Source organism: Nicotiana tabacum, chromosome 19 (assembly GCF_000715075.1).
Source record: "Nicotiana tabacum cultivar K326 chromosome 19, ASM71507v2, whole genome shotgun sequence".
Classification (NCBI taxonomy): Eukaryota; Viridiplantae; Streptophyta; class Magnoliopsida; order Solanales; family Solanaceae; genus Nicotiana; species Nicotiana tabacum.
The window spans coordinates 102,759,888-102,831,976 of NC_134098.1; the positions used below are offsets into that span (position 1 = coordinate 102,759,888).

The following is a 72,089-nucleotide window of genomic DNA, read 5'->3' on the forward strand; positions in this document are numbered from 1 at the left end:
TTTCAGCCAAATCTTAAAAGCCAATCTAATTCTGAAATAACGATCCAAGAAGTAGAGGGTGATGATGAAACAGAATACGATGAAGAGGCGGCATTTGAGGAAGTCAGTAGAGAACTAAAACACTTCGAAGAAAAACCCAAGCCTAATTTGAATGAAACCGAAGCAATCAATTTAGGGGATCAAAAAAATGTCAGAGAAACCAAGATAAGTGTGCATCTGGAACCGCAAATCAAGGAAGAAATAATCAAAATACTATTTGCATACAAAGATGTCTTTGCATGGTCGTATGACGACATGCCGGGCTTGAGTACTGATTTGGTAGCTCATAAATTGCCAACCGACCCTACATTCCCTCCTGTCAAGCAAAAGTTAAGAAAGTTCAAGACTGATATGAGTGTGAAGATTAAAGAAGAAATCACAAAGCAACTGGAGGCAAAGGTCATTCGGGTCACTCAGTATCCCACTTGGTTAGCTAATGTGGTACCAGTACCAAAGAAGGATGGTAAGACGAGGGTGTGTGTTGATTATCGTGATCTCAACAAGGCAAGTCCAAAGGATAACTTTCCATTGCCGAATATCCCCATTCTGATTGATAATTGTGCCAAGAACGAGATCGGGTCTTTCGTGGATTGTTCTGCGGGATATCATCAGATCCTGATGGACGAGGAAGATGCAGAAAAGACAGCATTCATCACGCCATGGGGGACGTATTGCTACCGGGTAATGCCATTCGGTTTAAAGAATGCTGGGGCAACTTACATGAGGGCAATGACTACTATATTTCATGACATGATACACAAGGAAATTGAGGTTTATGTAGATGATGTGATCATAAAGTCAAAGAAGCAGTCCGACCATGTTGGGTATTTGAGAAAGTTTTTCCAAAGGCTCCGCAGGTACAACCTCAAGCTCAATCCGGCGAAATGTGCATTTGGTGTCCCGTTGGGGAAACTGTTGGGATTCATAGTCAGTCGACACGGCATCGAGTTGGATCCGTCAAAGATTAAGGCCATCCAAGAACTACCACCACCAAAGAATAAAACTGAGGTGATGAGCCTGCTCGGGAGGTTAAACTACATCAGCAGGTTTATTGCTCAACTCACGGCGACTTGTGAGCCCATATTTAAGTTACTAAAGAAGAATGTTGTGGTTAAGTGGACCGATGAGTGTCAGGAAGCATTTGATAAGATCAAGAATTACCTGCTGAACCCCCCTGTGTTGGTCCCGCTAAAACCTGGGAGACTTTTAATCCTCTATTTGACAGTCACGGATAATTCTTTTGGTTGTGTGTTGGGTCAACATGACATCACGGGCAAGAAAGAGCAAGCCATTTATTACCTCAGCAAGAAGTTCACTCCTTATGAGGTTAAGTATACTCTTCTTGAAAGGACATGTTGTGCCCTGACTTGGGTGGCGCAAAAGTTGAAGCATTATCTGTCATCCTACACTACTTACCTCATTTCTCGCATGGATCCTCTAAGGTATATCTTTCAGAAGCCTATGCCCACAGGGAGGTTGGCAAAGTGGCAGATTTTACTCACAGAATTTGACATCATCTATGTGACTCGAACCGCGATGAAAGCCCAAGCCCTAGCCGATCACTTGGCCGAGAATCCGGTGGATGAAGTATATGAGCCACTGAAGACTTATTTTCCTGATGAAGAAGTGATGTATGTTGACGGGGCTGATCATGATGAAAAGCCAGGTTGGAAACTCTTCTTTGATGGAGCTGCTAACATGAAAGGTGTCGGAATAGGGGCTGTACTCATTTCTGAAACAAGGCATCACTACCCTGTAACAGCTCGACTTCGATTTTATTGCACTAACAACATGGCTGAATATGAGGCACGCATTCTGGGTTTGAGGCTAGCTATAGATATGGGAGTTCAAAAAATATTAGTTTTGGGAGACTCAGATTTGCTGGTTCACCAGATTCAGGGAGAATGGGAGACCCGTGATTTGAAGCTCATACTGTATCGACAATGTCTGCATGATCTTTGTCAACGATTCAGGTCGGTAAAATTCAGGCATATTCCCAGGATTCATAATGAGATTGCCGACGCCTTGGCTACTCTGGCATCAATGTTACACCATCCGGATGAGATTTATGTCGACCCTCTGCAAATCCAAATCCGTGATCAGCATGCCTATTGCAATGTGGTTGAGGAGGAACTTGATAGTGAGCCTTGGTTCCATGATGTCAAGGAATACATCAAATCAGGAGTATATCCGGCACATGCCACAGGCGATCAAAAGAGAACCATTCGACGTCTGGCTAGTGGATTTTTCTTAAGCGGGGGAATATTGTACAAGAAAACTCCAGATCTAGGATTACTAAGGTGTATAGATGCTAAACAAGCCTCGACTATCATGGCCGAAGTGCATTCCGGGGTTTGCGGGCCACATATGAGTGGGTATGTCTTGGCGAAGAAGATTCTTCGAGCAGGTTATTATTGGCTCACCATGGAACGTGATTGCATCAGCTTTGTTCGCAAATGTCATCAATGCCAGGTGCACGGTGATTTGATTCATTCCCCGCCATCTGAGCTGCACACAATGTCGGCACCTTGGCCCTTTGTTGCTTGGGGCATGGATGTCATTGGACCGATTGAGCCGGCAGCGTCAAACGGGCATAGGTTTATTCTGGTGGCCATTGATTACTTTACCAAGTGGGTCGAAGCTGTAACTTTCAAGTCCGTGACCAAGAAGGCAGTGGTAGATTTTGTTCATTCAAACATCATTTGCCGGTTCGGAATTCCCAAGGTAATCATCACAGATAATGCTGCTAACCTCAACAGTCATTTGATGAAAGAGGTATGCCAACAGTTCAAGATTACGCATCGAAACTCCACTCCATATCGTCCTAAGGCAAACGGAGCTGTTGAGGCTGCTAACAAGAACATAAAGAAGATACTTCGTAAAATGGTGCAAGGTTCGAGGCAATGGCATGAAAAGTTACCGTTTGCTTTGCTAGGTTATCGCACTACTGTCCGCACTTCAATAGGTGCAACCCCCTATTTGCTGGTATATGGAACCGAGGCAGTGATACCTGCGGAAGTTGAGATTCCATCCCTGCGGTTCGTTGTTGAAACTGAAATTGATAATGATGAGTGGGTCAAAACCCGGCTAGAGCAATTGAGTTTGATTGATGAAAAAAGATTGGCAGCAGTATGTCATGGTCAATTGTATCATAAAAGAATGGCAAGAGCATACAACAAGAAGGTTAGGCCCCGAAAATTTAAAGTGGGTCAGCTGGTATTGAAACGCATCCTTCCACATCAGGCTGAAGCTAAAGGCAAGTTCGCCCCAAACTGGAAGGGGCCTTTCATTGTGACAAAGGTGTTGCCCAATGGCGCTTTGTATTTAACAGACATAGAAGGTAAATGTGTGGATATGGCTATCAATTCTGATGCAGTCAAGAGATATTATGTATGATTTCTTTGCTTATCTTCAATCGCATTTTGTACTAGACACGTTCAAAGTTGGAATGACGAAGGCATTTTATTCTGCTATCCCAAATACTTTTATCATTTGTTACCCCTTTTTGAGCCTTATTTATTTTCTTTCATACCCCTCTTTTGGAATCAGAAGCAGTGTTAGAAATATAAAAGAATAAAAAAAGAGAAAAGAAAAAAAAAGAAGAAGAAGAAAAAAGAAGGAAAAGAGAAAAGCAAAGAAAGGAGAAAAAGAAAAGCAAAGTAACAAAAACAAAACTCTTATGTTTGAACTACGTTCGACCTGATTCCTTTTAAGGATACGTAGGCAGCCTTACACGGTTCGGTCCCATCAAAATAAAAATCCAAAATTCCCCAGATTCGAAGAAACTGGGGCAGAAGTTTTAGTTTTGTAAAAAGATCTGATTCCAAAAGTTGTAATTTTGAACCCCTTCATCTTGAATTATTTTGAGCCCGCATGCTACCCTTTCTTTCTAACCCTGTCCAAACCCTACACTACAGTCCAAAGAAAGACCTTCTGATCAACTTTGAGGATGCCAAGCCAAATGAGATAGAGGTGCGATTTACATCACGGGTAACACCTTGGTTCATGGGCACAAGGAAAAATGAATAAATGAGAGAGTCTTATTGGTGAAAACCCTCACGGGCACCATAGGGCGATGATGAGTCAAGAGAAAATTCAAATGAGAGAGTCTTATTGGTGAAAACCCTCACGGGCACCATAGGGCGATGGTGAGTCGAGAGAAAATTCAAATGAGAGAGTCTTATTGGTGAAAACCCTCACAGGCACCATAGGGCGATGGCGAGTCGAGAGAAAATTCAAATGAGAGAGTCTTATTGGTGAAAACCCTTACGGGCACTGTAAGGCGACAATGAGTTGAGAGAGGAGCAAATGAGAGAGGTTTGCTGGTGAAAACCCCTCGGGGCATTACAAGCTGAATCAGGTTCATGACTTTACAAAGAAATTGAATTATGGAAAACCCGGTTTTGAAGTATGAAGACATGGCATGAACTGAAATGTGATTAGTTGGATGGATTAGGCTGATCAGTCCGAAATGCATGTCATGATCATTGGAGCCAGTTGTTTCATTCAGATAAGTCTCTTTTCCATTTTTCTTCAAATAGTCATCTCTGTTTTTTTTTCTTTTATTTTATTCCTAATTCTCGAAGTCACTTCGCTTCGTTTATTTTGGGTCTATTTTTCTAAGTCTCAGTCAAATTAGTCTGTTGTTAAGCAAACAAGAAAGGACTTCAAAGCCCATTACCAGCTTTTTATTTGCACTAAGCGAAATTCGGCCAGGCACATCCCAAGTGACATGATGTAGAACTAGCAGTGCGGTGGTAACTGAAGTTCAGGTGGTCAAGTGATTCGTGAATTTGTAGGAAATGCAAAGGTTCGACAGTTGTCAGAATGAAAGTACCATACGGCGAGTTGAGTGTAAGGGATTCAAGTCATTCAGAGATTTTGTGTTCGAGGTCCAATTGAAAGGTCAAACAATTCTTTGTAGCCCGAAGCAGCTAATCAGAATGAAGCGGGATAGTGACAGAAGCAGACACCTTCAGCAAGGATGCCACAAACTAACTGCCACAGTTTCAAACTGACAAAATTTTCTTTGTTTCAAGCAGGGGCAAGAAATCTTGTTTGCTTTGCCAAGAGTCCTCCATGAGAAAGCATGTTCCAGATAAGTTCAGTTTTAAGTTTCCGGGACCCTCCTGGATAATGGGAGTTAATTTTAACTTTTCAGGACCCTCCTGGATAATGGGATTTAATTTCAAATTTTCAGGACCCTCCTGGATAATGGGATCTAGTTTTAAGTTTTCAGGACCCTCCTGGATAATGGGATGCAACTAACAATCAATGAATGTTCCTGGTACAAACTGGGGCAAAAACTTTTCTCTGTTTTGTCTGTGTTGTCATGATTGCAGGCGCCCACCTGGAGAACGAAGGAATTCATTTCAGTTTTAAGTCAGCAGGCACCCACCTGGAAAATGAGGGAATTTATTTCAAGTCTTAAGTCAGCATCAGGCGCCCACCTGGAGAACGAGGGAATTTATTTCAGTTTTAAGTCAGCAGGCACCCACCTGGAAAATGAGGGAATTTATTTCAAGTTTTAAGTCAGCATCAGGCGCCCACCGGGAGAATGAGGGAATTCATTTTAGCTTTAAGTCAACATCAGGCGCCCACCTGGAGAATGAGGGAATTTATTTTAAGTTTTTAAGTCATCAGGCGCCCACCTGGAGAATGAGGGAATATATTTCAAGTTTTTAGGTCATCAGGCGCCCACCTGGAGAATGAGGGAATTTATTTTAAGTTTTTAAGTCATCAGACACCCACCTGGAGAATGAGGGAATATATTTCAAGTTTTTAGGTCATCAGGCGCCCACCTGGAGAATGAGGGAATTTATTTTAAGTTTTTAAGTCATCAGGCGCCCACCTGGAGAATGAGGGAATTTATTTCAAGTTTTTAAGTCATCAGGCGCCCACCTGGAGAATGAGGGAATTTATCTCAAGTTTTTAAGTCATCAGGCGCCCACCTGGAGAAATTATTTCAAGTTTTTAGGTCATCAGGCGCCCACCTGGAGAATGAGGGAATTTATTTTAAGTTTTTAAGTCATCAGGCGCCCACCTGGAGAATGAGGGAATTTATTTCAAGTTTTTAAGTCATCAGGCGCCCACCTGGAGAATGAGGGAATTTATCTCAAGTTTTTAAGTCATCAGACACCCACTTGGAGAATGAGGGAATTTATTTCAAAGTTTTTAAGTCATCAGGCGCCCACCTGGAGAATGAGGGAATATATTTCAAGTTTTTAAGTCATCAGGCGCCCACCTGGAGAACGAGGGAATTCATTTCAGTTTAAAGTCATCAGGCGCCCACCTGGAGAACAAGGGAAGTCACTTAAGAATTCAATTCAAGTTAGAAGTAGCAAAAGTTCGCCTCGAGAATGCGAGCTGACAGTCCGAGATAACCAAAGGAAGAAGTCTCAATCCAGAATAAAAGAAAAAGGGTGAATCCAAAATGCAGAAGCCGATGAAAGATGTGAACTGCTCAAGACATGGCTAAAGTCACAAGCTTTGCATGTCCCGTCTTGATCCGAAAAGCTGAAGAAGAGAGAACTAGCACCTGCAGCTAGCAAACATCAAGGTTCAAGTCAAAAGTCTGCATGAAGAACTATTCAAGACTCAAGATCAAGCTTCAGAAGACTTATAGATAGGAATCTTGTAACTCATAGCTGATAGGGTTGTTTAGTTCCTTTAGATTTTGATTTTTATGTAATAGCAGGACCACGGACCGGAGCCTCGACGAAACCTCACTCGACTCCTCAACCCATCATTCCATCACTCCCCTTGAACTACACGCAATCTGATTCCCTTTTGACCCGGGATATGTAGGTTGTCCAGAACCAGGACTCGGTTGCCCCCTTTCCTTTGTTTATTTTCCCTTTTGAATAAAGATTTGGTAAAAAATTAGTCACACGGCTCACTTTTGTCTTTGCCTGAAAACTCTTCATGTTTCCAAGCAAATAGGGGCAGCTGTGAGCACCTAATTTTTTACCATACTTGTGATTTTTCAACACTTTTTAGTATGTAAATAATTTTAAGTTTAATCTACATATTTTAACCTTAACTTCATTTTTAGTAGGTTTTATTTAAGAAAATTAAAAATTATAAAAATTATATGTTCTTGATTTTAAAATATTCAGCTAGTATTTTTATTTTACACTCTTAAAAAAAATATATTAATTAAAGCAAGAGTCAATGAGTCATTTCCATGTGGCAAGATTCTTTCTTATCTTTTGTAACAAACTCACATGCTCTCTCAAAAAAAGGCACATGCCCATACACACTCTTTTTCTTGGCCACCAATTAATCCCTATACCTAGACCTATATATTTTCCACTCACCCAACACACAAAGGGGAAGAGATCTGAAAACACAGAGAACAGAGGAGAGACGAGAAACAGAGAGGAATTCGGGCAGAGAGAAAAGGGGATTCTAGGGTTCTTGTTTTCAATTTTTTCCAGATTCTTTTAGGCTAGCAAAAATTCCAGAAACCCAAAAATACAAAAAATATTTTTTCAGTTTCTTCTATTTGAATTTTCGTTTTCCAAAAATGGTTGAAGTTGAGTGATTAAGTTGAGGATTGAAGCCGACTCGAGTTTCCGTTCAAGGTATTCGGTCGAGGTCGAGTTTTGCCGGTCTGAGCTTTTGTGTCGTCTCCATAGCTGTTTGGTTTGAATTTCGTCACTGTTTCGTGCATACAGTTGGTCCGAGCATGTATTTGGACTCACCATTTTATTTGTTTAAAGAAAGCACATCTCAGGTGCATTTTTTGACATCCTTCTCTTCTATTTTCGTGACCTTATATGCTTGTGAATTTTTTGTCGGGTTGATCGTGTGAGCTGATGTTATTTCACCTTAACATAGTTTAGTCTCATCTATGCTTCCTGTGTTGGATCTTTTGAGTTCAAATTAATTGCTCTTGGTTGAAATTTGCAGCAATCGGCATGTCCTCTTCGCTTAGTAAATCTGTTTGTTATTGATTTCCCTGTGTCATAGTTTAATTATTTTAGATCACAAATTGATAGTGCAGAACAGTGTTCGGATTCGAAAGAAGTAGAATTAAAATATCACGTTCACTAATTTATCGCTTTAATTAAGTCCTTCAGCAAAAATAGATAGTTTCAAGTTTCGTTTTGGATTCAGTTTGTTATTTGAAGTTTCCTAGTTTGAAATTAGTTTCTGGATCTCTGTGTGGGGAAGTTTCTTTTGTTTCTTCTCAGATAGCGTTTTCAAAAGAAATTGAACAAGATTTTTATTTGAGGCTTACATATCACCGTTGAAATCCACCAATGCAACTACTATGCTTTTTCTGAAAAACTATTTCCATTTATGCTTAGATTGAGTCCACACTTCGATTTTGAAGTCAATACAATACTTCAGTTAACTAATTTTTGGGATTTAAAATGATTTTTCATGGATTACATTTTATTTTATTTGGTTGATTTGGTTTGAAGTCTTTCTAACTCATTGATCAAGATATATGTTCATTCTACTTCCTGCTAAGTCGAATGATGATTAACAACACTCGTGGGTCACAATTATTAAAATAGTGCATTCAGTGATTAATATTGTTAAGTATGTGTTACTCTTATTGTTAGGCCAAATTTAGGCAGAAACTATGTGAATTGTTTATGTTTTGTTCACCCATTTTGCCTAGAGTTCATTAATCTCAAAGCCTTAGGAAAATATTTAAACTCATGAACATCGTAGCTTGCCTTAGGCGCGATTAATAAATAAATTATCGTGACTATGGGTACGGTTCTCATGGCATAGTCATGATACGTAATTCCCAATTCGAGTGTGCGTTTCACGTGACTCGGTCATAACTCCGAATAATAATAAAAATAAGCATGTCGTCAATCGCGGGTGCATTTCATGTGGCGCGGTTTGCGACGTGTGCCAAAACGACAAGTGTACGACATCGTAACTTGTTCCAGAAATAATTCCATAAATAATTAAAAGCGGTTAAAAAGCTAAAATGTACAATAGGTTATAAATATGTATTAATCGGATAATTAGGCCGATTATTGATAGTTGAGCGACCGTGCTAAAACCACGGAATTCGGGAGTGCCTCACACCTTCTCCCGGATTAACAGAATTCCTTACCCGGTCTTCTGTGTTCGCGGACCATAAATAGAGTCAAATTTCCTTGATTTGGGATTTAAAATAAACCGGTGACTTGGGACACCATAAAGTATCCCAAGTGGCGACTCTGAAATAAATAAATAATTTCATTTCGAATAATATCACTTTAATTGGAAAAACTCCCATATCGCCCCGTTCGGGAAAAAGGAGGTGTGACAATAGTCCCAAAGTAAATATGCAGTACAGGAGATCTCCCGGAATACCGTTCCGTAGTCCCAAAGTAAATATGCAGTACAAACAATAGAAATGCAACTACATCACGAAAATCTTACGATTTAGACTAAGTACCAGTCAAGGAAGAAGCAGGAAATTCACTAAGCATGATGCACAGAGTTCACATAGGCAATTAAGACACATAGACATGTTGTATTAGACTAAACAGGACAGTTACGTAAATGGGAATAACTCAATTAAGAATGAAAATAGATTAATACTCATAAAAATGGTATAACTCAAAATAAAAGAAAAATATGTTGCTGCTCAGTAAGAGAATCGGGTTTTTTTTCACAACTAGCACGTGTACGTACTCGTCACCTCACGTACACGACGCTCACGTATCATAATAGTTCCAAATCTTAAGAGGATTTTTCCCACACAAAGTTAGGCAAGCCACTTACCTCGAACCAAGCTCAATCAATCGGTCATAATGCCTTTCCCATGAATATCTGGCACTGAATGGCCCAAATCTAGCCAAAAGCAATTACATATCATAAATACAACAATAATAGACTCATCTAATTAACGAAATTAATACATTAACGAAAATTCCGAAATTAACTCAAAAATCGTTCGTGGGGCCCACGTCTCGGAATCGGGTAAAAGTTATAAAATACGAAAGCCCGTTCACTCACGAGTCTAACCATATCAAATTTACTAAAATCCGACACCAAATGGTCTTCCAAATCCACAAATCAAACTTCCAAATCTCTAGCTTCTAATTCCCAATTTCTACCTTAAATACACACTAACTAGGTGAAAAAATACATGGGGAAGCAAGGTTATTGATCAAAAATAAACACAAGGGACTTACCTCAAGAGACCCCTCAAAAATGCTCTCAAGAAATCACCAAACCCGAGCTCAAAATGTTGAAAATGAGTAAAAATTGCGAACACTTGCATTTAAGTGTTCTGTCCAGACATCTCGCACCTGCGGACTCTCTGTCGCACCTGCGACTATCGCAGGTGCGGAAATGCATCGCACCTGCGGCTTCCCTTCGCACCTGCGCCCAGCTGCCCGCATCTGCGACTCTCACAGGTACGGGAAAAATCTTCGCACCAGCGGTTCCTACCCAATTTCATCTTGACCGCATCTGCGGCTCCTCCTTCGCACCTGCGATCCCGCACCTGCGGTCTCCCCTCCGCAAGTGCGAAAATACCAGAAACCAAAAAATCTTCAGCAACTAGCCTAAGTCCAAATTCAATCCGTTAAGCATCCGGAACACACCGGAGGCCCCCGAGATCTCAACCAAACATACCAACAAGTCCTAAAACACCATACGAACTTAGTCGAGCCCTCAAACCACAACAAACAACGCTAAAATCACGAATCACCCTCCAATTCAAATTTAATGAACTTGAAACTTTAAATTTCCACAACCGATACCGAAATCTATCAAACCACGTCTGATTGACCCCAAATTTTGCACATAAGTCATATTCAATATTTCGGACCTACTCCAACTTTCGGAATCGGAAACCGACCCCGATATCAAAAATTCTACTACCGGCCCAAAACTCCAAAAATTTGACTTTCGCCATTTCCAGCCTAAATGAGATACGGACCTCCAAAACACAATCCGGACACGCTCCTAAGTCCAAAATCACCCAACGGAACTGACGAAACTCCATTCCGGAGTCGTCTTCACACAAGTCCGACTACGGTCAAAATCCTAAGACTTAAGCTTTCATTTAGGGACTAAGTGTCTCAAATCACTCCAAAAACCAAAACAAAATCTCCCGTCAAGTCACAATACCAGAAATAGATATGGGAGAAGCATTAAATAGGGGATCAGGGCTATTACACTCAAAACGACCGGCCGGATCGTTACAAATAGTAACCTCAACCTCAATACCAAATTCTTGACACTCAAGGATGAATATGCTCTTGTGGCTCCGTAAACCGTGGCCTGGTCGACTTCATTGCTACATATGCCATCTTTGTGAGGCTGGGGAGAAGAAGTTCAAAGTGATGCAATGGAGACTAAATGTTGCTTGCGGCTCAACTTCTCTTTCCACGACAATTACCAAAATCTCTCTTTAATATGTAAGTGAAGACTTATGTAAATTTTTTGTAAAGATCGTTCTTAAATAGGAGAAAGACCAGTAAGTTGGAAAGATGGTAACTTAAACTTTATGTAAGAAATTAAATGCAAATAAACGGAAGAAAGGGAATGAGGAACAAAAAGTCATTCGTTGTGTTTCACTATGTATCGGCATTTAGTAGATGAATATGGTCCATGTATTAAATATTCAATGAATTCAAGTGAAATTGTTTATTATTCAACATAACTTCTCAAATTCTCGATATCTCTATAACAACAAAGAGAATATTGTTTAATACTATAATAATTTTATGAAGGAGGTAATATATTTATTTTTCAATGGGTTTTATAGTCATTCAACTCTATAGGGTTATTTCGGTCTTTCAGCTTTTGACTTGGGGTTTCACGCTTATAATATAGTAGGATAAATAGATAGACAGATAAATATAATATTTTAACAATTATTAATTTGTGTTATATATATATATATATATATATATATATATATATATATATATATATATATATATATATATATACACACACACACATAATATCTATCTTATGTATAATATCCCAATGGTATCTATTTTTACATTTTTCATTATGAAATTATGAGTTCTATTTATTAACTAAAATTTCCTACATGAGAAATTTAATTAGTATCTATACTTTTACGCTATCGCTTGATTTGTTTTTAGTATTCTTCCTTTATGACTATTTGTATATTATGATTTTAGTTATGTGTATATGTACGACTTTTCTCATCATAATTCTAATTATAAGTCTTATATTTTTATATTTTTCTACAAATTTATATTTTATTTATGTTCCTTGCTTATCTAATCGTATTATCCATTACTTAATATTATTAAATTCACATATGAATTTTTAAAAATTACTGTTCAATATAATACAATGAATATAATTTTGTATTACGCTTGAAATTTAACGTGATTTTATCATGTATGACTTTCTCAAATTACGTCGATAATATTTTCGAGTATTATTTAAAGTGTGGATAGAATTACATTATATTTATCCTCCTCTTTACATATTAGTTTTTGTTCTACAATATTTTAATTTTTTTCATTTAGTGTTTATCTATAATATTCAAATTATTGTTTATTTTTTTATCTTTAGTTTTATCTATTATAAAAATTTTAGTTACATGATCTTATCCATATAGCATGACCATATGAATTATTATTAGAAACTTTCTCATCTCAAAAAACAAGTTAGTCTTATCATTTTATATATCTCTACATTGAAGTTAATTATTTATATTTTTTTATTTTTTATAATAGTTTCCTTAAAAATATATAGATATTTAATTATTTAAATTCAAATTAAAAAAGAGTAACTAATTATTAACTAACCTAACTAATTTTGTCCTAAAATTTGACACGTGTTGAATTTTGTTGTGACACTTGGCACCATTACATTGATTTGCTTCTTCTATTCTATATAGATAGATGACGGAAATAGTATATTTCGTGCTTTTTGTAGATCATACCCCTTTATAATTTATAATTTAAGAAAATTATCATTTTAGATCTTTTATGTGTAAAAGACAGATTTCTTATGTGTAAAAGTAAATCTCTCAGATGTAAAAAATGAGGTAGAGTCGTAAAACTAAAACAAGTTTATAAAGAGCCACAAAACCAATTGACTCGTATATTAAAAACCAATTCATATGTACATAAAGTACACCATTAGACATCAATGCTATCTGTTTCTTCTCAGTTTAATTTTCTGATAACTACCAAGAATTTTACTATTGAGTAAAGGAGATATTAGACATGTCTTAGGAGGGACTGAAAAACTCTTAGTAATCAAAATCAAGTACTACTGTCCAAGCACAAGAAATAATTCATGAGCTAGTCTTATCATCTTCCATTTTCTGCACCAACTTTACTTTCTATATCATCCTTGTAGGCTGGTGCCAACTTCTCCCTTAAACCTTCAACCTTTTCTTTCAGTGGGGTGACACTAAGGGCAGAAGCAATCCCTTCCCTGACCTCCGTTTCCAGCTCTTTTACCTTTTCTGAGCTAGAATCCTTCACAATCTCCAGCTTCAACTCTTCAATCTTCTCACTTAGACCTGATCTAGTCACAGCTCTTTGAATCTCCTCATTTATCTCCTCATTTACCTTTGCTATATCCTTTACCAATTCTGGTGGAACAGCAACGTTCGTCCTTTTGCGCGTGCCTACTACTTCCAGGTTGGCTGACTTTAGAACATACTCCAGCTCTTTCTTAGCTTTTTCTACTTCCTCCATTAGATTTGTATCCAAAGGTTCCCCGCTTGATAGCTTTTTCGAAGCTGCGTTTAAAAGCTCTAGCTTGGCTTTTACAGTTGTTGGAATTTTCTGATTGACTTCGGTTTTTAGTTTCTCGCTTTTATTCTTCAGCTTGATGAGCCTGCTAGCCATCTCCACAGTGTGAAGCTTTTGCTTTAAACCAAGATATGCCCCAGGTTGTGACAGCTTCTGTTTAAATTCTTGCATAATCTTATTAGCTTTCTCCTGCAAAGACTTGTTAAGTGGTTGATCCGGAATAGGAGAGCTTTGCAACTCTAGTTTAAGAGATTCAATCTTATCCTGCAAGCCCATAGCTATGAATGCTTTTGTTATCTCAGTATCTAGATCTTCTTGGAGCTTCTCAAGGACTTGGGTAGTAACAGGATCAGATGGTCCCTTAGCTTCTAGAATCTTCTTCCTAAGATTTGCAAGCTCTGATTCCAAATCAGCAGGCCGTGTGTTAGCCTCGGATGGCTTCATTTTGCGCTTCCTTTCAGGTTCAACCTGAATGCCCTCCTGGAAACCTCCAATTGAACGAAATTTAAGCATCCGGTGGTGAAGCAACTGTTCAGTGTTCATCCTTCCAAGTTCCTGTATTAGGAAACCATAGTGAAAAATCAACGCAAAACTGCAAGTGGAAATGTAGAATACAGTCAAAACACAGAAGAATTCATTATATTGATCAACTATGTCAATTCCAAACTAGTTCAGGCTGGCTAAAATGTTAGAATTCGTCATTCGACAAATTCAGAAAGCACCGTTAGATAATAGTCTAGTATATGGTAATTCTATTCCATCCTATCCCACAGAAGTACCCCCAAACAAAAATTGGCGTCCTTGCTGTTACTTTCTTTCCATTTCCTCTTACAATATGAAGCCAATTGTTACTCTTTCTTACGAAAAAGCATTAGCCTTTGATCAATTTCCAAAGACATGAGGTATTACCGCCATAGCCTCGACAATTGCATGTTTAATCTGCTGAGACGCCCAGAAAGGATCGGCATGGGCACCACCCAGAGGTTCCTGCAAGAGATGACAAACAAAGCCAATATTCCAGTAAGGATGATTGGATGGGTAAAATAAGCAAATTGTTTCAGTTTAACTACTGGAAGACTTCACCATGAATTTCCAAATCTTTTCCTCTCTAAAACCAATAAGTATAAAGGTGAAAAGTATATAGATGGCAAGAGTTCTTACAGGAATAATACCATCAGCTATCTTGAGCCTATAATGTTCCTGAGCTGTGATCCTCAGTTTTTCAGCTGCCTATTCAATAAAAATTTCAGTAACGGTAACCATATTTTCACCAACTTCAAACACAATATCTTGTATACCTTTGGAGCTGCTTGTGAAGATTTCCATAATATTGCAGCACAAGCTTCAGGACTGATCAGAGAAGCATAGACTTTGTAAAGATATACCAAGAGATAATCAAGGAAACAATGCGAGAAGTGTAGAAGCAACAACTAAAATGTCATTTATTATACAGGTGTAGAGACTAACATGCTAAAGCAATATTATGTGCCTCAAAGGATTGACCAATCCCTGAAACCTAAAACCAATACTTAAACACATGTACAACGCGTCCACATCTTTAACCTGACACAGCATGTTTTAGTTTGTCATTGATGCAGTGAGCTGACAGTTCGTGTCTTGCTTATATTTCAGGCACAAAAAGTACTTTTGACTTGAACTTTTGGTATTCTTCAAAATGTCACATGCCTGCTAAGCAGTTGAATAAATGTATGGAAAAAATAAAAATGAACCAGATTTTACCTAGCAACATAAAACGCTGAGTTTTCCAACATTAACAACTTATTTGCACATCCAATAGCAAGAGCACCGCCTGAACCACCTTCACCAGTTACAATCGTTATGATTGGAACTTTCAGCCCAAACATTGTCCTTAAATTATGGGCTATAGCCTCACCCTACATGAAAATATTGGAGGGGATTATAGATGCTACATGACTAAACCTTATTCAATAACGCAAAATTCGATAGTCAATGTAAACACTCATACCTGACCTAGCTCTTCAGATCTTAAATCAGCGAAAGCGCCTGGTGTGTCTACAAATGTAACAATAGGGAAGCCATGATGATCAGCATATTTCATCATTCTCAAAGCCTTTCTGTAGCTGCAAAGGCAAAGATTTAGTAGTTACCAATCCATCTTGTTACAAAGCCAACTTTGAAGTATCAAATTAAAGGATACCTCCATTGTTACATTCTCAAAAATTAAAGGATATCTCCTTTTAAACAACTGAACGATACATAGACTCTCTAAAACCCTGAATAACCTGTGCAATTATAAAACTAATTTGGGGAACATGTTGAAAAGCTAATAAGCAGACTACTTCAGCTTAACTTGATAGACTAGTGAAAAAACTAATTCAATTTATCCTTTTAATGCACACAGAACAGATTACTTGGAATGCTTAATGATAGCAAGTAAGTACAATTCTGCACATGAGATAAATCTAATACTGCTGTGAAGGAGAATTCTTGAAACATACCCATGAGGAGTTGGCATTGCAAAGTTTCGCATGATGTTTTCTTTTGTATTTCTACCTTTCTGGTGGCCAATGAAGATGTAACTTCTGCCTTCAATGCTCCCAATGCCAGTAATCATGGCTGGATCGTCATAGCCAGCACGATCTCCATGGAGCTCAACCCACTTTATGCATAACATAGGAATAAGATCCCTCGAGTTGTAAGAGAAGCTGCTAACAAACATTGGCGAAAAGCAAATATCACTAGTTATACCTTCTCTGTCATATTTAGTATATGATCAAGAACAGTTGGTCTATTAGGGTGTCGAGCAATTTGGAGGCGTTGAATGGGTGTCAAATGAGTGTACAAGTCCTTCAGGGCCTGAAAGTATGGCATATGTATCAAATGGAAGAGAAAAAAGAGTTGGTCAAATGACTATATTTGCACAGGTATCGCCAAAATAAGCTAATATCCTTTGCAAAATGAACAATACAATCTGTTACTTTATAACAAACCCTTTGAAGCAAAAAAGTAGATAGTATCTCATAAGTTAGTTATACAAGGAAAACGACACTTAGCGGACTGTTGCCCTCTTTAAGATCAGTTTAGTTCAAAACTAACACAAATTTTGGTAACAAACGTATACGACCAGCTATCTACTGTAAGAGTCATGTGAGTTTACCTGCTGATACTTGGCTTCCAAAGCATTAATCTGATCAGTGAAATCCAATCCAGTGTCTTCAGCCATTCTACGCACCTGTACAAGAAATAAGTTGAATAAAGCATTAGTTTTCTGATTCTGGCAACTACTGTCAATAGCATGAGATTCTCTACATTCCCGGTGCCATAATCATGAATTAGCCATGCTGGCACCAAATACTTAATTTATGTCAGCAATACATACATGTAACGGCATATATAGGCATTGATAATTGTCATTGTACATTTTAATTGGCTATAACCAAACATCATTTGTAAGCAACTCACCTCAATAAGCTGTTTCTCCAAATCAACCAATGGCTTCTCAAAGGCAAGTGTGACTGGTTTTGGTTTCTCATCAAGAGGTTTAAAGAAGGAAAGATACTTTAAGGGTGTCTTAGTGTTTGGATCAATATCACCAGGCCACGGGTAATCATGCTTCTTCCACTTCTTTATTTCAGCACCAACGCGGAATTTCTTCCGCGCCCTCAGTTTCGGACCATCCAAATCCTTCAAATTCAGGCCATACAACCTTTTGGTAAGAAATACACTACCAAGAGACAAGTTTGGCACAAATTCAGAAGTGAGGTCCTCTGAATTTCTGCCTCGTCCACAATTCCCAACTGTTAGAGATAAGGTGGCCATCTACACTTTGAATGTGCCAAACTGCAAAATCAGCTTAAATGCCTTACAAACCAAATATCTGCATTTCCACACAGAGAAACAAAATTAAGAATGAACATGCGAGAGACAGACAAATTAACATCAATTATTTGTTCCACTATGACCCTTGTGATCAGGAGGTCACGGGTTCAAACCGTGGAAACAACCTCTTGCAGAAATGCAGGGTAAGGACCCTTGTGGTCCGGCCCTTCCATGAACCCCGCATAGCACCGGACTGCCCTTTTTTTTACTTGTTCCACTATGCTTGACAGTAGGAGCAGTACTGTGGGAAGACATATATTTGAGATAATAATAAGTAATCAAGAGAGTTTTATCCTCAAAAAGTAATCATGTGAGTTCCATCAATACCCAATTTCCAAACATTTCAATAACTCAAGAACATGCCTTGAAACTTGACTGAGACAAAGATTTCATCTTTATACTTAGATACCATATATAAATAACAATGCTGAAGAGCCTAGCTACACACATTAGCAACAAAAGCCATTACACAACTCAATCACACCCATTTTGCAGAAGCATCAATTCTTGGTTAAAAAGAATTCTGAGCAACCCAAAGGAGAAATGCACAATTGGGTAGACAAAAGCAAGCAGAAATGCATTACAAAAAACAAAAAAATTGGGCACGTAGGACAACTGTAGCCCTAGTAATATCCTCAAATAATCATCTTAAATTTGAAATTATGTACTCTATCAACAAAAAAAGAAATGAATAAAATAGATAGATAACTATCAACCCAGAAAGCATATACCATGGCTGAGCCAAGAACGTATAGAGCATGAAATATGGAGCTGAAAATTCTGGGGTTCTCCTTTTCTATCAATATAATGTGGCTTTTTTTGGTATGAATATGCTAGTAGTTCAAGAACATGAACCAACGGATGAGATAGAATACATGTATATATGTCAAGTTATCAACTGTACAGAACTGAAAGCTCTTCTTTTGGCTGTAGATGATAGTAATGGATTAGCATTTGGAAAGCAATGGAGGTCCCCGCCAAAACATGTCATGTCCAAAGCCTGTGACAAGTAAATTTTGCCTTTTGAGGGGACAAATGTTTGAGCTGACTTGTTACAGAAGAAGACACACAATATTACTAGAGTTTATCCAAAGTGTTCCACGCTATTTTTATTTTATGGGTTCTAGAAATTATTAGATTTGGGAGGAGGATTTCAAATATTAATAATTAAATTCTGAATTTAATACTATATACATATTTAATAATTATCTTTAATATTTAAACATTATTTGAGAATATGTTATTGGGGTTCGATCAAATTGGTAGTATATGGACTTCTACCTCGGGCCAAATTCTCAGGGGTGCTATTTAGAGATTAGCAGTATTTATTTTGTTCAGAAATTTTAAAATAAAAATCTTTATTTCAGGACAATTCAAGATATTTTTGTCCTGAAAATTTAAACTAAAAACTAAAATTCAAGACACACTGACTAATTTCGAAATAGATGCCTCTTGAAATGGCTACATAGTGGCATTTCTACGCCTTTATACTAGAAACTAGTAAGGGGTAGCCCATGCGGTGCATGGGCCCAATAACACTATGTTTAGGTTGTACTAATTAGTATGTATAAATTTTCTTCTTAATTTATTTCTATTTTTAATATAAAATTTTACTTATAATGTCAGGTTTTTAAAATAGTTATGGATAGTTTATTAGATGATACTATCTCTCGTTCAAAATAAGTGCTTCTAAGTTTTTGACACACCTATTAAAAAAATTATTTAATAGCATTATCCTTTATTTCTTCTAAATTCTCTTTGAATATTCTCATATTCTGTAGATCATTATTGGATCAAGGATAGATTTGAAAATATATTAATTAAAGCCTTCTTGATTTTTCAAAGCCATAATTACTTTTGCCAAATTAATTTAGCTAAACTAAAACGTATTTTCGATCATAGGGAACTCTCTCTCTCTCTCTCTCTCTCTCTCTCTCTCTCTATATATATATATATATATATATATATATATATATATATATATATATATATATATATATATATATATATATATATATATATACTACATAAATATGCTGAAGTTACATAAATTTTACTTTTATTATGAAGGAAAGAAATATTAGTTTTAATTAACCCAAAAACTATATTTTTATATAACCATATAATGTACTCCATCTGTTTCAAAAAGATTGACACCTATTAGTCAATTTTAAAAAAATTGGCACATTTCAATATTTTCTTAATATGAAGCATTTATAACCATACAAATGTTATAACAAGTTTCAGACTACAAGTTTCAAAAATTTTATAGCCATACAAATGTTATGGCTTATATAAGACCATATTTTTCAAAAATCTTCTATTTTTTATTAAAGGTTGTGTCAAGCCAAACCAAGATAATTTTTTTGAAATGGAGAGAGTATATAAATATAATTTTAAAACTATATAATGTATATAATTATATAATCTATATAGTTATAGTATTATATTTATCCTCCTAAGTAAGTGATATAATTATCCTCCTAGATAAGTGGTACGATCATTCTCTTATAGTGATGGCTTATCCAATACTTGACTATAAATTGAAAAAGAATGGGCTACATAATCATTGAGCCTTTCACAAATTACTCAATCTTAAATTCGTGTGTTTGATATAAAATTCATGATTATCCTAACATGTTATTTATCTTCTTTAGAGCTATATGGTCATTTATGTTTGTCTACATGTCTAAAAATTCTCACCAAAAGGCTTAGTAATTCTTTATAACTATGCACGTCTATAAATTTAATTTTTCATATTATTATTGTATCCTAGTTCATCTTATTTTTACTCACAAACAATTGAAAGAGAATAATTCTGATTTTGGAATAAATATATTATACTAATCTGAAATATAATGTTTGTATTGCATAATATTATTTTTCCTTTGTCAAAAGTACCACAAATGGTCAAAAAATGCCTTTTTAATTAGTACCGATCATAAATGTCGTAACTAGTTAAATGTCAAATTATAAAGTCATAAATTTAAACTATATAGGATCCTTCAATATTAAATTATTAATAACAATAAGTAAGTTAAATATAATTTAATATGGATAAGTCCAAAATACTTTTCGTATAAACTATACTAAAATTGGTTACCTCCGTTATACTTATTCTGCAAACTTGTTAGAAAAATTTAACTAATTTTTACAGTTTAGTTCTGCACACAAAAATTCAAACAAATTACATGTTATATTTTGCTAAAGAATGCGCACACCAAAAACGTTTGGGTAGAGTTAAAATTTCAATTAATTTTTAAAAAGTTTGCCACACATAGATTCAAACAAATTGCATGTTAGGAACTGCTAAAATTCTACAGTAAGACCTCTCTATAATCGCATCTCTGTCACGACCCAAAATTCAAAAGACCGTAATGGCGTCCGACAGCACTGTCAGGCAAGCCAACCATAATCAATTAACTTAATTATCCATTTTAATATTTTTGAAATAAAAATTTCTTTAATAAAATTGTAGAGATAAAACTCATAGAGTAAATGATAAATATTTTACAGCTAAATTTCTAAACAATTCACAACCATTCCCAAAATCCGGTGTCACAAGTGCATGAGCATTTACTAGGGAATTAAAAATAAAATTCAATATCCGTCCAGAATACAAATTAGACAGAAAAATATAATAAATATGAAAGAGACTTTGTTAGCTGCGGATCGTAATATAGAATGCAGCTCACCCATGTCCCCACAATTATTAACCATACATATGCACCCACAAGGCCGCTATACATATATGTACCTGCACAATAAAATATGCAGCAAGTGCAGTATGAGTACGAAAATAACGTGTACCCAGTAAGTATCAAACCTAATCTCGAAGTGGTAGAGACGAGATAGACGACTTTGACACTCACTATGGGTCAATAATAATAATTGGAATAAATTATAATTATTGAAATCAGCATGGTTCACAGAGTTAAAAAATAATTTTATTCAATTAGCAGAAATAATAAGAATCCTTCAAATGCAACAATTTTTTAATTTGTTAATTAAATCATGAAATTTCAATAAAACTTCCAATTTAACAAATAGCTTTACAAGCTGCAGTTTAATTTCAATAAATTTTTAATTTATCAATTAGTCTCATTTACAGGAATAACAATAATTCCTTAACAAGCAGGAATAATAATTCAATAAATTTCAAAGATTTTCAATTTATCAATTAGCTTCGCAAGCTGAAATAAACTATTAAGGTATCGTGTAAGTATTATTATTAAGCACGATTTCTGGCGAGGACGTACGACCCGATCCAGAGTATCGTGTATACTGCCTGAGGGACGTGCGACGTGATCCATAGAAGCATCTATCATGCCGAGGCGTTCGGCCCGCTCCACAAGAAAGGAAGACATTTTCTTATGTACCTCCGGAAGGAGAGTATATTTATTATAGGATAAATTCTGGAGGAAGAATAATTTCTTTTGACAATTAATTAATTTAAACAGAAAATCAAGCATATGAGATTTCCTCGGATTCTGAAAATTTTCGGATGAAAATGTTACCCATAATCTCAAGAACTTAAATATATAATTTCTACCCAATTCTATAACTATTTTCGTGGTTAAAAACTCATTTTTATACAAATCTAGATTTTTCATCCAAATCTTTGATTTCTAAGATTTACTAGTTATAATCTACCTATAATCTATGTATTTAACTCAAGGGGTGTGGAATTAACTTACCTTTCAATTGCTAGTTGAAACCCCCTTCTCAAAAGCTCTGAAATTGCCCAACAATGGATGAAAAATAGAAAGAAATGGACTTAGTTTTCGTCCATTTTGAGGTTCTGTCCAGACAGATTTTTCACACATGCGGAAGGAGTACCGCACATGCGGCTTTCGCACCTGCGGAAATTCTTCGTAGGTGCGCATTTTCCCTCTTTTTCTGGTTCCGCACCTGCGGAAGAAGAGCTCGCTTCTGTGCAAGTGCAGGTGCGCCCATTCCTTCGCACCTGCGCATCCCCCCGTTTCTGCGCACAAGACCTTTGTACCTGCGCATTCGCAGGTGCGCCAAATTGCTCTGCATCTGCGATGGCTGGGCAGGCTCCTCTCTTTCGCACCTGCAATTGGTGGCTCGCACCTGCGACTGTCCAAGCGCAGGTGCGATTATGATAGTAGCTGGGAGCTTCAGTCCTTGCTCAATTTTCCAAAATTGGTCTGAGCCTGGTCCGGTTAACACTCGGGACCCCCGGGGCCCCGCCCGAATATACCAACAGGTTTGAAATTATAAAACGGATTCGCTCGAACTCTCGGAACGCATAAAACAACATCAAATCTAAGAATAATACCCTAAACCAAACTGATTCAAACTTAAGAATTTCAAGTTCTTCAATTTACTTCCAATGCGTCGAAATATACTTAAACTACTCGGAATGACATAAAAATTTGTGTGCAAGTCTTAAATCACTATACGAAACTATTCCCAAACTCAAAATTCAAAACGGACTTCAATTACTCAAAATCCTACTCCAAACCAAATTTAAAGAATTTTAAACCTTCAAATAGTTAATTTTCACTATTAAGCGCCAAAATGCTCCCGGGTTATCCAAAACCATATTCGAATATATGCCCAAGTCCAAAATCATCATACGAACCTATTGGAACCGTCAAATCCCGATTCCGGGGTCGTTTTTTAAAAATATTGACCGAAGTCAAACTTGGCCTTTTAAGGTTAACTTAAGGAACCAAGTGTTCCGATTTCAACCCAAACGCATCCAAATCCCGAACCAACCATCCCCGCAAGTCATAAAATTATTAAAAACACATTCGGGGAGTTTTATTTAGGGGAACAGGGTTCTAAATGTCAAAACGACCGATTGGGTCGTTACATTCTCTCCCACTTAAATATACATTCGTCCCCGAACGTGCTAAGGAGTGTTCCGGAGTTATCCAAAAATTATTGTTTAACACCTCGTGCACCTACCCGTGCTACCACACCCAGTTGAGCACATTAGCTCGAGCCAATCTGAAGATTCTCCCCTTTATTTAGGCAAATAAGCCTTAGAGCCCAATTCTAACATCCAGAATTCTCCACCATGCCTGTTTCCAACCTACGAACACCGTAGCAATCACTACACGATGTACCAATACAGGGTTTCATACCTTGGTTGAATTTAGACCATGCACCGTACCATTCACATGATCATAATATCATCCTCCGATAACAATAGCCAAAATTCCACGAATCTGATGTTCACAACACACCTCATGATACCTATAATTCCTGTTCCAACTCTTGAACTGCTTCCACGATGGAAGAAATGTGTAGAAATTTATAACCAACTGCTGAGTCAACAAATTATTGAGTTTCTCCTTCTGACAAGAACCATTGCCTTATTATGGACCAAATAATGGTATTTGCTCTTTATTATACTTCATATAAACCGATCGTACTAATCCCGGATCCAATAACCTCATCTCACTTAGTATAAGCTGCTCAGGCAATAAGCCACCTCTGACATGACAAAAAGTCTTATATGACGCCATAATGAGCTAATAAGCTACAGACTCGATTGCGATACATAAGGAAAACTGACTATGGGAAGGATAACTCAACACACATGACTAATTAAACAACCGAAAAGGTGTCATGAACCTTCCTCAGAAAATGGGACACAAAACACACAAAATAGAATATAGGGAACTGTACTCAACATCACACTGTTGCGGCGTGCAATCCGATCCGCACAAAAAAAATCTATAAGAAAATACTTACCGAGCTAGAATGCTCATTACTTACAAAATATCCGAACATCGGACACAAGCACGCTAACTGCATAATACCATCCTTGGAAGGACCGACAACGCCATACGCTACAAAACTCAAGCATAACTAAGGTGCGATATATGATCTGAATCTCGAGAGCCATCCTGCTCATATAGCACCATCGCTATGCGGGACCTCAACATATAAGAAAACTATCAAGCCGTTTCGCAACTCACACGGCACAATATAGTATTACATGAAATAACTGACGACGAAATGACATCCAACGTCTGAATATTCCTCTATAGGGAGCGGTTATGCTGAAATGAACACATCCGGCCTGATATAGAGCCCATATTCATATTCAAATCTATCCACAGACCTCAAGTCGATTATGATCGCATCGTACTAGGCTAATAACCTTTAAAGTATCCATAATAACCCTTTTTCCCATAACATACAAGAATAGCCATCATAACTGGAACAATACTTCCACAATCGACAACCAAATGAACCGAGTGCCCTCTAGGCATAAATTCTCGAATCAGCGATATTACCACAATCTTCATACTTGGTTTCAATCTTCACTCAATCAAGTGACTACATGTCACTCTTACACAATCTTTCCGTGAGACACGCTCCCACGACCTTCCGCACCAGGTAACAAGTTTGCACATCCATGCTACCGGTTACACTAATGCTGTAAAGCATATCAAGAATCCACAAATCAATACACAAGGTCTCTTACACCTGACATCGACCTTAGATGATGCCAAAAACAATACCATCTTACTTTAAACATCTAAATCCCTTTCCTGCTCATCCGAGCTCATGACATCCTTGTCAACACCGAACCGAAATCTTAAATCCTCAACTTTCGAATCCCATGCTACTTAGTGCACTTAACCACGCCAATGCGTAGGAGTACAAGAATTCCATCATAACTCCCGAATCACTAATAGGGTAAACACTTCATCATATAGAAACCTTCTTCTTAACTCATTTCAAGAGAACCATTGCAACACGTGACTGAATTCCCATATCCGTAGAAAATACCGGCCTCAAGTAGTGGTCTAAACCACCATAACTCTTCTGGGATCCCTCTACACATAACATGTCATAATACTTGAATTCCTCCAAATAAAATCAATCACGGCGGCTGTCAAGCCTCGCACGTACCGCCACAAATCACATGCATAATTTAATGCGCTGAAAGAACTGATCATTGCCACCATCGTGCCGATTCAACCATTGTTAGCCGATGCATATTTTCTCAATTTACTCTCAATTTGCCTTAGAAATAGTAATAGCTCCATTCATTACATCACGAACTCAAATCCGCACTCATCCCAAGTGACCTTATTTCACGAGACCACGCTATTTCAAACCCCACTAATTATCTCATATCCCTCCTTGTGCGCACTTTCACATCTTCAATTGGTACGTCCATTCTGATACTTCTTTTATGAATCCGAAGTTATTTTCTTCCGTTTCTCTATTGCTACACCACAACTTGAAGATAACGCAGAGTATTCCAAGCCCCATTTCATAATCTGTTGCAAAAGCTCGATACTCAACCATACTATAGACTCGAGATCCTTAGACATCACACTTTAAATTTTTGAATCCACTAAGACCGTTATTGAGAGCCACTTGCTCTGACTTGTTCCCAAACATGATCAATTCCAAGGCCCTGCTAGCACATAGACACTTTATCAAGGAAACATCCGACAATTTCACTTTTATGTGCATTACATCTACATGAAGCATAAACTCCGAGTCTTCCAAAAACCTGAATATGAATTAATAAGGCCAAATATGGCACACATTCCCCAAATACTTTGCTCAAATTACCACTGATATTTTTTTTCCTTAGTTGCAATGACCCACCAATACACCGATAATCAGAAACCGCACAAGTTGACACTACGAAATCCAATCATAGACGGTGGGGCTCTCCCACTTAGCTTGAAGCTACAATTACAAAAATTGGAATCCACCGAGATTCTTTCTTCATTGTTGACCTGATCATGCACATGCAACTCGCCAAATTTTCTCGAAATCCTTTTATTAACCTTTAATAAACACTCCGAACCACTAGCCACATTTACATATTAAGTCTCTTACCAGGTAGCCAGTAGAATTCTTCGCAGAAGCTTCGTCAACACCACGCGACCGCTAACCTGCTTACAGGAGATAACCCACATGTGGAAATTATATGCTGACATATTCCAACGTCGCTGCACTGGGTGCAATTACTACGAAATCAGTAGATCATCCTGAGTCCGAGCTCATTCACTAGTTGTACCAGTCCGTTCACTCCTCGTGTATGTCAACTAGAGGTGCGACAATACATTCCAATCCAAAGTCATGTTGTATCCTTCTTCATATCAAGAAACTCTCTCCTATCACACCAAATCTTCCTCAATATAGCAGCCAATATTCCAAATTAAGCTCGTAGACATAGTCACTGTCCACGATGAATCCCAAATCACTTCAAACTTTCCTCAAGCCGTGTAGACATCCTACCACGTAACCCATATGCTACTTTGCCACTCTCCCACTTTGGTCAAACCCTTCTCCTTTAAGCAACTACTCGACTTCTGTTTTCTTACACTTGGCCTTCTAGGAACTTAACCACCACAAGACACCTTCCACATGTCCTTTCTCATCCTTCGCTGCCCAGTTGTTGCCTTACTAAAAATTTGTCTCTGTAGCACTTGAACCAATAGCTCGTTACCAGCTTTAAACCTTTCTGACGATCATCCTTCTCGAGACATCAATACTAGGAACGCTGCTTTGATCCTGAATCACTGCACACCGTGATCTCTAACGACTGATTCCCCTATACCAATTCCTAACACCCCGTCGTGAAGGCGAGTTGAAGAAAATCATAACACTGGCGAACCTTAACGCATTTTACAAGGTGATGACACCACATCAAAATTGAGAATTCTATCACACTCGAAAATATCAAGTTTCGTTACTCCATCAACCCCAAACATGAACATTCATAGTCCGATTGCCTTTTCTCCGCTAGAACTAAAACATGGAACCTCTGAATCATGTACTGAGAAAAAACTTCTTTCAAGTCGTTTACTGCCCTGACACATAGGCATGCATTCTACCATTACATAAACACTATGCGATAACAACGCATGAATCGTCATAACAATCAATGCCAAATCTCAAAACCTTAGGTAGTATTGATACTGAACTGAAATGATAGAGCGGCCTTCCGCAAGGCGACGACAATAGCCTAATTAATTACACATGGAGAAGCATCCTGCACTACATCTGTAGTACCATTAAAAATTTCCTCGATCCCCAATTTATAACAAGCGTTTCACGTCGCATAAGATTGAATATGAAGGAAATATAGGCATAAGCCTAAAAGGTATCGAATCACACGATGAAGAATCAAGAAGGGAAGTATTCCTAACAGCCTTGTAGCCTCTCGAAGATAAGCACAAACGTCTCCGTACCGATCCGCAAGACTCTACTAGACTTGCTCATGACTCGTGAGACCTACGTGAACCTAGTGCTCTGATACCATGTTGTCACGACCCAAAATTCAAAAAGGCCGTGATGGCACCGGACACCAATGTCAGGCAAGCCAACCATAATCAATTAACTTAATTACCCATTTTAGTATTTTTGAAATAAAAATTTCTTTAATAAAATTGTAGAGATAAAACTCATAGAGTAAATGATAAATATTTTTGCAGCTAAATTTCTAAACAATTCACAACCATTCCCAAAACCCGGTGTCACAAGTGCATGAGCATTTACTAGGGAATTAAAAATAAAATACAACATCTGTCCAGAATACAAATTAGACAGAAAAATATAATAACTATGAAAGAGACTCTGTTAGCTGCGGATCGTAATATAGAATGCAGTTCACCCATGTACTCATAATTATTAACCAAACCTCTGCGCCCACAAGGCCGCTATACATATATGTACCTACACAATAAAATATGCAACAAGTGCAGTATGAGTGCGAAAACAACGTGTACCCAGTAAGTATCAAGCATAATCTCGAAGTGGTAGAGACGAGATAACCGACTTTGACACTCACCATGGGTCAATAATAATAATTAAAATAAATTATAATTATTCAAATCAGCATGGTTCACAAAGTTAATAATAATTTTATTCAATTAGCAGAAATAATAAGAATCCTTCAAATGCAACAAATTTTTAATTTATTAATTAAATCATGAAATTTCAATAAAACTTCCAATTTAACAAATAGCTTTACAAGCTGCAATTTAATTTCAATAAATTTTTAATTTATCAATTAGTCTCATTTACGGGAATAACAATAATTCCTTAACAAGCAGGAATAATAATTCATTAAATTTCAAAGATTTTCAATTTATCAATTAGTTTCGCAAGCTGAAATAAACTATTAAGGTATCATGTAATTATTATTATTAAGCACGATTTCTACCGAGGGCGTACGACCCGATCTACAGTGTCGTGTACACTGCCGAGTAACGTGCGACGCGATCCATAGATGCATCTATCCTGCTGAGGCGTTCGGCCCGCTCCACAAGAAAGGAGGACTTTTTTTTATGTACCTCCGGAAGGAGAGTATATTTATTATAGGATACATTCGGGAGGAAGAACAATTTCTTTTGACAATTAATTAATTTAAACAGAAAATCAAGCATATGAGATTTACATCCTTTAATATCTTTATCTAACAATTCATAATATATTCATATATACATATCAATTAATATTAATTAAACAAAGAATACAATGTACACATGTAATTCATGCTTTGAGTCCTAAACTATCCGGACTGTAGCATTAATAGTAGCTACGCACGGACTCGCATCACCTCGTGCGTACGTAGCCCCTGCAATTAGCAATAATTATTCAACTTAATCCCTATGGGGTAATTTCCCCCTCACAAGATTAGACAAGAGACTTACCTCGTCTCAAAGTCCACTTTTCGATTATCACGTCGCGTTGAATTCTTGATTCGATGCCGAAAGATCCGAAACTATCTAAATATTATACACAATAATTAATATATGCTAAATGATTCGAAATTTATCTATTAAATAAATTACCTTATCCAAAATGGTAAAATTTTTAAAATTTACCCCGGGCCCACGTGCTCGGATTCTGGAAATTTTCAGATGAAAACGTTACCCATAATCTCAAGAACTTAAATATATAATTTCTACCCAATTCTATAACTATTTTCGTGGTTAAAATCTCATTTTTATAAAAATCTAGGTTTTTCATCTAAATCTTTGATTTCTAAGATTTACTAGTTATAATCTACCTATAATCTATGTATTTAACTCAAGGGGTGTGGAATTAACTTACCTTTCAATTGCTAGTTGAAACACCCTTCTCAAAAGCTCTGAAATTGCCCAACAATGGATGAAAAATAGAAAGAAATGGACTGAGTTTTCGTCCGTTTTGAGGTTCTGCCCAGACAGATTTTTCGCACATGCGGAAGGAGTATCGCACATGCGGCTTTCGCACCTGCGAAAACTCCTCGTAGGTGCGCATTTTCCCTCTTTTCCTGGTTCCGCACCTGCGGAAGAAGAGCTCGCTTCTGCGCAAGCGCAAGTGCGCCCATTCCTTCGCACCTGTGCATCCCTCCGCTTCTGCGCACAAGACCTTCGTACCTGCGCGTTCGCAGGTGCGCCAAATTACTCTACATCTGCGATGGATGGTTAGGCTCCTCTCTTTCGCACTTGCGATTGGTGGCTCGCACCTGCGGCTGTCCAAGCGCAGGTGCGATTATGACAGTAGATGGGAGATTCAGTCCTTGCTCAATTTTCCAAAATTGGTCCGAGCCTCGTCCGGTTAACACTCGGGACCCACGGGGCCCCGTCCGAACATATCAACTGGTTTGAAATCATAAAACGGACTCGATCGAACTCTCGGAACGCGTAAAATAACATCAAATCTAAGAATCATTTCCTAAACCAAATTGATTCAAACTTAAGAATTTCAAATTCTTCAATTTACTTCCAATGCGCCGAAATATACTTAAACTATTCGGAATGACACGAAAATTTGCGTGCAAGTCTTAAATCACTATACGGAACTATTCCCAAACTTGAAATTCCAAACGGACTTCAATTACTCAAAATCCTACTCCAAACCAAATTTAAAGAATTTTAAACCTTCAAATAGTTGATTTTCACTATTAAGCGCCAAAACGCTCCCGAGTTATCCAAAACCCTATTCAAACATACGCCCAAGTCCAAAATCATCATACGAACCTATTGGAACCGTCAAATCCCGATTCCGAAGTCATTTTCTAAAAATATTGACCGAAGTCAAACTTGGGCTTTTAAGGTTAACTTAAGGAACCAAGTGTTCCGATTTCAACCCAAACACATCCAAATCCCGAACCAACCATCCCCGCAAGTTATAAATTATTAAAAACATATTCGGGGAGTTTTATTTAGGGAAACAGGATTCTAAAAGTCGAAACGACCGGTCGGGTCGATACAATCCCTGCTATTCACTATAAAAGCCAAGTTTTCCTTAGAATCGATTTTTAAGTTATATTTTACCTCTCTATAACAGCTTTTTACATATAACAACAACATCTATATTTATAGTAGAACGCTCTTTGTAAAATTATCTCTCTGTAACAACTATATAGAATCTTTAAGATTACTAATAACAATTCTAAAAGTATGCACACAATCTTTCCATTGAACAAAGTTTCTATCTTGCATAAGACACAAGATTTGAAGATCTACACATGATATATTTTTCATTAGATACCTTTTTGCTGAAAATTTGGACACGGATTTTCGTCAATTCAAGCATTATATCGGTAGTAAGAGAATGAAATCTACTAAACAACAACAATTATAAAGTTCTTCCATCAATCTTGAAAGAATTTATTTTTCTAATATCTTTAAAATGTGTGCCTTAGAGTTTATATCTTTGTACATTTAGTTAATGAATTTATTAATAATGTATTAGCTTTCTTCGATATATACCTAGTGAAATACATATCTTCTGAGATTTTAAATTTAAAGAATTTTCTTATCTTTTATATGTAACATTAAAAAAGAAAAATAATTAATTTTTAGATAATTTTTATCTATAACAACTAAAAAATATTTAAACGTCAAATGATGTTATAGGTGTATAACAACCATTCGCTATAAAAGTCAAAAAATATCGAAACAAGATAGCAAAAAATTATAGAGAGGTTTGACGGTATACACAAACGATTGGGTGAAGGTGGGAACACGAGAGGTACAAAGTTAGGCAAAGAAGCTACGATGGAAAAAATGGGTAATTTGATCAAGGCACATAAAATTTAACTTGGCAGCTACAATAATGCCCTTTCTTAGTCAATAAGGCTGCTAATTTTTTGTGAAATTACAGAAATACCTTGAGAATCAGCTGCCTGCTTATTCCCACTCATAGTATAGTATAGGAATAGAAGCAATAGAAATTAAAAAGGAAAGAAACAAAATTTTCCTGGCACTTAATATAGCCGAAAGAAATTTGCCCCCGTATGGACACAGTTCAACTCAAAAGCAATTTTAAATAATTAAGAACATACTTCTTGGGATAATATTAAGAAGTTGAAAAAATTCTGAAACTTTTTATGGGTTATGATTTAACATTGATTTTGTTTAAGATTTTTTAAGCAATTTAAAATGTATAGTTTAACATTGCTTTTTATTGGCTATGATATAATATTCATTTTTCAAAAATTGTATTGTTCTTTGATCACCAATCTTTCTTGTTAATTTTAAACTATTTCATTTTAATATTTTATATTTCTTTTAGTTTTTCTATTTATTAACTTAACACATGCAATTTTGGCAAAGTTTCCTTGAACTTTTTATTTTACTCCGTCAGGCATAGTACAATTATTAAATTGGTCCTACAAACTTTACGATATGCGTTGCCACGACTGCAACAGTTATCCCTCAGTGACAAAATTCTCTAACGAGAAGACAAACCAACTTCTGCCAACTCTGCATCTTCTTCAATCTGGGTTTGTAATTTCAAGATTCCCAATCCTTTTCTCATTGAATTCTTGTTTATGTTGCATCTCTGTTCCTTTGTGCATTAATTACTGTGTAGTTAAGAAAGGTTTCTTTTGCTTTTCTGTTCTTTTGATATCAGTATGTTTGCATGTTTTTTTGGATAAAATCCATAAATTTGTTTAGATGATCCCAAGTAGTAGTTGTTTAAGATTAAACTAGATGGTTTACAGAAAAGAAGTGATTAAAGTTGCTCCTTTTAACAACTTCCGGCTTCAATATGAAGTGAATAGCAAATCAAAAGATTTTTAGCAATTAGCAGCAGTGTTAAGCAGAAGGAATTGATTGAACCATTGAAAGGGGTAGTTATAACAATTTCATTTGATGGAAGTTGCCCATTTCATGTAGTTGTTTATATGAATAAAATTTGCACCTCACTATGAACACTTCTCGCTAATTTTTTAATAGCAAGATCCTTTTTTAGTGCTTGATCATGGTGTTGTACTTACCAGGTTCCAATGGAAGAACTAGGCGGTGACACACCTGAGATTTATGACTGCGAGATCAGACTGGTTAGTTTTTTTAAAATACTACACACATCAATGGGAATGATAAAAAGGAAAAGGAAACTAATGACATGTAAAATACTTCGTGAAATTGCAGAGGGTGAATCCTCAAAGGCGAAAGGAAAAGGTTTACATAGGTTGTGGTGCTGGGTTTGGAGGTGATCGACCAATAGCAGCTTTAAAACTACTTCAGAGGGCGAAAGAGTTGGATTATTTAGTGCTGGAATGCCTAGCCGAGCGCACCCTTGCTGAGCGCTATCAGGCGATGAAGTCTGGTGGCAAGGGCTATGATCCCCGTAGTATGTTTTTCTTATCACATACTGTAGTTTGTTTTGTGTCATTACAAATATGCATCTCAAGTACCTGTGTCTGGTTTGTCTATTCATCAGTATGCTAGAAATGTGATAACTTGCCTATTTGGTGATAACTACAAACATTGATACAGTCTCAGAGTGGATGGAACTGCTCTTACCTTTGGTTGTGGAGAATGGAGTTTGCATTATTACAAACATGGGTGCGAGTATGTGATATACCTAAATTTCCTTCCTCTGTCTTTCTTGCTCTTTTTTGTTTTTGTGTAGAAATTGCCTCTGTATTTGCCAAAGAATAAATATTTTCTCTTTGACAATATGGGGAATAGATGATCCGTTTGGTGCCCGGGATGAAGTCTTACAACTTGCAAGTGGACTAGGCATTTCCATAACTGTTGGTGTGGCTCATCAAGTTGCTGTTGTCAGATCAGGTGTAGTTAGAATATCACAGATGAAAATAAACTGATGTACTAATTGCTTTTGCAAATTTCTTTCGATTTCCTCATTCTTCCTTTAAGCAGAAAAATCATGTCATACTTATAGATTTCTTTTGGGATACATTCAGATTTGGAGGAGCACCTTAGACATGTTGATGTAAGATTTTGGTAATATACAGTATTTTCAGTTGTATAAGTCAGCATCATTTATTCCATCAAGGACAAAAATTGTACTATGTAGGTCGTGTTTCTTATTTTTCTGATGATTCTAGGTGGGTTTATGTGCTAAATCTTAATAGAGTGATCATTTCTTCCCTGCTCTGCAGATCCTTGATTATATAAGTATTACGATTATAGTAGCATCCCTTTTATTTGCTTTTTCTGCAGGATGTTAGTGTGTATCTAGGAGCAGCTCCTATCGTTGAATGTCTTCAGAAATTCAGACCAAATGTCATTATTACTTCTCGAGTTGCTGATGCTTCCTTATTTTTGGCCCCAATGGTACGACAGTAGATTCCTTTTTCATTTCCAATTTCCCTGACAGTCACATTTAACTTTTCACTTGTTAAAGTGCTTGCTCACCTCTAGTACCAAATATAATCCCTTCACAGCATAATTTATGGTCACTTCATTTCTAAGAGCAATAACTATGAAAATCCACTCAACTTTCCGCATCTTAAGCAACTGAAAACTGATATTATCTAAAGCCATTGAAATTTGTTTAAGAAGTCAAATTCGTGTACAACAAAGTTAGCTTTTCCCTTTCAATTTTTGTTTGGCTTGTCAAAGTATATTTATGATTATGATGGACGTATCCTAGAGCTTAGAATGAAAACAGACACTTAGACACCTGCAACTTTCCACTGGTGTATGAGTGTTAGAAGGAAGGGGCATTCTTCAGCTTTATATGAAATTAGCTGCAACCTGAGGGTATAAGGTGGAAACTGCCTTCTTGTCACCACTTGATGGTCGAAATAATTCAAAGCTATCTTGTAAGTGAAAGAAGCAGAAGCTTGTGAGGTCTTCAAATTCACGTTCTCAGGGGCATGGCTTCTTTACATATCTCTTCCTGCTGCCGGTCTTAAACTGTAATAGACTGGATATGTTGGAATGATTCTTTTTGATTTTTGGGTTGGTGTGAAAGATAATCAGAGTTGAAAACCAGGCAGAAAGGATGCCTTTTGGTGGTGTTTTAATCAATTAATGAATCTTGAAGATCCAACTGAAATTTAAGTTTTCAGTTGTATTGAGGCTTGATAGGAAAAATAACAAGCTTACTGCAACCAAATGCGGTGTGTGAGCAAAATCGCCAACTGGAGTAGATTAACAGTTAGGCGAAAGACTCTCCTCCTAGAGACTGCCTTGGATCATTTTGGGTCTGAAGGCAACCAGATTTATTTTTTAGTTATACCTATCTTAAGCCGAGGGTCTTCTGGAAACAACCTCTTGAAGGTAGGGGTAAAGTTTGCGTACACACTACCCTCCTCAGACCCCACTTGTGGGGTTTACACTGGGTTTACTGTTGTTATTGTTGTTATACTTTTGTGTCAATGTTTATGGGGTAATTCCTAGAGTTGTTGCACCAGTTCTTCAATACTAATACAAAATTATTCTGATATAATAATACTGAAATAAGTTACAACTTTCTTTAGAAGATTATCTAAAGGCCCCAATTATAATCAGGTATATGAGCTCGGTTGGAATTGGGATGAGTTGCAACTACTTGCCCAAGGTTCACTGGCTGGCCACCTGCTAGAATGTGGTTGTCAACTTACTGGAGGATACTATATGCATCCAGGTGAACCTTTCATTTGCAATATCATGCAATATTTCTGGGTTGTGCATCTTTATAGGAGGGAGCATGATGTGTGTATATTGTGGTGTTTTTGAGGGTTGGAGGGATTACCTTCCACTAGCTACAATAAAATGCACTTTGAGAACTTTATTTTTCTCTATGTATCTCAATGATTCTGAATATACCTATTGAACCATAATCTTGAAAAAGACTTCACTCCCTCTTTATTTAGTATTAACCTTTGGCTTGCCTTACTTATTGTTCTGGTTTTTCTTACTCTGCCGCTGTGTCTATTTGTCACTTCACGTGTAACTTGCTGACTGTACTTTCGTCACTGTAGGAGATAAATACCGTGATATATCTTTACAAGATCTCCTCGATTTGTCTCTTCCTTTTGTGGAAGTCAGTTTTGATGGGCGAGTATGCGTAGAAAAGGCAGAAAACAGTGGTGGGATTCTGAATCCCAGCACGTGTGCCGAGCAACTTCTGTATGAAGTGGGGGATCCTAGTAGCTACATAACCCCTGATGTGGTAAATGTGCAAGTTGTATTGGCTATCTAGATTGAAAAGGGAAAGAATATGAAAAGCTTCAATCAGAGAAGAGTGTTACCTTGCCTTTTCCTTGGCACAGGTTGTAGATTTTCAAGATGTTTCATTTCAGACATTATCAAGCAGTAAAGTCCTCTGTGCTGGGGCAAAGCCATCTGCATCAGCTCCTAATAAACTGTTGCTACTGGCCTCCAAGGTAATCTCCGTGTTCATATGCAACATAGAGAGAAAGTGGAGGGATTTCTTCCTCTCTGTTGTCATGTGGTCCCTACCGCAACATTTTGGTTAATATAACCTACGCACCCCATTGCACTTGCCTTGTCCCACTCGTCAGTATTTTGTTTTGAATCTGGGTGGTCATAATCGTAAGAGCCCAAAGATATAACTGTAACCGGTTTTCTTTATGCAGCCCAAAGATATAACTGTAACTGGTTTTCTTAATGCCATCTGCTCCGCCGCTCTTAATCTCATGAACAAAAACAAGATAGAAGCCATTGAATCCCATGCATCATCAAACAACGCTCTCACTGACACTTCCATTTCATAATTAATTTGGATTTTGCTACCCTCCTAATATAATAATATTGTTACTTTGCATACCATCTTTTAGACCATACGACCTTTTATTGGATGTGTTACCCTAACACAGTAGCACCACTATAATCTCATTTGGCTAGTTCGCAAAAGGTTAATTTGTACTTTTAAGATCACTATCTGCTCTCAGTATCATTTTCCTTCCATTCTCTTTCAGCAAGTGTCTTCTATAGGCAATTGTTTATTACAGCTGGATTGATGGATGTTTCTGTTTGTTCTTACTCGGCGACTGCCTCATTTTCAGGACAAGGGGTGGAAAGGCTGGGGAGAGATATCCTATGGTGGTTATCAGTGTGTTAAACGTGCTAAAGCTGCTGAATTTTTGGTAACAAGTCTTTATTTCTCCTTCCTGGACAGCTATTATGGTTTTCCTTAAATTTATTCTTGGCTCCTGGAATGCTAGATTAAGAAGTGTAGAGTTTTCAGTTTTGATTTTCTAATTGCATTTTTTCAGGTAAGATCATGGATGGAAGAAGTATGTCCTGGAACAAACAAACACTTAGTTTCCTATATCATTGGACTGGATAGCCTGAAGGCTGCCAGCATAGATGAAGATTTGCCTAGGGATATTCAAGATATCAGATTACGAATGGATGGTTTATTTGAGAAGGAGGAACACGCAATCCACTTCACAAAAGAGTTCATAGCATTATATACAAATGGACCTGCTGGTGGTGGCGGTATCAGGTCTCTTTCATCCTCTGTTCATATTATTTTTTGAGTCATAGAACTTCAGAAAATTGTTGGATTGAAGACTGCTTTTAGTTATTTTCTAGATGACTCAATAGTTTCTGTTACATTCATTGTTCAATAGTTAAGTAATTGAAAGTATTTCACAGCATTAGTTAGCTATAAAATTAAGAAAATTTATTATCCAAAGATACCTATAAGATAGATTTACGCAGTGAATTTTCTTTTGATTTTGGAGAACCCATCTTGTCAGGAAAAGGGACTTCATGGTATTATATGCTCTAATGGGCAATTTGATCTGCGCTGTTGTTTTCAATCTGGAAGTTGTAATATCCAGTCTCATGTCATTTGCTAGATCAGTTTCTTCGCCCAATTTCAACCCTCACATTAAGGGCATCTAAAATTTAAGACTACGTCTAGATGCAGCAGCAATTTGGGTATTTCTAATCCTTACCTGCATAATTGTGTATGGTTGAGTTTTTACCATATGCAAAACTGTTTTTGCTCTTCTTGGTCACAATGATCAAAGGCTTGAAATAGTCATTATTTCTGCAGGTTATATGATCACATGTCATCGTCTGATGTGAAAATGTGTCTTAGTATTACTCCCCAGTTTATCTCTTGCTAAACTTAACACCGCTTCTTGCTTATGTCAAAACATATATTCATGACGTGCAATTCGTTATTTTAATATGGATAGGTGTCTCAGTTTTCCTGCCCCAAATCATCTCTTGCTCATTTAGTACTTCCGTATGTTAAATACATATTTACGTGACATGTATTAATGCTCTTCATCTTCTTTTTATGTACGGCAGCACTGGACACAAAAAAGAGATCATTCTTGAGAAGGCATTGGTATCTCCTTCTCCCTATATCTCATTTATATGTGTGTGTTTGTGTGTTTGTCTGCATGTGAGTGTTTATGCATGATGCTGACATGACACTCTCTCATAAACTGTTTCTCTGTTGTGATATGTATACTTTGCTGGTAGTTAATTTTGTAAGAGTTCTCTCGAACAGACAAGAATAAAAGTTCTCTCCTATTGTGAGGTGGTTCCTACTGTGTGCTGTTTTATTGAATTCTCAATGATTGCTTCATGGTAAAATGCTAACTTATGTATACACTGAATTTTAAAGAGTTTTCTATGATCTATCAGGTAAAACGTAAAGATGTTCAGTGGCATATTACAGCAACAAGAAACAAAATAATGCAATCAGATGATATGGCTAGTCCTAAGGACATAATGCAGACCAGTTCTTTCCATGATTCGGTCTTGCGATCTATTCCAACAGAAACTGCTTTGAACAAAAAAGAAGGTGCACCACAAATTCAGCTGTCCCCTGCTCCACATGACAGGAAGATTCCTCTCTATGATGTCGCACATAGCAGAGCTGGTGATAAAGGGGATGATCTAAACTTTTCCCTTATCCCATATTTTCCTCCAGATATTGAAAGGCTAAAGAAGATTGTTACTCAAGAATGGGTAAAGAAAGTTGTCGCAAGGCTTCTTAATCCCTCTTCCTTCCCCACTTCTGATGATATTGAAAGAAGAGACAAATGGGTTCATGAACATGTTAAGGTGGAGATTTATGAAGTCAGAGGGATCCATTCCTTGAATATTGTGGTTCGTAATATTCTAGATGAAGGTGTGAACTGCTCAAGAAGAATCGATAGGCATGGAAAGACTCTATCCGATCTTATATTGTGCCAGAAAGTGGTGTTGCCTCTGTGATATGAAGAGAGGCATATAAACTCCATTTTCTTTATCCAGGGAGGTGGTAGTGACAGTGGGGGCTGTGGACAATTTGGAGTATATCAGACTTTGGAGACTTGGCTTAAGATAAAATTGTTTTAGTGCCGATATATGTTCATGGAAACAATTAGTCTGAACTCTTATTGTGAATAAGATTTCTGTTATAAAGTTTTTAACTCTTATGTAAAAGCAATGAACTAGTCTGTTCTTGTTGAAACAGTTTCTATTCTAGCAACAAATGTCAAAGTTACAGAATCAGTGTTTGTTAGTGCACAGCTTGCTAATGGTAGGTTGAACGTTGCACAGTAGTCACATGGTTGATCTGCATACTAATACATTCCACTAATTGTCGAAATCAGTGATAAACGCATCAAATAATCACGTCTGCATGAACAGCTATACAAAACTAATTAAGCACTTTTCTGAGATTTAAGCTATTTCTGGTAGCATGAACTAATTTAACTGGTGGATCAGTTTTACGCAGATGGGAGGTTTGCTTGTTCAGGTACAGGACAGTGAAAGAAGTGCCCATATATTCTATAAAACCAAGGTACATATTTCTATTCAAGTTAGCATCCATCTTACTATATTTCCACTCTTCTGTACATGCCTTTCGGTTGTACTGATAACACATAACTGTGCATGATATATGCTTAGTAAAGTAGGTGGAATTTCAACTACTGATAGCAGTTTTTATGTAGACAAAATGATATTAAGCTGAAATCATTGCTGTAGGAGCTTTAAATCCAACAGGAAGACAAGTAATGAAGTAAACTGTGACCTTATGCTTGATCCTTCGAAAGATTAAAGCACTTTCTCCTCTCCAATGGACAACTGCTAGTATAAATTTCTTCTTCATGCAAGTTTTCTCTTTACTTATTGGCATTTCTGTTGCAGTCTCTTCTCTGTTTTCTCCATCTTCCACTGAATCTCCCCAGTGAAGTGGATAGCTCCTCAAGAAAACTCTTCTGTTGTTGTAGTCTTCGTTCCGAAAACTTCTTGATCTTGCACCATTTTCCTTTGATATTGTAGCATCCATGAGCCAAGATGTTACTAAATCTTGTGCAGACTCTGCTTCTTATAATATTTAAGAGTCTGTTTATGTGTATCAGAAAGAAAGAAACGACAAGATTACACTTAGAAAAATGAGATGGGGAATAATTTAATGACCAGGTTTGGTGTTTTTAGTTGTTCTTTGTCTTCGCAAGAGTTGTTATTTGTACTATAGCCTTAAAGTTGTATCTTTTCTTTATTTGGAAAAACATTAAATATATTGTACACTTCACCTCTGGCCCATGTTAGAGGATTTCTATGCTATTAATTCCAACTTCTTGTTCCTCCATTATCGTTTTGCGAAAGATTTATAAATCAGTGAAAAATATAAAGAACATTCTAGTGTTTTTTTTTAAAAATTTATAATTTGTAATTACATAATATTAGACGAAGTTCAACTTAAATGGAGCAGCATGGATATGAGGATTTATGTAGTTGACTTTAATTTGATTGGAATTGAGATGTAGTAGTTGTATTCCTTTTTAGACTACAAAACTAATACTTGGGGTAACAAAACTATTAGGTATATGCTTCTAGTTTTTCACTTCTTTTCTTATAAAAGCTATGAAGGGGCATTAAGTTTGAATGAATTGTTTACTTTATACGCATGCACATAAACTTGTGTGCGCACACAAAATCATGTGTAGAAGTGTGGAGTTTGCTAATTCAACTATTCCTAGGAATTCATACAGCAGCTTTGTCGAAACAAATGTCTTTTTGACTCATTTTCTTTTGACCCATTTTCATCATTATTTATGGAAAACAAGAAGATAAAGAATTCCCCTTCTATTAGATCTTAAATTTTGGAACAAGAATCCACACTTTTCAATCATAGAAGTAGAGTCGAAACTCGAAGTTTTTATTTCTGGTATATTATCAAATTCTTAAAGAGTGAGAAAACCAAAGAGCGGAGCACCCTAAACCGTGAAATAGGAGCACCCTAAACTGTGAAAACGGGATTGTGAGAGAGCATTACAAACTAGGCGAAGTAGCCCGAATGTCGCATTGTAGACGGTAAAATCAGAAAAAGAACATTGAAAGAAAATGGAAATAGTCTAAGGGTGTGTTTGGTATAATGGAAAATGTTTTTCAAGAAAATATTTCTTGAAAAACAAGTAGTAATCTTACTAATTTTCCGGTGTTTGGTACGCAAATTAAGAAAAATAAATTCTCAAAAGTATTCATAAATAATTTAGATACAATAAACATGAAGCCTTAACTTTCGAACCAACAACCTTCCAAACCCACAAATTTTATAAACTTCTGAACCGCTAAACTTTCGAACTCGTAAACTTTATAGTAATTTTTACCGCAAACTTCCAAACTCATAACTTTGGACTAGTAAAATTTCGAACCTGTAAACTGAAAAATGAAAAATCTAGAACTAAAAATATAAAAAACAAATATTTTTTTTGCGGGGCGGGGCGCGGGGTGGTGGGGGTGGGGGTGAGTGGGTGGTGCAGAAAAACAAAAAATAGAAAACAGAAAATTTAAAATACAAAAAAAAAAAAAACTTGCGGGGGGTGGGGATGGTGCAGAAAAACAAAAAAACAGAAAATTTAAAATACAAAAAAAAAGAAGTAAAAAACAAAAATTTGTGGGGGTAGGTGGGGCAGAAAAACAAAAAACCAGAAAATAGAAAATTAAAAATACAAAAAAAAAGTAAAACAAAAATTGCGGGGTGGGGTGGGTGGGTGGCGCAAAAAAAAACGAAAAAAAGAGAAAATTGAAGTTGGAGGGGGTTGGAGTTAGATGTGAGGGTATGTGAAGTTTTTGGAAAAAAATTTCCTAACTTTTTCTAGAGAAATTATTTTTCTTTAATTTCAGAAAAATATGATATCTAGGAAAATATTTTTCAAACTATTTTGTGCAAACAAACAGCGAAAAATGTCACGCCAAACACACCCCAAAAAGAGGAACTAATAGAAAATGTAATTTGGTTGTTAAACGTAAATAGTCCTCTTCCGTTTCCCAAAAAATGACATTATTAATATATGGAAAGTTAAATAATTTATTTTACTACGAGTTTTTCAAGCATTTAACTCTAAAAAATAGTGATTTATCTTTCTAATATAATTTTTAAATATGTAAATTTTATCATAAAGGTGATGGAATTCAGATTGAAAATCAGATGATTTTGACCTCATGCTACGAACTGTTCCGTTCTTTTTTGGACAGAGGGAGTAGTATGCAAAGAATCCAGAGAAGTACTATAGTTACATATAAACAAAATGTGTCAAATAGTTATTATCTGATTGCCATGAACGGCAGTGGTTAATTCTTGTCAATAATGTCTTCATCAGAACTGTCAAGGCACGTTGAAAACAACAGTATGGAACTTATCATTTTACTAAGACACGACATTTATGCCTGTCAGTTAACGAAATAATAATATAATCCCCATTAATTATATTAGTATTTGTTAAGTAACTACAGTGATTAATCTGCTGTGTGCCTTATCTGTATTTTCATCAATAATTGAGAATTCTGTATAATTATATTGGTAGTTCTACCAATTATTTCTACTTTTGTCTCGTTGGTCTGCAGAGGTATTAGTAGTTGAACCAATTGTTTTCTTTGCTTCTATTACTGAAGGGAAAAATAAATGAGAAAAATTTCGCTGAAGAAAAACTCTTTTATCACTATTCACTTCTATGAATTCAAAGCATGGCTGAAATAAGAAACTTGTTGGGTTAAGCCTTATTGGTAACTAAGCTACGTACATTTAACAAGTTATAAGCATTCTGCTTCATCATCTTCTTCTTTTTCCAATCAATTGCAAAAGACAAATATCTAATGCTCAATGTCTATAACGTCCCATTATTTTTTACAAGGACATATAAATTACAAAGAGCATCGATCAAGCCATGTAACTCGTACACGTTGAAGCATATATATAGACATAACGTATTTTTCTTCTCCTATTTTAATTTTCTTTCACCAAAGATATACCGGCTGTTGCTCCCAAACACACACGCAAGTATACGTAGTCGTATAAGTAATAAATGATAAGTCGAGTGTCGAACCCACTAAATTCACCAAGATTGTTATTCAGTCAAGCCAAATTCGAGTTCAAGAATGTGATTATATTAAACTATACTTTTAAATAGTAACTCAATTATCAAGCACTAAAATGATTGTTGTGTATTCAGTAGAGACAAATATTCCAGGGCTGTGATCGATTCACCAATCCTATTGTGTTCTAGTTAACTCTCCCTTTCATACAATTCACTCATGGTTGCTAATTAATCGATAATTGCTCTCATAGCCTTCTCCCGAAGTACTACTCGCCTGTTCAAGATAAATTAATGCCTATATTCCTATGGAATCAATCTATCAAGAACGCATTAAGATTACGATATTTAATTAAGCACGGTGACTAGGTATATTCCTATCCTAACCACAAATCCGCCCCCTCCCCCCCCCAAGAGTTAAGATCATGCTCTCTTCAATTCTTCTCTAATCTAAACATGGCTTTCCCAAACATAGCATAGATAGTAAATAGAACCTAACTGTTGGCCAGACAATTAAGCAATTAATCATAGAATTAAAGAAACAACCATATATTAGTGAATTATAATCAAGGTTTAGTCAACGTTAAACAACAATATTCATGGCTAAATCACAATCCCAGAACTATGGGTTTTTAGCCACTCATGATAATAGCAAACAATTTCATAAGTGTTGGATAATTGTAAATACTAAAAAAAGATGAAGAAAATTGAGATCTCTTCGCTCTCGGATGTTTCTCGTGTCTATTCTCCCTTCAAAGTGGCGTCTCCCCTCTAAAAATAAGATTAGTCTTGCTTTTATACGTGTTGGGTAGGTCTAGGGCCGAAATAACCTTGTCCCAGGCAAAATTGGATAGGATTCACGCCACCAGCGCCTAGCCCAGCGCTAGGCGATGTCCCTGGCGCTGGCAGATTGGAGTATACTTCCTCTGGCGCCACAGGTAGCGCCAGGTGTTGGCTGTGGCGCTAGAAATTCCCTTTTTTTTGTTTTATCATTCGTTTTGGCTCTAATCTCGCACCTTTCGCCCCCAATTGCTCCCGGATCATTCCTACACATAAAAACACCATAAATTAATATAAATAAACACATTTTACGTATACATGCATGTGCATTTGGGAGCAACAAGTTTTTGGCGTCGTTGCCGGTGATCGAATCCGGGTCACCCGCGTGAGAGGCGGGAATACTTACCACTATACTACAATGACAATATAGACCACCTCAGACTGAACAACATGCAATCTCAACAAGTCACATTGAGGAAATGATGAAGAAATTGATGGCTAACCAGCCAGCCCACACCGCAGAGATGATAAAGAAAGTGATGGTTGACCAGCAGGCCCAAGCCACATCAATGAGAAATTTGGAGCGTCAAGTGGGACAACTTGCTAGTGCCCAAAATATTAGACCAGTTGGAGCTCTTCCAAGTGACACTGAAGCTAATCCTAAGGCATCCATTAATGCCATGTCATTGAGGAATGGGATACAATTAGAAGAAATCCAGTCGAAAAAGAGAAAACAGGTGACTTTTAATGAGAGGCCAGCCACTATAGAGTCAGAATCAGAAAAATCAAAGGAATCTGAGAAGCAAGCTGAAGAGGCGGTGGCTAAGCAACCTCCACCGTTGGTTGCGAGGCCACCACCTCTGTTCCTTCAAAGATTGCAGAAGGTGAAGTATAATGTCGCATATAAAAAGTTTCTTAATATTTTGAAGCAAGTGCAAATTAATATTCCTTTGGTAGACATCTTGCAAGAAGTGCCCAAATATGCAAAATACATCAAGGACATAGTGGCAAATAAAAGGAGATTGACCGAGTTCAAGACTGTGGCACTCATTGAGGAATGTAGCTCAAGAATTCAAAGCAAGCTACCTCAGAAATTGAAGGATGTTTCACTATCCAAATCTCGATTGGTAAGCGTACAGTCGGGCGAGCCTTATATGATCTTGGAGCGAGCATTAATTTGATGCCGCTATCTGTGTTCAGACAGTTAGGGTTGGGTAAGCCACGCCCAACAACGGTAATCTTACAGTTGACTGATCGCTCTCTTGCTTATCCTGAAGGAGTGATTGAAGATGTGTTAGTTCAAGTGGGTTCTTTCATATTCCATGTTGATTTCATTATCTTGGACTACGAGCCTGATCAGGAAGTCCCATTTATTTTGGGGCGTCCATTTTTAGCCACGGCCGAGCTATTATTGATGTTTGTGAAGGAAAGATGACGATGCGAGTAGGCGATCAAGTGGAGGTATTCAATGTATATAAAGCAATCAGACTGCCAGCCCACTATGAAGAGCTATCCATGATTTCTGTGGTGGAAAGTGATGCTACATCATTAGTGCCTTATATGAGCCCTATAGATCCTCTTGAACGAGCTTTGATTAGGGATGAAGAAGACTGTGAAGATGAAATAATGGGAGAAATTGAGCAAGTAATTGATATGTCCTGCAGTTATGTCCATGGGTTTGGAAAATTTGAGGAGTTGGACAGGCCTGTCACTCTGACACCTCCTAAGCCATATATTGAAGAAGCTCCGAAGCTAGAACTTAAGCCCCTACCAGCGCATCTGCGCTATGCTTATTTGGGGAACTCTGAGACATTGTCCGTGATTATCTCATCCAGCTTGACTAACACACAAGAAGAAACATTGCTCAGAGTCCTTCGCGAGCATAAAAAGGCTATTGGATGGACAATTGCTGACATCAAGGGAATCAGTCTATCGTTTTGCATGCATAAAATCTTCTTGGAAGATGGACACCGCCCTAGTGTTGAGCAGCAAAGGAGGTTAAATCCCATTATGAAAGAGGCCGTGAAGAAGGAAGTAATCAATTTGCTCGATGCAGGTATCATCTTTCCTATTTTTGACAGCAACTGGGTAAGCCCAGTTCAATGTGTGCCCCAAAAAGGGGGGATGACTGTAATTGAAAATGAGAAAAATGAGCTAATTCCTACTCGCACTGTGACGGGGTGGAGAGTCTGCATTGATTATAGAAGGCTCAACAAAGCAGCCTGCAAGGACCACTTTCCACTTCCATTCATTGACCAAATGTTGGACAGTGGGGCATGAATATTATTGCTTCCTTGATGGTTATTCGGGATACAATCAGATTGTCATATGCCCAGAGGATCAGGAGAAGACCACTTTTACTTGTCTTTATGGCACTTTCGCCTTCAAGCGAATTCCGTTTGGTCTTTGTAATGCACTAGCTACTTTACAGAGATGCCTGATGGCTATTTTCACCGATATGGTGGATAGATTTATGGAAGTTTTTATGGATGATTTTTCAGTCTTTGGATCTTCTTATGATGATTGTTTGAAGAATTTGAGCAAGGTGTTAGTGTGTTGTGAAGAAACAAATCTGGTATTGAATTGGGAGAAGTGTCACTTTATGGTGCAGGGAGGTATCATTTTGGGTCACAGAGTGTCTAGGAGCGGCATTGAAGTTGATAAGGCAAAGGTGGAGGCGGTTGAAAAATTACCTCCACTTATTTCTGTGAAAGGTGTCCGGAGTTTCTTGGGACACGCGGGATTCTATCGGCGCTTTATTAAAGATTTTTCTAAAATTGCTACTCCTTTGTGCAGGTTGCTTGAAAAAGATTAGCTTTCAATTTTGATGACACCTGCCTTAAAGCATTTGAAGAACTCAAAAAGAAGTTGGTGGCTGCTCCCATTATTGTGGCACCAGATTGGTCCTTATCATTTGAACTTATGTGTGATGCGAGTGACCATGCTATTGGGGCAGTGCTAGGCCAGAGGAAAGACAAGGTGTTTTATTCCATCTACTATGCGAGTAAGACTCTTGATGATGCACAACTGCATTGCACCACCATCGAAACAGAGTTGTTTTCCGTTGTGTGGGCCTTTGAGAAATTTCGGGCATACTTGGTGGGAACAAAAGTCATAGTCCATACCGATCATGCAACAATTAGGTATTTATTTACAAAAAAAGAATCCAAGGCTAGATTAATGCGCTGGGTTTTGTTGTTGCAGGAATTTAATGTAGAAATACGAGATCGAAAGGGCACAGAGAACCAAGTAGCTGACCATCTATCAAGGCTGGAAAATCACGACCACGTGGAGGAGGGTGGCTAAATTAAAGAAGTATTTCCTGATGAGCAACTTTTTGCTATCACCCAAGACCCTCCCCCATGGTACGCAGACTATGTGAATTATCTTGTGAGTGGGGTACTTCCTCCTGAAATTGAATCTGAAGCTAGAAAGAGGTTTCTACATGATGTGAACTTTTACTATTGAGATGAGCCATATTTGTACAAGCAATGTGCTGATCAGTTGATGAGGAGATGCATTCCAGAAAAGGAGGCAGAATTAGTATTGTATGATTGTCATGCATCACCTTATGGGGGCCATCATGGAGGAGATAGAACAGCTGCAAAGGTATTACAATCCGGTTTCTTTTGGCCAACTTTATTCAAGGATGCTCATGCATTTGTTAAGAAGTGTGATCAATATCAGAGAGCATGAACAATCACTATAAGGCATGAGATGCCTTTGAATAACATCTTGGAGGTTGAGATTTTTGATGTATGGGGGATAGATTTTATGGGACCATTCCCATGGTCCAGAGGAAACAAATACATTTTGCTAGCAGTTGGCTACGTGTCAAAATGGGTAGAGGCGATCATATTGCCAACAAATGATTCCATGGTGGTAGCTGCATTTGTGAAAAAGAATATATTTTCGAGGTTTGGGACTCCACGTGCATTGATAAGTGATGAAGGGACGCATTTTTGCAATCGATTGTTGAATAACCTTCAAACTAAATATGGGGTCCGCCATAGAGTTGCGACAGCGTATCATCCTCAAATGAGTGGACAAGCTGAGGTGTCGAACAGAGAAATAAAGCAAATTTTAGAGAAGACGATGAGTGTGAATATGAAGGGTTGGGCTGCAAAGTTAGATGATGCCTTGTGGAAATATAGAACTGCATACAAAAAGCCAATTGGGGCATCGCCGTATAATCTTGTTTATGGAAAGGCATGTCACTTGCATGTTGAACTTGAACACAAAGCATACTGGGCCATTAAAAAGTTGAATATGGACCTTGAAACCGCGGGTGAGAAAAGACTCCTGCAGTTGAATGAATTAGATGAGTTCAGGCTGCACTCTTATGAAAATGCTAAGCTATATAAAGAGAAGACTAAAAGATGGCATGACAAGCGTATCAAGCCACGTCACTTCGAGCCAGGCCAATAGGTATTATTGTTCAATTCTAGACTAAGTCTATTTCCTGGGAAGTTAAAATCGAGATGGTCAGGCTCTTTTGAGGTGGTGAGAGTCACTCCTTATGGTGAAATTGAGCTGCGAGCTTTAAATGGTGAATTTTTTTTAATAGTGAATGGACAAAGAGTCAAGCACTATTGGGAAGGAATCATTGATCGTGAGAAGACCAAAGTTGTACTCGCTGATGAGTAAGCATAGCCCTGCGTCGTACCGCGACGTTAAATCAGGCGCTTGTTGGGAGGCAACCCAATTTTTATTGCTTTCACAGTTTAGCTTCTTAAATTATTTTAGTTAGAGTAGAGTAGAGTTGCATTTTCTTTGTAGGCATAGAAATTATAAGTAGAATGGTGTAGGACATGTAAACTGGGTATATAAAAGGCTCGGGGGATCGGGATGTTATATAAAAAAAAGGAAAAAAAAGAAGAAAAAAAAAGAAATATTTCTCGAAAATAGCGCCCAGGCCAGTGCCAAGCACTGCCTGGGGCACTACAGGCAGAATGTGCAAGACCCCCCAGCGCCAGGCATAGCGCTGAGCGCTGGGCTGGGGGGTGTCCTGGTATATTTTTTTTATTTTCGTTTTTGTTTACTAAATAAACCAAACCCATTTAACCCAACCCAAATACCAATCTACACTAACATTATAACCCATCTTACTACCCATACCCATCCCCAACTCAACTTAAACCATAACCCAATTAAACCTAAAAACTCAAATTCAAAATCAAAAACAAAAACGAATGCTCTCTCTCTCTCTCTCTCTCTCTCTCTCTCTATTCTGCCACGATGTCTTCTTCTCTTTTCTAAAGTTTTCTCAAGTTTTCTCAAGTTTGTCTCTTGCTCTCATCTTAAACTCTACAGGTATGTTCTTCTTCTTCTTCTTCTTCTTCTTTTTTGTATTTTAATTGGTAGATAACAATGTACATCCCATCTCTCAAGTGCCCTAATCCTCAAATTTTCCCCTATGTAGTTCTTAATTTTTTTTTTTTATGGTGGGTGGTCCACATTGGACGAAAATTATTTGGATGTCTTGTATACGGAGTAGTAAACTAAAATTTCCTCTACTTCGTTAAAATCTAGGAGGGCCACCATGTTCCACCATTGATGAACTAGAATACACACACTTTATGCTTACAAGGTATTTGTTAAAATATTTGAATGAAGATTTTGGTGTACCAGTGAAGTCTGAGTAACCGAGTATATTTGTGTATGAATTTGGGCTAAATGTGGGGTGTGTGGGGATGCGTTTACATGCTAGGGAGATTGGCTTCGATGCAAACATGTTCCTACACCATGTATCTTATATAATGTAATGTTGTAGAATTTTGTAGATTTAGCTAATTTAGTATAGTTGTAGTAGTGGTAAGAAGGGAAGTAACATATGCCTCTTGCTTACATTAAGGTGAATTCACTAAGCCATGATCAATCACTTGTGTGTATGGCATTGATTAGTGCCTTTTAACTATTGTGTGGCATGGGGAAGTCTTGAGTACCCATAGCTTTGGAGTGCAACACTTGAGCATTTTAGACCAAAGTTGTAAAGTATTGTACATTGCGCCTTCAGTTGTAAGTGTAGGGTCATTGATGACTTGTGCGACAACCTTAGGCAGATTTCTTGATGAGTTCTCACATTCATGCTTATTTGTGTGCAGGATATTATGGCTCGTGATAGTACTAGCAAAGGCAAGGGAATAGAAAAGTCCTCCATCACTGGTCCCGCGCCCAAAAAGCGCAAGCAGAGAGAAGGCTCTTCGCGGCAAGCAAGAGGGAAAAAGGTTGCTGAGGCATCACAACAGGATCCATTGCCACCAAGGCCTCAGTTGAAACTAGTATCTGATGCAGCTATTGCATGGCACAAGGATTTCGTGCCATATGGGCAGTATGTCTTCGAGATGGGGATAAATGTCAAAGCTTTGGAACAAAATTTCACGGATGTCCTTGGCCGATTACGCGCATTAAATATGGACAAACTCCTAGAATGCCCTGGGCATACAAATTTGAGCATGGTTCGGGAGCTGTACGCCAACTGGGATTACAAATCGTCTATGTTATATGTACATGGGAAGGACATGCCATTAGATAGGAGGGCCTTATGTAAGTTTTTAGGGGTTGAGAATGCTGACCCGAAGAGACTCCAGAAATTTGTTAGAAGCCCAAAATACACATTGATACGTCACACTCTGTGTGGCATGGATTCAAATGCCAAGTGGACCAGTAAGCAAGGCGAGATTCACAATCACTTGGTTCGCTCTAATTTTAACAAGACTGCCAAAGTGTGGCAGAATTTTGTGCAAGCCAGACTCATGTCAGTGGAGCACAACAGCGACTGCACTCGAGCTAGAGTGTGTGTCATATTCTTTTTGATGACTGGCAAACCCATTAATTTGGGTGAGATTATGCTTGGTGAGATGGCCCGCACGAGATTTGGGCGGCAGATTAAGAGGTTCTTCTTCGACAACTTACTCACACAATACATGCTCTCCCAGGAGGTGCCGAAATATCCAGGATATGATGAGGTGGTGGAGGCACCTATAGGGTTATTGGACATCACATTATTGTTGGAGACGTCGTCTAAGTTCACTCCGGCAGCAAGGAATGAACGAGACGAGAACTTCAACAGGTACCTCTATAACTCTTTGAATTTACTCATGAGCAGGGCTGGTATCACAGACGAGGAGCGTATGCACTTACGCAATGACTTGTCAAGTTCGTCCAAGGAGATATTTGGGATTGCACCTGACAGCCCCGTTCATTCGTCGGAGGACGTAAACACTGTCAAGGGCTCATACACAGAGGACGAGGTTGATGATGATGTTACGGGGCCCATGACTTTGGTACCTCTAGGACCGGATGATGATTTGCATGAAGTTGCTGATGGAGGGCACGCTGAGGAGGAGGACTCCGACTGACAGGGAGTTTTCTTTCCACCCTACTCTGTTTTACATTTTTATATGCATCGAGGACTATGCATAGACTAAGTGTGGGGTGGGAGGAATACTACCTGTGATGTAGTTGTATATCTTGTATCAATTTATTTTAATTTGTTTCTTTTATTAGTTCTACTGAGTCTAGTGTTAGTTTAGTTTGTTTTAGAAAAGAAAAAAATAAAAAAAAAATAAAAATACAAAAAATAAAACGAGGACTTCTCCCGACGATGGATCATTTGGATAATTTTTTTGAGGGATAAAGTCCGAGAAAAAACACCAAAAAGATTTTTTTTTTTAGGATAGTTAGGTAGTATCCCTTGATTTTTCTTTGGGCGCCGGTTCTTTTCCAAGGGTGTAGCTTGAAACGGGTACTTTATTTTTTTTTTAGGAGTAGTATAGGAAGAAAGAAACTGAGTTGCTCGGAGCTACCTAGTGACATGTTTGGTGCTGACACATTATGCTATGACATACATTCTATCGTCCCGTGTATTTATTTTGAATTGTGTTGTCTAAGTAAAGTAAATAGCTTATTTTGTGGCGTCTTGTCTCAGTTGTTTGACTTGTATGCTACATAGTGCAATATTGTTTAATTTTTCTCAATTATGTGTGCTTGCTTGACTTGAGAGTTGAACAAAACCATTGTGATTGAGTCATGTGCAATGTGTATGTGAGGATTTGTGATCTTCTGTGCTATTCTATGTAGTCTAGAACTTGCCCCGTGTGTTAATCAAAGCGAAATTGTAAGTTGTGCCAATTTAGGAGATGACGTTGGCATTTTCTTGCTTGATCATAGATGTGCTTGTCACATAAAAATAAAATTTTCCGTTGCTAGCCCCTTTGAGCTTATAGACCTTTTCTTTGGCACCCATATTACAATCCATACCCATATTTTGTTCTTAATTTGAGATTGTTGAACATTTACCTCTTAAGGCACTTAGTCACTAAAAGAAGTAAGGCAAGAGATTGGGAAGGAGATTTTGAGTGGAACCATGGAAGGGCCCTTTGGTGCACAAAAATTGATATCAAAAGTCACTACCCGATGAACTTTAATGTATGGAGTGTGTGTAGAAAAAAAAAAGAGAGAAATAAAAAAATAATAATTGCAAGAAAATAATAAAAAATAATAGTTAAAGTATGAAGAAAAATACACACCTCAAATTCTTATTAATTTGTGCTAGTGGGAGCATAGAAGTGCATAATGAAAGTAAGGGCTATGTTGCATATGGTTTGTGGCAAGTGATTTGATTGAGGAGAATATGTGTTTGAATTGTGAGTGTAGTGTATTAAAGTGCTTAGGAGGGTTAGTCACTATTTCTGAATGTATCATACCCGTCCCTTAGCCTACATTACAACCTTAAATTCCTAATTGATCCTAGATTTGGCTAGCTTAAATTAGTAGAGATATACACTACATGCAAGCTTATGGTACGACCACGTGATGCATATGAATTCTTTGTGAGAGTGAGTAAATTTTTGTTCAATTGTGTGATGTACTTAATCTATATTCAAAAGCATATTTGAATGTGTGGACTAGTCTATATTCACTCTTTTGTTTGTTGGTGAGTGCACATGATCTCATGAATGATTGGTAATGTTGTAAACTTTCTCGTTGGGCGAGTACGTGAGTTGAGGGTGCTTAGTGGTTACAAGTCGGCTTTTGAGGTTGGGTGGTAACAAATAAGTTGTTGGAATTGATTGAATTGAAATGTTATACTTGGGCATGCTTAAACAGGAAAAATGTGAAATTTTGTATGTTCATGCTTGTGTGCCGGTATTGATCATAGTCAAGGGTAGAGTGTATGGTTAAAAGTTGAATTGCTCCTCTATAGTTGAGACTTGTACGTAGTTGGGGCGTTATTTGATAGTCCCATTTCTCGAGGACGAGCAAGAGTCTAAGTGTGGGGTGTTGATGTTTGGCTTAAAGTATATATATTTATATGTATATCGCCTCATGTTTTACTTTTGTTTCGTAGATTTAGGATGTAAAATGTGTTGATTTATATTAATTTGAGGTGTTTTTATGTGTAGGAATGATCCGGGAGCAATTGGGGGCAAAAGGTGCGAGATTAGAGCCAAAACGGACGAAAAAATAAAAAAAGGGAATTTCCAGCGCCTGGCGCTACCTGTGGCGCCAGAGGCAGTATACTCCATTTTGTCAGCGCCAGGGACAGCGCTAAACTTGTTGCTCCCAAACGCACATGCAAGTATACGTGGTCGACAAGTAATATAGGATTGTAAGTCCAGATATTGTACCCACAAGGACTTGTGATTAACTATTTACTAAATTAAAATAAGACAATTAATCTATTCAAGCGATTTTTTAAAGTATGAATATTTAACTAAAATTAATCTAGAATAGTAAACTATGAAATTAAAGGAAACAAGTCTGCAATTTTAGAGATGAATTCAATGGGAGAAAATATTCTAGAGCTAAGGGTTAGCTAATAATCCCGTTAAGTTTTTCACTTAAATCGTCTAATTAATTTATCTGGTTTATTGGTTGACATGGTTAATATTGCTCGTAGCCTTCTCCCGAAGTACTACTCGCCTATTCAAGCTAATATAATGCCTATATTCCTATGTAATTAGAATTAACAAGAATGCATTAATAATTCCTGTATAGTAACCAAGTAAGGCGATTAGGTATATTCCTATCCTAACTGTAAATCCGCCCCCTCAGAGTTAAGATCTTGCTCTACTCAATCTTATATGCAATCTAGAATTCCCTCTCCCGAGTTCAATCCTAGATTCATAGATAGTATTCAATTGGTGATCAATCAATCAAATAATTAAGTGCAAGATTGAATAAATAAACCAATATGATAAAATAATAAGAACAATTCAAGTTTCAAACTACAACGTTCATGTAGTACCAAACAACTCTAGAACTAATAAACTATGAGATTAAAAGAAGAGTAGAGAAGAAAAACTAATTAGAAACCTCCTCCAAGCGTGATGTTCTTGCCTCTGGTTGCAAAAACTCCTCTAAAAATGGTGTTTAATGACTATTTATATGTGTAGGGAAAAGACCTAGACGAAATAACCAAGTCCAAAACCAAAAAGGAGACAAAACAACTTCAAAACCCGGACCACGCGTCGCCACGCGTCGCCACGTGGAACGCGCGAAGCATCCCACGCTGTACCTCGCGTTGCCAGCTCTGTAGCGAGCAAATGTTCTCACGTCGCCCAACTGCTTAGCTTCAATTCAATGTTGGCTGCCTAACTTTTCAAACTCTTTTGTCATTCTCGTTTTTTCTTTTTCTTTTGATTCCTTTTCAGTTGTTCTCCTTTCTTTATTTTGATTTCCTTTGTAATGTTCAACTTTAATCCTTGTATATTCAATAATCAATTAATCATAGCTCCATTCTTGTAGTATATAAAATACACATAAAAACTCTACTTTGCTCCCAATTTCGTCTTTAACGTACCTACACATAAAATAACTCAATTAAGCCCAAATATAGTATAGTTTAGCATTAAAGTCCCAAAATGTAAGGTAAGTAATGCACTAAAAATATGTAATTATAGCCAAACATAAGTTTGGGTGGTTCCTCCAGTTGGGATTGTAAGTATTCCCACATTGGTTTGTCTAACCCCTATTTGCATTACCCATAAAACAGACAGACTCTGGATTAACTGGGCATAAGTCGCTCGTGTGACCCTCTCCACATACTTCACAAAACACTTGAACCTGTTGCACTGGTTGAGCTTGTTGCTTGTTAATAACCATGGTTATCTGATTGACTTGGTTGGTCAGTGTAGAAATCTGTGCTGATAATGCCGAGACGACATCTAACTCGAGAACCCCTGCAGATTTTTGCACCGTGTGTCTGCCCATTTCTCCTTGCCAATCCGGATTGCTTTTGGAGAATTTGTTCAATAATGCATATATCTCATCAAAGCTTTTCTCCAACACTTGACCTCCAGCTGCAGCATCTACCACAATTTTTGTTTCAGGATGTTGCCCTTCTATGAAAGTGTGAGCTAACACTTCGTTTGTCTGATTGTGATGAGGATAGTCTCTGAGTAGCTCCTTGAACCTCTCCCAAGCTGAGTATAAAGACTCTCCCATTTTCTGTTTGAAGGCAACTATCTCACTTCTGATCTTTGCATTTTTGCCTGAAGGGAAAAACCTTGCCAGAAATTTCCTTGCCAAATCATTCCATGATGTAATAGAATTAGCTGGTTCTGCCTTCAGCCATCGCTTTGCTTCGCCCAACAGAGAGAATGAAAAATGTGTGAGCCTCACATAGTATGGAGTGACCCCTTTAGTGATATAAGTATCACTAATCTCCAAGAAGTTCAGGATATGCTGTTGTGGATCCTCATGTGGAAGACCCATAAACTGCCCATTCGCATGAAGTAGCTGGATCATGCTCTATTTCAGCTCAAAGTGCCCAGTGATTCTGGGCTTCACTATGCTGGAGGTTACATTAGCAATGCTGGGCATTGCTACCTCCTGAACAACGATATGTTCCTCTGCCATGTTCACCGAAAATTGAACAAGTGCCTGAATATTATTCGTGTCCCTTGCTTCCCTCAACCTCCTATGAAATGCTCTCTCAGGTTTGGGGGTCAAAGCCTTGAAGTCGGTCCTGGCTTCTGACCCTGTGCATTAAATCAACGTTCCTGAGATCAGAGCAACAATCAAGTAATGCTAGACTTGACGAAATAAACAAAGAAAGGAAAAACTAGAAAGTAGTCAATATTCAAGTCTCCGGCAACAGCGCCAAAAACTTATTGCTTCCAAACGCACGCGCAAGTATACGTGTTCGTACAAGTAATAATATGATAAGTCGAGTGTCGAACCCACAGAGATTTGTATCAACTACCCACTAAATTTACCAAGATTGTTATTCAGTCAAGCCAAATTCGAGTTCAAGAATATGATTATATTAAACTATACTTCTAAATAGTAACTAAATTATCAAGCAGTAAAATGATTGTTGTGTATTCAGTAGAGACAAATCTTCCAGGGTTGTGATCGATTCACCAATCCTATTGTGTTCTAGTTAACTCTCCCTTTCATACAATTCACTCATGGTTGCTAATTAATCGATAATTGCTCTCATAGCCTTCTCCCGAAGTACTACTCGCCTATTCAAGATAGATTAACGCCTATATTCCTATGGAATCAATCTATCAAGAATACATTAAGATTACGATATTTAATTAAGCACGGTGACTAGGTATATTCCTATCCTAACCACAAATTCGCCCCCTAAGGGTTAAGATCATGCTCTCTTCAATTCTTCTCTAATCTAAACATGACTTTCCCAAGCATAACATCGATAGTAAATAGAACCTAATTGCTGGCCAGACAATTAAGCAATTAATCATAGAATTGAAGAAATAACCATATATTAGTGAATTATAATCAAGGTTAAGTCAACGTTAAATAATAATATTCATGGCTAAATCACAACCCCAGAATTATGGGTTTTTAGCCACTTATGATAATAGCAAACAATTTCATAAGTGTTGGATAATTGAAAATACTAAGAAAAGATGAAGAAAATTGAGATCTCTTTGCTCCTAGATGTTTCTCGTGTCTATTCTCCCTTCAAAGTGGCGTCTCCCCTCTAAAAATAAGCTTAGTCTTACTTTTATACGTGTTGGGTAGGTCTAGGGCCGAAATAACCTTGTCACAGGCAAAATTGGACAGGATTCACGCCACCAGCGCCCAGCCTAGCGCTAGGCGCTGTCCCTGGCAAATTGGAGTATACTGCCTCTGGCGCCACAGGTAGCGCCAGCCGCTGGTTGTGGCGCTGGAAATTCTCTTTTTTTGTTTTTTCGTCCGTTTTAGTTCTAATCTCGCACCTTTCGCCCCCAATTGCTCCCGCATCATTCCTACACATAAAAATACCTCAAATTAAATATAAATCAACACATTTTACATCCTAAATCCATGAAACAAAAGTAAAACATGAGGCGATATACATCTAAATATATATACTTTAAGCCAAACATCACCGGCCTTATGGTGAAATCAGTGATTCAATTAAATATATTGCTTTTCACTCGAAATGTGTTTACATATGCAAAAACATGTAGAACATATATTTATTATAAGATCACACTCATTTTAAAATCATTCTAGATTTTAGATCCGACTCTATTTTCTTAGATTGCTCTTACATCTACGACGTCCTATTATCTGAAACTCTAGTACATTTGCTACGAATTATGTTGAGTTATACTTGACCATTCATATTAGTATGTCTAAAGAAAAAACAAAGTATTTATCAAGTGCTGATTCAAACTTTTGTTTTAACCCAAAAAAAAAAAATAAAAATCTACGGATTTAGTTCTTTGCAAATGCTGACATGTAATTGTGTCTACTTGCCTAGAAAGAGAAACTTAGTATGTATATACAATTCAACACTTCTCTATTTGGTTTTTCAGTATCCTAGAAGTATTTTGGATGTACAGTTATACTAAAAAAAGTTTCAATGTTTTAAAAGTTAATTTTAATTATGCACATTTGAACAAATCTTTTTAACGTGATAAAATTTAAACTTTCTACTTTGTGCAAAGCCAAAAAAAGCCCCGGCACTCAATTGGATCAGCGAGCATTAATATTTTTTGTCTAAGAACAGGCCATAGCTTCTTTGGCAAAAGTCTAATGAACATCAACTTTTCAAGTAAAACTATAGCAGTAATAAAAAAATTATAAGTATAAGACTAAGAAAAAGCAAAATATAAAACAAGTTTAACTAAACTACCAAGAAATACTATAATCTTGTGATGAGAAAGAGTCAAAGAAAGAAGAGCCTAATTTCACTCAAATCCAAGATAATGTCATCCACCATATTTGAGAGGTAAAGAAATTTAATTTTAGCTCCTAATATTTGGATCTCCCAATCACGTGTCATTAAGTTATCGGTGTAATAGCAGAATTCTAGTACGTACTAATAATTTTCCACATGAAAAAGATAGCAAATTCTCTATTACAAGCTGAGACAGAGAGGGTGCCTTTTTTGTTTGTTTGATCTCAATAACAAAGCAGGTTAGATACAAGAGGGCAGAAGAGCTTTGTTGATAAAAGTATTTTTTTCTCTGCCATATTTCTAACTCTGACAAGTTATTGAGATTGAAGATTTCCAGGCTTCTGTAAATAATAATAAGGAGAAACAAAGTACTTAAAAGATAACAATGGCATTCACAGGAACTTTGGATAAATGCTCGGCTTGTGATAAGACTGTTTACTTTGTTGATTTGTTGTCTGCGGATGGTGTTACTTATCATAAATCCTGCTTCAAATGCAGCCACTGCAAAGGCACTCTTGTGGTATGTACATTTTCTTTTTCTATTTTCTTCCCCTTTTCTTGACCCTCCTCCTCCAATTTTTAAAAATAATATTTGATTGCGCATGCACAGCCCCTCAGTATTTTAACTCTTGCATGCCAAGTCAAAACAGTATCTTCTCCTATATATATATTTCATGAACAAGTTGTGAGATTAACTATTAATCAAATAGAAGTACCAGTTTCAAGTATCCGTATTTTATTCTAGTTACATTATATTATGGCTTTTGAGTTGTACCTTTCATCTTTCTCTAGAAGCATTTGTACTAGGTACTCTAAGTGTATTGTTCAAATTAGAGTTCCATTTTTTTGTGTTTCTTTTTTCTGTTCTTAGACAAGAGGGGTTGCTCTGATGGTAAGCAACCTCCACTTCCAACCAAGAGGTTGTGAGTTCGAGTCACCCCAAGAGCATGGTGGGGAGTTTTTGGAGGGAAGGATGCCGAGGGTTTATTGGAAACAGCCTCTCTACCTCATGGTAGAGGTAAGGTCTGCGTACACACTACCCTCCTCAAACCCCACTAGTGGGATTATACTAAGTTGTTGTTGTTGTCTTTTTTCTGTTATTACATTTAGGATAGTAGATTAGATAAACTGTCATTTGTTGTTTTTTTTCAGATGAGCAACTACTCTTCCATGGAAGGAGTCCTCTACTGCAAGCATCATTTCGAACAGCTTTTTAAGGAATCTGGAAACTTTACCAAGAATTTTCAGAATTGTAAGACATCCTTTTTAATTAATTTAGTACATTGTTTGAGCAGAATTAATTTACTACTCTTTCAGAATTAGTTTTGCTAAGCCTATTTTATCTTCATTTTTACTAATCGTCTACATTGTTCCAATTAACGTTTGAGCAGCTAAGGCTGAGAGGCAAAATTCACTGGTACGTTTTGTTTGTATCTCACAACTTTACATTTCTACCATCAGATTTGACTTTTATATACCACCGTTAATTTTCTTCGTTTGTGTTTGTTAAGAAAAGAATACACTATTGTTTTAGCATGGGAAATTAAATAAACAAATTAATATTTTCTTTTTATATTAATTTGTGCAGACAAGGGCTCCAAGCAAACTCTCTGCTATGTTCTCTGGGACCCAAGATAAATGTGCTGCTTGCGACAAAACTGTTTACCCACTTGAAAAGGTATAAAACAATCATCTTTTGATTAAATAAAAGGTTTATGATATTAGTGAACGACTCAATTAATCAGCAATTCTCAATTCAAACATCATTAGACTATTCTGGTCATAACCCTCTTTCTTTATGCGAACTAATTGGACTGGCTATGCTTTGCTCAAATAGGCGGAGTTTATGTTATAAATGAATTGATTAACTGATAGTATAAATAACATTTACATTATCAATGCACTTAACCGATCGACGTTACGATATTTCTAGGTTACCGTATGACGAATTACATGTTTTTATAAGTCAACTTAATCTAAACGATGTAAAAAGATTATACGCGACTCACAATGCATAAAACTTAAACTCATAACGATATTACAGGTGACAATGGAAGGAGAATCATTCCACAAATCATGCTTCAAGTGTGCACATGGAGGGTGTCCACTTACCCATGCAACATATGCTTCCCTTGATGGAAATCTCTATTGCAAACACCATTTTGCTCAGCTCTTCATGGAAAAAGGAAATTACCAGCATGTCCTCAAAGCTGCTAATAATAAGAAGAGTAGTGCTGCTGTAACACCGGTAAATGAGACTGAAGAAAATGCAGCTGAAGAAGAGAATAATAAGGAGCCTGAAAATGCAGAGGAACCACAACAACAATCATAAAAGAAACGTGCCCTCGATTTCTCCCCTTATATATCTTACAATTGATCCTTTCTATCTATTTTGATCCAATATATATCTTTGTGTTTCTGATATGTTTTATAAAAAAAAAGTTTTCCCATTTGTTTATATATATCCAAGGCAACCCTCATATGTAATTAAATTTTATTGTCTGGATTTAATATTCCTTTAATTTGTTAATACATAAACATTTTCTGCATTAATGTTGTTTCAAGGTATTCACATTCATTATATTGGTGTTAAGTTTTTGTGAAAAATACTTATTTGTGATTCTTAGAATTATTCCACCATTTCCTCTTAAAATTAGTTTAAAAGCTCTATTGTTTGGAGAAGAAAATAGAAAAATTCAGAATTTACTGAAATACAGGTAAATAAGTCATCAGCAGTCCATTACATTACAGACACTCAAATGCACGTACGCCCAGAATCTTAAACAAACTTCAAGTACAACGCCAATATTCATCAGACATACACAATTTACAGTGTAACAAGCTAGCTAGTTATGAGCTGTCTACAAAACATGAAATGATCCAGATGTGTCTAAGAGGAAAAATGACAGTACACAGCACTAATTAACTAATCGTTACAGACATATCAAGACATAAATATTGCATGAAGTGATCGACCTTTTCTATTAATGGACCCAAAATAAACAACCACTGTGTATCTGAGATATAAAAACAGGAACAATGAAAAATCTGGTATTAATTTTCATAAACAAGCTACGGCCGTCTTTAATACGTCGACCATATATCACTAGCTAGTTAGAAACTTACTACAGATATATCTAGACGTAAGAAAAATTCAAAATATATTGAGAAATCATATTGTAGTACATGTTTGTAACTTTATCTAAGAGCTAGCATGGGATTAAACTACATTATCTAGCAAATATATACTCTAACAGAAATTGATAGTATCGAGATCGACATCTTCTGCGGAAGCCCACAAAGTAGCATGTTGATGGTCTTCGACTTGGTATTCCATATTCTCTTGATCATCCTTTGCTATAGTATCATTCGACATTATTATTCCATTGTCTTCAGCTTGAACATCTTCTGATTGCAGAACGGAATCAATATGTTCTTCCAGTAAATGGACTTGGCCTTCACCCCCCTGATCTACGCAATATTGAACATTCTCATCATCCACGTCATTAACAATATCCTCTGGAGAGCCCAACAAACCAAGTACATGGTCTCTAACTTGATCTCCCTCTACGTATTGGATAATATTATTCTCTTGATCATCCTTTGCTATAGTACCACTCGATCTTATTCCATTGTCTTCAACTTGAACATCTTCTTGCAGCACGGACTTGATAAATTCTTCAATTTCTCTCATCTTCTCATCATTAACTACCTCCTCAATATTGTTTCCTTTTTTCTTGTCACCAGGTTTGCCCTTCTTCTTGATCTTACAAATTACAAAACCTTTGTTCTTAATCTCCCCAGCAACCAGATAACGATCAAATAAAGAGTACTCAGTCATCAACCACTCGCCATTCACGTTGTTTGACGATTTGTTAGCGGGGATGTACTTCAAACTTTTCACGTAGCCCATGAGTCTCCCTTTATCATCAAACACATCTCGGACTTTGTTTTGAAGCTTCCAAGTGCCCTTCCCAACAGTTCTTGAAACTCTTTTCCACGTAGGTTTCTCTTTCTTTTGCGGAGTTATGAAGTAACGAGTGTTGTTGTTGTTGTTGTTTCCCCTATCATAAGCTTCAAAAATCTGCCATGGCTCCTTGTCGGCGTAGAGATCCGCCACTTGCATGAGTTCATTCTGAAGGGGAAGTGGCTCGTTTCTCACAAACCCTACTAGATACTTGAGCACTTCCCTGTCCGTCGGATGAAAGCGATGACCCATCGAACGATGAGAAGAAGAGTTTTCTGCCATTGTACTGCTGATCAAATATTGACGGATCGGACGATGGATATGATATGAAACAGAAAAAGAAACAAGCTGAGAGAGAACGGAAGCAAAATAGCTGAAAACTTTAGTTGTTATGTGATGAAGAACTATAGTTGTTAAACCCTAAAATGGTGATACTGATGAGTTGTTTCTAATTTGCTAATAGGGTTTTAGTAACTATTTATAGATCAAGCTGATGGAAATCCCATTCCTACTAATAAATGGCTTGCTTTCTTCCATTTCTTTTGTTTCGTAAACTCATTTCCTGATATTTTGCTCCTCGAAAGGTTGTTAGGGTTTTACTAATAAATAATTATGTAATTTGTAACTTATATTACTAATACAAACAATAAAGTTTAAAAAATAGTTTCATGACTTTATTATAACGTGTAAAGCACGTGTGAAATTAACCCCATTCTTTAGGGCATATTTTCAGTTTTTTCTTTTCTTTTAGCATGCTTAATTAGGAATTTAAAATGTAGCTTTTCTTATTTATTTTTTTATTCGTCCATTAGTTTCCTAACTTTTTTCTATTAGTATGTAAGTTTATTGGAATGTTTATTAGTAGGGTTGTACCGGTGGAAAAAGATGTCACACGTGGAATTTAACTGAGCTGACAAAGCATGACACGTGGAACAATGGTGAAGTGACAACTGACATACTCAATTAGTGAAATTAAGAATGCAAGGAAGATACAGATCAAACACCCACGAGATAGTAAAGAACAGATGACCGAGCCTAAACAAATGTCAAAGACGAGGCGCGAACAGAATGAATCAAGGCCAAAAAGGAGGAAAGATCCATGAACCAGTAATAAATAAGGAAAGTGAATCAGAATCGTTATAAGGAATTTATAGCTACGAATGCGTCAGTTATGGTTATCAACAATAATGAGCGATCAATACCATTAATGCTCATAATGAATTCGTCATAAATAGGGAAAAACATTATGATTAGACATTCCTATATAAGGATAGAGAATCTCGCTTGTACGGACAAGTTCCAAGCATTCCTGAAATATACTTACAATTTCTTGCTTTACCGAAGTCTTCTACTTAATTTGAGGGATCAACTGTCATTCCTTATTTCTTTTTGCTAATTTATATTGTTATTTCTTTCTTTTCAATTGGATTGTTGAGGAAGTAAAGTATCATTTGGTTATCAAATCCTATTTTTTGGTAAAACAAGGGTCACTTCGAAAAGGTTGTATTTTCTAGGTATAGGTTAGGCAACGAGGGAATACTTTCTTGAGGCGTAAGCAAGCTTCGCTCTTTAAGCTTATATATTTAATTTTTTAATAAATAAAAATCACTATTAGAAATCCGGTAAAAATCGACCAAAACAACCGACCAATGTTGGTCGGTAATGACAAAAAACCGACTAAAACGCGACCATTTACGTATGGCCGGTATTTTTGTGGTCGGAAAGGCATACCGACCAAAGTTGGTCGAAAATTACCAACCAACTTTGGTCGGTCAATTAAATTCAAAAAAAAATATTGCAAAAAAAAAAAACCGACCAAAGTTGGTCGGTATTTTAATTATGTAATAAAAAGATTCACCATCTGGGAATCGAACTGGGGTCTGTACTGTGGCAGGATACTATTCTACCACTAGACCATTGGTACATTTTATTTTAAGATTTTCTTTTATTTGATTTATACTCTTTAATTATATTTTCGCACGAAAATAACCGACCAAAGTTGGTCGGTTTTATTAAAAAGTAAAATTACCGACCAAAGTTGGTCGGTTTTTTTAAATGACCCGCCGAATTAACCGACCAATTTTGGTCGGTTTTTTTAATATTAATTTTTATTTATTTTAATTGAAAAACCGACCAAAGTTGGTCGGTTTCTTGAAACATAAATTTCGCGGGACTCAAAAATAGTTTCCCGCATTTTTGCGCCAAAGAAAACCGACCAAAGTTGGTCGGTTTCGTAAAAAAAAGAATTTTAAAAAAATATTTTGAAAAACCGACCAACTTTGATCAGTTTTTTGACCGACCAAAGTTGGTCGGTCGACCTTGATCGGTTTTTGCCGAATTTCTAGCAGTGAATTATTTTGCTTTTGCTATATATATGGAGATTAGATTTTAATCCCATCCCATCTATATAATTTTTCTCTTCATTGGACTACGAGTTCAGAAACGTTCCTTAAAAAAAATTCTAGCTCAGTTCTATTTTATTTTACAAAAAAAGAAAGTACTAAGGAAGTTAAGAGAAACTTTTATGTCTAAAATTCATCAGGTCATTAGCTAGGATGCTTAAACTGTGAAAGAATATTCATATTTCATTCTTTCTTGCTTTAAATATTGCCAAATGAACCACCATATTTGTTAGGAAATAAGAATCATCTTTCTGAAAGAATCTTAATAGACTATTACAGAAACATAAGAAAAATTCAAAATATATTGATAAATCATAGTATTGTAGTACAGGTTTGTAACATTATCTAAGAGCTAGATTGGGATTATTAAACTACATTATCTAGCAAATATATCCTATGACTAACAGAAATCGATAGTATCCAAATTGACATCTTCCGCCGAAGCCCACAAAGTAGCATGTTGATGGTCTTCGACTTGGTATTCCATATTCTCTTGATCTTCCTTTGCTATATCATTCGACGACATTATTCCATTCTTTTCTTGAACATCTTCGGATTGCAGAACAGAATCAATATATTCTTTAAGTAAATGGACTTGGACTTCATCCCCTGATCATCTAGGCAATCTTCAACATTCTCCTCATAATCATCCGCATCAACAATATCCTTCGGGGAAGCTTTGGCCGAACACCTTAACTTTGGGGGAAAAACACTTTTGGTTAAAAAAGAACTTTTAGCCCCAAAAAAGCACAACCAAACATGCTATAAGAATGACATGACATACTCCCTATGTTTAAAAAAGATTGACATTATTACTATTTGAGAAGTCTACGAGGTTATTCTTTGACCATGGTTTTCTTAGATATTTTATAAATAGTTTGAATTATGAATTATAGTAATACTTTTTATGTAATTTATGAAAATTATATATTTTATTTTAAAAAACTTGAAGAATCTATGTCCAAATTCTCATTCAAAGTTAAGTACTTTGACCCTCGTACTCTGAATTATGCCAATCTTTTTTAAACGGAATGAGTATTCTATAAGACCAAAAAATTTAAAGGGTTTTCTTGATATATGCCTGTGAACCGTGCCATTATTATAGTTTTAGACGAAGAACTGTGTTATAAATTCTGTTAATCTATTTTCACAAGTGCTCCAAGTCTTTGATGGTCAACTACCTCCCCGACCTCTTAATCTATATGTCAACCAGCACGATCACTATAGAAGAATGAGAATAAAATTTGGCAAATTCAGTTCACTAAATCTGATTTATGGCAGAAATATTTAAGTAATACCTTGCTGCTACTACTCCCAAATTTCAATAGATAGCAATGTGGTTTCGTATAACAAGGAATGAAGATTCCTCTAGCCCACTCTACACAAAGTGGCTGTTTGGTAGGATGTATTAGGAAGAATAATACATGTATTAGCTTTAATATTATTAATCCTTTGTTTGATAGTGTTTTTGAACCTATGTATAACTAATACATGTACTATTCAGTACTATTCTTACACTCATATATAGCAAATCACAAGATTAGCAATATCATAATTTTTAATAGATGAATAACATGTATAAAGACATAACTGCCCTTTCATAACCTTTTCCAAAATGTCGGAGGGTATTATTGTAAACAAATATTTTTTTTTTAAAATTATGCAATACATGTTATTTTAAGTACACCAAACTTAAGAGTCGACAAGAACTAATCCAATCGTAACTAATCTCCTATTCAGTACAGAAGTTGTGAAGAGAAACTTATGTTTAGGCGTGCATACATGTCAAGCTCTGTAGAAGATTATTGCTCAATAGACAAGAATGCTACAACAGTAATATTGCCTTACTTCATGTTGTATTGGTGGAAAAAACATATGACACGTGGAACTATCAACAAGGTGACATGGCATGGTACATGGAACATCGATATAGTGACAAATGGCATTCTTAATTAGATGAGTTAAAGAATGCGAAAAAGGCAAGGGGAAGACACCCACTAGGTTACACTGAGGAAAAAGACGGACCCGACAACTATAAAAGGGGAAACAACAATAAAATAAATAAAGGCTGTAAAGAAGGGAAGATACACGAACCTGCAATAAATAAGGAAGGGAAATCAGTACGATTACAAAAAATCGTTAACCATAAATACTGATGTTACAATTGTATATGGTGATGGGCAATCATGGCAATAAATGCTATTAGTGAACCCGAATTAAGTAAGGGAACCGTTATAAATATATGTTCCTATATAAGGACTGAAATCTCATTTGTAATGACATCTAATAATTATTGAAACTTATGCAATTATTCTTTACCTTATTCTCAAAGTTCTAAACCGTAATTTTGGGAGTGATTACCAATCTATTTCATATTTTCTTTGTCAATTATTTTCATTCCTTGATTTATTCATCAAATTGTTGGGAAAGTGAAGTAAATCTTGGTTATCAGTAATCTGATTTCTTCTAGATATTGACTTTGACCGAAAAATCTATTTTTGGATTAAACAAATTGGTTCCGTTACCTGGAATCTGATAATCTGTTCACTTTCCAAACTCCATTTTTAACAACCAAGTATGTCAACCGTTAACGGGAACAACCAGCTGAACCAACAAGGTGGAACTCCACCACACCACACACCTACGGGATCCCCTTAGCAATCCCGTAGAAGTTCACCTGAAAGGTTTGCTTCGCGCGCTGATGATCAGCAAGGAGATGACCAAACCGTGGAGCAGGATGCTCTAAAGCAATTGATTGCAGAACGCATGAACAGTGCACTACAAGCTTTTGTCAGAGGATTACCCAATACGGCGCAAACTCCTCCACCAGTTAATACAACAACTTTGGAGAACCCGTGTTTAGGGCTTGATAATTATGGGAGTGGAGAAATTCCTAATGAATCTCGTGATGGAGGATCAAGTGCACCAAATAATTTTAATTTACAAAGTTTAGAGCTAACTTTGCAAAAACAGTTGAAGGAGAAAAACGATCGTATATAGCAAATACCTGGCGTGCCTACCGTGATCAAAGGGTGTGGATATTGACAAGTATTCACAGCAACCTTGGAAGCCAAGTGCAGCACCTTTACTAATTCCCAAAAAGTTTAAAATGCCTGATATTCCCAAATATGATGGAACAACTGACCCTCGAGATCACGTAACTGCGTTCATTACCGGCGTGAAAGGCAATGATTTAACCAAGCAGAAAATCGAATCAGTTTTGGTTAAAATTTTTGGTGAAGCATTCACAAAAGGAGCATTAACGTGGTATTCTCTTTTACCTGAAAATTCTATTGATTCTTTTGTTGAGCTTACATAATCATTTATAAAAGCACATTCGGGAGCTCAAAAAGTTGAAAAATGAAACAAGGGAGTACATAAATGCTTAGGAAATTCGTAGATAGATTCCAGCGGGAGAGGATGATGTTACCTCAGGTACCTGATAACTGGGTGGCTATGGCATTCACTGTCACGACCCAAAATTTATTAATGGTCGTGATGGCGCCTAACACCGCTGTCAGACAAGCCAACAATAGTTGATTAACTCGATTATTCATTTTAGTATTTTGAAATTAAAATTTTCCTTCAATTAAATAATCAGAAATAAAATTTACAGAGTAAATGATACTGTTTCCTCAACTACAATACTGAACAACTCATAAGTACCCCCAAAACCCGGTGTCACAAGTGCATGAGTATCAACTAGGAAGTAAAATAAAATACAACATCTGTCTGGAATACAAATTAGACAGAAAAAATACAAATAACCCTGGAGGAGACTCTGCTGACTGCGGATCGCAACCTGAAATGCAGCTCGCGGCAAGTCCCCACATCATCCGTGCCTTCGTGCCCAAAGGACCACCAGACATAAAAGTACGTGCACAAAAATATGCAGTAAGTGTAATATGAGGAGTAGTGATGAAGGGTTGACATCGACACTCTCTAGTGGTCCAATAATATCACGTACAGTAAGGAGGGGAACAAATATGAGGCAAAGAAAATAAATAAAATAAACAAGTATAAATTTGTGGTACAATTATCCTCCTTACAATAAACTCAAGCTCTTAATTAGCAATTCCTCCTCAACAAGAGCACATATATATATGTATAATGGACCTAACCAAATAGGTTGTTATGATTCGAATCAGGGAAAGACTCACATATACTCTGGCTTCTTGCCAAATATTACGCACGATTCCATGAGGATATTTTTATAGAAATATCGAGGCGTACGACCCGATCCAACATAAATATTAAATTGTGTACTGCCGAGGGTCGAACGGCACGAACCATAGATGTATCTATTAAACTGCCGAGGCGAACGGCCCGCTCCCATGAGAGTATGATACATAAATCCTGCCGAGGCGAACGGTCTGATCCAATTAGAATAAGAAGTTTAAATGGGTCCTTGACCCCCACTCACGAATGAACATGTGAATTATAATTTTTAAGGAAAACTATTCGATGACAACGCATAACGCGCGAGAAATCCGTAAGAGGAACACCATTATTCCGTGGCAAATCATAAAACTCGCGAAAACTCTACAATAGCAAGTCCATCCCTCTACGCATGTCTAGTCTCAAGTCATAATGCGAAATAAAAGAATTAGACGAGCAAGGATAATCCCTATAGTACAAGTACAACATGATGTAAACCTAAGTCTACCCGGACAATAACATAAATCTAACTACGTACATACTCTCGTCATCCCGTGCGTACGTAGTCCCCACAACAAGTTACACATATTAAATATATCACCCAGGGGTAGTTTCCCCCTTACAGAGTTAGACAGGAGACTTACCTCGCTCCGAAGTTCCATAACCGTCTCCAACGCCGCTCTAACACCTCAAATCGATGCCCGTCGCTCTAAAACTAGTCAAACAATGTGCAAACTAATAATAATATACTCTAATACTCATAACAAATCAATTTAGACAAATTCCCAATTCCACTCGAAAAGTCAATAAAAATCATCTTCGGCCCCACATGCCCGGATTCCAAAAATATTTGAAGATAAATATTATCCATAATATTACGAGCTCAAATATATAATTTATTCCAAATTCCATGTCTAATTTTGTGGTAAAAATCCAAAAATATCAATTTCTAGGTTTATTTCAAAATCTCACAATTTTTACCAATTTTCATGCTTGAATCCATATAAAAATCATATATTTGACTCAAAATAGTGGGGATAACTTACCTTGCCATTGATGATAAAAACCTCCACTTGAACCTCTCCAAGAATCGCCAAAACCAAGAGAGAATGAAAGAAAATGGGCCAAATCCCGTTCTTAAAAGAGCACACTGCCAAGCGACCTCTCGCACCTGCAGTCACTTGACCGCTTCTGCAGTCCCGCCGGTGCGGCCAAAATACCGCTTTTGCGGTCCTCCTTCAGGCCTCTCAACTCCGCATCTGCGGCCCCATATGCACTTCTCCGTCTTTGCTTCTGCGACTCCACGTGCGTAGGTGCGGTCCCTCTTCTGTGGAACGGTCTCCGGTCCCAGACTTTCCTAGCCAAAACCGCTTCTGCGACCCTCTTGGCCACTTCTGCAGCTCCACACCTGCGGCCAAAACCTCGCAGGTGCAGTTACACCAGAAGACAGATGCTTCAGCTTTCCTTCCAAGTCCAAATTCGATCCGTTAACCATCCGAAATCCACACGAGGCCCTCGGGACCTCAACCAAATATACCAACACGTCCCAAAACACATTATGAACTTAGTCGAGGCCTCAAATCACGCCAAACAACATCGAAACTACAAATCACCCTCCAATTCAAACTTAATGAACTTTGAAACTTCAAACTTCTATAATCGATTCCGAAACCTATCAAATCACGTCCGATTGACCTCAGATTTTGCACACAAGTCATAATTGACATTAAGAACCTACTCCAACTTCCGGAATCGAATTCCGACCCCGATATCAAATAGTCCACTCCCGGTCAAACTTTCCCAAAAACCTTCAAATTCCCAGCTTTAGCCAAATGACCCCAAAATGACCTACGGACCTCCAAATCCACTTCCGGACGTGCTCCTAAGGCCAGAGTCATCATACGGAGCTATTCTCAGACTCGGAATCCCAAAGGGACATCAATAACATTGAAATGCACTTCAACCCAAATTTATGAAATTCTTCCAAAATGCCAACTTTCCACAATAGGCGGCGAAACATTCTCGGGTCATCCAAAACCCGATCCGGACATACGCCCAAGTCCAAAATCATCATACGAACCTGTTGGAACCTTTGAATCCCAATTCCAAGGTCGTTTACTCAAAAATCAAACCTTAGTCAACTCTTCTAACTTAAAGCTTCTGGAATTAGAAATTTCTCTCCAAATCAACTCCGAACTTCCCGAATTTCAATTCCGAAAATACGTACAAGTCATAATACCTGAAGTAAAACTACTTAAGGCTTCAAACCGCCGAACGACATGCTAGAGCTCAAAACGACCGGTCGGGTCGTTACATTCTCTTCCACTTAAACATACGTTCGTCCTCGAACGTGCTCAGAACTGCTCTGGAGTTGTCCAAAATCACTGGTCAACACCTCGTGCACCTACCCGTGCTACCACAACCCCGTTGGGCACATTAGCTTGAGCAAATCTGAAGATTCTCCCTTTTATTCAGTTAAGTTAGCCTTAGAGCCAAATTCCAACATCTGAAATTCTCTACCAGGTCTGTTCCCCAACATACGAACACCGTATCCATCACTACACAATGTACCAATACCTGATTGTATACTCGTACCAAATTCACACCATGTATCGCATTATTCACATGACCATAATGACATCCCTTGAAAACAATAGCCGAAATCCCACGAATCTGATGTCCACAGCACACCTCGTGAAGCATATAAGTCCCGTTTTCGCTCTCGCAATACTGCCACGACAGAAGAGATGTGTAGAAACTCATAACCACCTGCCGAATCACAACTCACGGAGTCTCTCCTCCCGATAAAAACCATTGCCTCACTCTGGACTAAATATCGATATTTACTCTTTAATAAGCCTCATATAAATCTGATCGCACTGATCCCAGGTCCAATGATCTCATCTCACCCAGTATAAGTTGTTCGGGCAATAAGCCATCTCGGACACTACCAAAAGTCTCATATGATTCCACCATGTGCCAACAAGTTACAAACTCACATGTGATACATAAGGAAAAATGAACTCTGGAAAGAACTACTCCACCCACGTAACTAATTAAACAACCGAAAGGATGTTATGAACCCTCCTCAGAAAATGGGAAACAAAACACGCAAGAATAGATAAGGGGAAATTGTACTCAACATCACACTGTTGCGGCATGCAACCCGATCCACACATGATACCATTGCGGCGTGCAACCCGATCCAACCATGATACTCGTGGCGGCGTGCCACCCGATCCAAACAACATACCCGTGGCGGCGTGCCACTCGATCCACACATAATACTCTATAAGGAAATACTTACCGAGCTAAAATGCTCATACCTGCGAAATACCTAAATATCAACCACAAGCACGCGAAGCGCATAATACAAATCCTGGGGAGACGGATAGCGCCATACGCTACAAAGTTCAAGCACAACTAAGGTGCAATAAATGACCTGTATCTTGAGAGTCATCCTGCTCTCACAACACCACAAATTACACGGGATCTCAACACGAGTGCGAATAATCAAACCGCT

At 37.2% G+C, this 72,089-nt stretch overlaps 4 protein-coding genes and 2 non-coding genes across 10 annotated transcripts; 3 read left to right on the forward strand and 3 right to left on the reverse strand.

Annotated features, from left to right (window-relative positions):
- Positions 1–13,069: 13,069 nt before the first annotated feature.
- On the reverse strand, positions 13,070–18,620 carry LOC107826042 (acetyl-coenzyme A carboxylase carboxyl transferase subunit alpha, chloroplastic-like). 4 transcript variants are annotated; one of them, XM_075238321.1, is made up of 12 exons: positions 18,356–18,473; positions 17,750–17,865; positions 17,208–17,622; positions 16,903–16,977; positions 16,494–16,601; positions 16,244–16,404; positions 15,751–15,865; positions 15,504–15,658; positions 15,062–15,113; positions 14,925–14,993; positions 14,673–14,750; positions 13,070–14,318 (listed from the first exon to the last, which is right to left on the reverse strand). In XM_075238321.1, exons 3-12 carry the CDS (start codon positions 17,562–17,564, stop codon positions 13,314–13,316), a joined length of 2,175 nt encoding a protein of 724 aa, XP_075094422.1. In that variant the 5' UTR covers positions 17,565–17,622; positions 17,750–17,865; positions 18,356–18,473; the 3' UTR covers positions 13,070–13,313. The 4 variants fall into 4 exon arrangements, with proteins under 4 accessions (XP_075094422.1, XP_016508466.1, XP_016508469.1 ...); XM_016652980.2 differs by lacking the exon at positions 17,750–17,865 and having other exon boundaries at positions 18,356–18,620; XM_016652983.2 differs by lacking the exon at positions 17,750–17,865 and having other exon boundaries at positions 17,208–17,585; positions 18,356–18,619.
- A 13,604-nt stretch (positions 18,621–32,224) lies between these two features.
- On the forward strand, positions 32,225–39,298 carry LOC107826041 (uncharacterized). 2 transcript variants are annotated; one of them, XM_016652979.2, is made up of 14 exons: positions 32,225–32,358; positions 32,860–32,919; positions 33,011–33,212; positions 33,359–33,433; positions 33,554–33,655; positions 33,790–33,818; positions 34,049–34,162; positions 35,345–35,459; positions 35,797–35,987; positions 36,088–36,201; positions 36,844–36,924; positions 37,054–37,286; positions 38,105–38,144; positions 38,447–39,298. In XM_016652979.2, the coding sequence occupies exons 2-14, from the start codon at positions 32,866–32,868 to the stop codon at positions 39,020–39,022; spliced, it is 1,926 nt and encodes a 641-aa protein (XP_016508465.2). In that variant the 5' UTR covers positions 32,225–32,358; positions 32,860–32,865; the 3' UTR covers positions 39,023–39,298. The 2 variants fall into 2 exon arrangements, with proteins under 2 accessions (XP_016508465.2, XP_016508464.2); XM_016652978.2 differs by having other exon boundaries at positions 32,240–32,362.
- A 4,943-nt stretch (positions 39,299–44,241) lies between these two features.
- Positions 44,242–44,313, reverse strand: TRNAE-CUC (transfer RNA glutamic acid (anticodon CUC)). Its single transcript has one exon. It is a non-coding gene; the product is annotated as a tRNA-Glu (tRNA).
- Positions 44,314–55,272: 10,959 nt separating this feature from the next.
- LOC142173939 (small nucleolar RNA R71) lies at positions 55,273–55,377 on the forward strand. The gene has a single exon (XR_012703303.1). It is a non-coding gene; the product is annotated as a small nucleolar RNA R71 (small nucleolar RNA).
- Positions 55,378–58,370: 2,993 nt separating this feature from the next.
- On the forward strand, positions 58,371–60,620 carry LOC107796302 (LIM domain-containing protein PLIM2b-like). Its single transcript, NM_001325617.1, has 5 exons — positions 58,371–58,559; positions 59,192–59,291; positions 59,431–59,456; positions 59,628–59,717; positions 60,084–60,620. The coding sequence occupies exons 1-5, from the start codon at positions 58,425–58,427 to the stop codon at positions 60,369–60,371; spliced, it is 639 nt and encodes a 212-aa protein (NP_001312546.1). The 5' UTR covers positions 58,371–58,424; the 3' UTR covers positions 60,372–60,620.
- A 669-nt stretch (positions 60,621–61,289) lies between these two features.
- Positions 61,290–62,288, reverse strand: LOC107796303 (uncharacterized). The gene has a single exon (XM_016619059.2). The coding sequence runs from the start codon at positions 62,286–62,288 to the stop codon at positions 61,290–61,292; it is 999 nt and encodes a 332-aa protein (XP_016474545.2).
- Positions 62,289–72,089: the final 9,801 nt, after the last annotated feature.

Excerpts from the sequence above, each read along its gene's own strand:
- LOC107796302 (NM_001325617.1), top strand. The coding sequence starts at position 58,425 with ATGGCATTCACAGGAACTTTGGATAAATGCTCGGCTTGTGATAAGACT. Across the intron at positions 59,457-59,627 it reads CTGAGAGGCAAAATTCACTG|ACAAGGGCTCCAAGCAAACT; the intron begins GTACGTTTTGTT and ends TAATTTGTGCAG. Across the intron at positions 59,718-60,083 it reads CTGTTTACCCACTTGAAAAG|GTGACAATGGAAGGAGAATC; the intron begins GTATAAAACAAT and ends ACGATATTACAG.
- LOC107796303 (XM_016619059.2), bottom strand. The coding sequence starts at position 62,288 with ATGGCAGAAAACTCTTCTTCTCATCGTTCGATGGGTCATCGCTTTCAT.
- LOC107826042 (XM_016652980.2), bottom strand. The coding sequence starts at position 17,564 with ATGGCCACCTTATCTCTAACAGTTGGGAATTGTGGACGAGGCAGAAAT. Across the intron at positions 15,659-15,750 it reads GATCTGAAGAGCTAGGTCAG|GGTGAGGCTATAGCCCATAA; the intron begins GTATGAGTGTTT and ends ATTTTCATGTAG. Across the intron at positions 14,994-15,061 it reads CTTCACAAGCAGCTCCAAAG|GCAGCTGAAAAACTGAGGAT; the intron begins GTATACAAGATA and ends TTTATTGAATAG.
- LOC107826041 (XM_016652978.2), top strand. The coding sequence starts at position 32,261 with ATGCGTTGCCACGACTGCAACAGTTATCCCTCAGTGACAAAATTCTCT. Across the intron at positions 33,213-33,358 it reads CAAGGGCTATGATCCCCGTA|TCTCAGAGTGGATGGAACTG; the intron begins GTATGTTTTTCT and ends ACATTGATACAG. Across the intron at positions 36,202-36,843 it reads TGTTGCTACTGGCCTCCAAG|GACAAGGGGTGGAAAGGCTG; the intron begins GTAATCTCCGTG and ends CCTCATTTTCAG.